The 72,089-nt window shown below is 47.0% G+C and overlaps 1 protein-coding gene across 1 annotated transcript; it reads right to left on the bottom strand.

The window, feature by feature from the left end:
• Window positions 1-16,795: 16,795 nt before the first annotated feature.
• On the bottom strand, window positions 16,796-62,639 carry LOC8023740. Its single transcript, XM_029982048.4, has 6 exons — window positions 62,198-62,639; window positions 61,399-61,486; window positions 51,385-51,470; window positions 47,306-47,413; window positions 36,025-36,069; window positions 16,796-29,833 (listed from the first exon to the last, which is right to left on the bottom strand). The coding sequence occupies exons 1-6, from the start codon at window positions 62,276-62,278 to the stop codon at window positions 29,645-29,647; spliced, it is 597 nt and encodes a 198-aa protein (XP_029837908.1). The 5' UTR covers window positions 62,279-62,639; the 3' UTR covers window positions 16,796-29,644.
• Between the last annotated feature and the right edge of the window lie 9,450 nt (window positions 62,640-72,089).

Here is a 72,089-nt window from a genome sequence, read left to right as displayed (position 1 = left end):
GACTATCTCTTGTCTTACCGAGATGCCGAGCCACTGAAGAGTATGTCCTGCTGTGGTAATGATCAAGTGAAGCGAAAGGAATAAGAGGGAACAAAAACTGAAGGTAGATTATGGCGGCGCCCATGCACAGCTGCCTGAAAGCGTTTATACGTGTTCAAAGGAGCAGTATCATATCGGACGCACCAATATATTGTTAAAAAAGACACGAAAAGGAATTTTAAAACAAACGATTAGCAAAGAGCACCAGGTGGATAACGCTAAAGCCTCGTTTGTAATGCCCGTCTAAGGACCTTGACAGGTAGTGAGCATACTTGACGTCATCCCGACAGGTCTACGGCCAGCACAAGAGAAGAGGGGAGGGAGGAACTCCCCACTCAAAGAGACTGTCGTTTGTGTTTCACAGACGTCGCAATTCTTCCTCTACAAGATTATAGAAGATTAACCCGTCACTCACAACTCAAACAAAAGCAGATTTGCGGTTAGTTGCGGTGGCCCCATCGCTGGCGTGCTTCGACCGCTTCAGTGGCTGGAACGGCTAGGGCATCCTGACGACGTCAGCCTCGCCGCAGCTTTGCTCATTCCGTAACAGACTACGTCACGATTGCGCTGGATATGACGTGCCTCCGCTGGCTGCTCTCCGAGCGCTTGCCAGATTAAGCTGTTTATAACCCCGTACGAAAACGTCATATATGGCCCTGATATATTTCATATATGACTATATATGATAATATAAGGAGTCAAATATGGCCATATATGCCATATATGTGCGCAAATACGGCTAGATGTCAGCATATAACTGGGCAAATACTGCCATATATGGCCAAATAAGTGCGTAAATACGGCCATATATCGCCATGTACGCGTGCGAATACGCCCATATATCGCTGTATAAAAGTTCAAATACTGCCATATATACACGAACTCAACTCTCCTACGTCACACCGCGGTGGTGGCGCACCGGACGCACTTCCGGTCTGGGGCGGTGGGCAGAAGTCGCCGTGCCAGACATGCATTCTTGTGGCCCTTTGGAAGAAACGAGACAAAAAACCTGCCTTCTCGTCAAAATGCTGCGACGGGGGCTGTACCAAGAGAGTCTGAGAAGGTTTGAAGATCAGTTTTCATGTGTTTTTGCCCGCTCCGTTCGTCCGAGAACGTGGATTGTAGCCGTGAAAAGGGCAAACCAGACGCTGTCGAACTACGATTGCGTGTGCGGGCAACACTTTGTGGTCGCCAGATGTATTTGCTTTGTTCCAACATGAACGAGAGAAAACCGCCAAGTTGTCCCGACCACCCACGGCTTCAGTGCGTCTTCAAATTCACACCGCCGCCTGATCGTTCGAACTTTCGTCTGCTCTTTCAAACTTGTCTGCTTTTTGTCGTCCGCTCGTTCAAACAAAAGCGGCCCGTAGACCAAACTTTGACCCGGTGATTGCAATAAGAAGTAATTGCAGGCCTGAAAAGACTTAAGTAGGCTCGGTGTAAACAGTAGAGACAAGATGTTGATCATTGGTACCGGTTGCCGTCACCGACTTGTTACGCTTGGTCTGTTCCCGCTTCCGATTTTCAGGATCGACGTCGATCATCGCCGCTACCTTCTACACTTTTGCAGCACGAGCGACGTCGCGACCGAAAATAGCTAGAAGAATCTCATCATGGTTTTGGCGTGCATTCTGCGGCGTTCATGCAAATGAATCGCCGCACGTCAAATTATTTACGGAAAGTTTAGCGGCGTAACGAGCCTTGATCATTTCGCTCAGGCGATTAAAGTGGTAAGACCAGGGTGTCGAACCGGAACCGAACCGAAAACCGGAACCGAACCGGTATTTTTCCGGAACTGAACCCGAACCCGAACCGTTATATTGTTATCGCGATGAACCCGAACCGGAACTGAAGCGGAAAAAAATAACGGTTACCGGCTCATGTCAAAACGGTTCGGCCACGCGCTGTTGACAATGAATGTGCTATCAATGCCATTTGTTTTTTAAGTGCCGTCAACTGACACACACCTCGCTTACATATTTTTCTTCTCCACTCAGTCTTAGGAATATAAACGCTGCATCCATGAATCTTGACATAGGAACCAGTATTGCGCTGGTCGCTGCTTGCACGGAAGAAAGTGAATTGGAAAGCTGTGCAAAAAAAAAAAAATCGCGTCACGGGATTTCATTTTCGTACAATCTCGTAAATCCTAAATGCTGCTGTGTGCTCATTTCATAACACGTTTCTAGAACGCGCGAGTTCTTGAAGCTTGCTTCCATCGGAATGAGAAAAGAAAAGGCTGTGGAGTTTGATAATGTTTGAGGGAGAGAAAGAAATTTTATTTACAGCTGAAATGAGCATTCATGAATTATATCTGCTCTTCGCCGCCCATACCACGGGTCAGAGTATATCGAGCTATGAAGTGTCAAGATTTACATGCCGAATTTTTTCGTACCGGAAACTCGATAAATGCGGGGAAAACAAAAACAGGGATACAAACCCTAGTCGCTCGCCTTTATACCAATAACAATGATACAAATTTTAACGCCACTTAAATACAATTATGTATTAAGAGTGATCGATCAGTGGCAAGTTCTTTTTTTTTGCGAGAGAATAACCTACGTCATAAAGCGGCACCTCATAGTAACCACGTGGTCACTGGAACAGAAGTGGTTACCTTCTCCCGCATCCCTTTAGACGTCCAGGTAATATAGTGTGCGGTGTAGTTAGTTTTGTGCGAGTGGCGGTCGCTGACGAAAGCCAGCACCACGATGCATCCGGTTTCGTATAGGCACTTAGAAGCTAACATATTTGTGAGACAGCGAACTCTTCTATTTTGATATTTATCCTATTACGTCCTTCTGGCGTTGCGTTCGGTGAAGTGTTTTTCATATTCCGTATCTTGTTTAATGAAAACTTCTTTAAGGGTCTAATTTGAGTTACCGAAGGCTAGTTCAAATAAAGAAAGCTGTATTTTCTCCCCACTGTTCCTTCAATTGCTTACACGCCGAGGTGGCGGGATAGTTAGCGAGTTCTACTTGTAAGTGGGTTTGTAAGGAGGTCGCGGATTTTACAGCTACTACGTCGGACCCAATTAGATGAAGTCCGAATGCGCAAACGTCGGTGAGGTAACCTTTGAGTGCACATAAAGAAACCATTCCTGGTAGAAATCCCTGAGCTTTACACTACGATGTATCCCGTTTCGTATGTGCTGATTTCAGATGTTTTATTTGTAATTTATTTTGATGTTGCAATTTGTCATTTATAATTTCCGAACCGGTTCGCGAACCGGTTCAGCGCCCCGAACCGGTTCGCGAACCGGTTCGCGGATCGAATTAATCGAACCGGAACTGAACCGGAACAAAATACATTTACCTGAACCTGAACCGTAACCGAACCCGTATTTTTTTCGGTTCGACACACTGGGTAAGACATTGCGATGAGGACGTAGAATCGACAATTCCAACGCGAAAAAGAGTATGCAAACTCACACAGACGCCGACAACGTGAATTCGAATGGTTTGTTGACGGGGGACGCGGTGCTTCCTGCCCGTACTTCATTGCGCATGCGTTCGAACTGTCGTCTGCTCTTTCAAACTTGGCTGCTTTTTGTCGTCAGCTCGTTCAAACGACAGCGGCCCGTCAACCAAACGTTGACCCAGTAACTGCGGTAAGAACTAACTGCAGGCCTCAAAACATTTTTGAAGGTTGGTTGGGGTAAGTAGGCTAAGTGTAAACAGATACAAGATGTTGATCATTGTTACCAGTGGCCATCACCGACTTGTAATGCCCGATTCTACTTGCGGTCTTCAGTATCGACGTCCACCATCTCAGCTACGGTCCACGCTTTTGCAGTCCGAGCGACGTCGCGACTGAAAATAGCGAGCAGAATCTCATCGTGGGAGTCAGGCTTTAGCGCCCATTCTGCGGCGTCCACGTGAAATGAATCGCCGTATGTTACATTATTCACGCAAAGTTTTGCCTCGTTAATTTTGCTGAAGCCGCTCAAGTAGTCAGACATGGTTAGGAGGACGTAGAATCAAAAATTCCAACGCGAAAAAGAGCACGGGTACTCCCAACGACGCCGACAACAACGCAATTCGATGGTTTGTTTATGGGCGACGGCGGGCTTCTCGCCCACCATCCACCGCGCATGCGCGTCGCCGGTGGCGTCCGCTAGGGGCGCTCCGGTTTGTTTGTAAACATGAGTTGGTGTATAACCCAACGAGGTAGAGGGGCTTAGAGCGATAAACCGGGGTTCCGGTCTGCACTCGAAAGTGACCCCCATAAGGAGGCTGCCATTGTACGCAAATTTGACCACACGTCACATGACCAAACCAAATACGTGACGTCACAGGAAAGATGGCAGCGCCCATGCAGCGGCTGGCCCCAGCTGGGCCGGAGCTTGTCGGATGCTTTGTTGGTTGTCGTTCGTCTCGGCGAGTTGATTTCAGACGCGGAAGCCGTCATATGAGGCCGGTCGAAAGCGAGTTCAGAGTTCAGCGTGGTGTTTGACGTAGGTATAAGGTGAAAATACGGAGAAACGGTGTGCATTTCGCTGGTGACCGACCGGGATATTGCCACGGAAGAGACAATCTGACCTACGTTGCTCGGACCTCGGATTGATTCGGATACCGCTAGGATAAAATTTAAGGCGACGTTTCTGTGGTCTCGTTGACCATCGAAATCTTCGAGGTTTGCAGTGAAGCGTGTGCAATATATTTGGATACACAGTTTAGCGACGGAAATTGCGTGAGTCGTGCTTGGCGGTGTGCAATCGTGGTGCAGCTTCGATCAAATGACCGAGGGCTCACTTCGGTTGTGCGGCGCACCGGAAGGCTGCCTTGAAGCTGGTAGTTCCCGTGCCGTGCTGAATGATGCTGTGCTGCTTACAAATTGTTCCGGCGTAGAAGTGCACTTTCACGGAGCACAGGTGTGCGGCGCACCGAAGAGCTGCCTTCAAGCTGGTAGTTCCTGTGCCATGCTTTAGGTGATGCTGTGCTGCTTCCGAAATTGTTCCGGCGTAGACGTGCACTTTCACGGAGCACAGGTGTTGCAGTTGGCATTGATCCCGCTGGTCTGTCGCACGTTTCGTCAACACAAACGTTTTATCCACACTCGTTACGCGAATTGCAAGCTGTCCGGACATTTCACCGAGCGTCTTACGTACCCAGCTCACGCCGCTTTGTGGCAACAGTCTGCAGTGGCTCATTACCAGAAAAGTGGTCCCACATCCATTTCAGTTCAGTTCGTCCACGGCAGTCGCCAAACCCCGAAGGAGAGGATTTATTCGGACAGAATGCCACTAAAGCGCAATGCAGCTTCTTTAGTGGTCAGGATAGATTATCTTCTGCTAGTTTTGTTATACTGTCACGGATCCTTGTTCCAGTCCTATCTTCTATCAATATTCACTATTCTGGGACACTGCAGGTCATGCTCAGCTCTAATCGTGTGTTCAGGTGGAGGTGCTGGGCACTTTACCCGTAGCCCTTCACTCTGTGTGAACCCGGCGGCTCTTCAGCCGAGTTACCCGATAATGGGACACGGCTGGCGGACTATTCTGCGTCTTATACCCCTGTCGAGCCGTAGGCAAAGTCCTGACCCGAGCCTGGCAGAACAACCGCAAGACTACCGAGTACCACAAGGAGTAACCGCGGAAATACACCACGAAGTACCTGAAATCCGAGCCAGTTGCTGCTACCAGGAAAAACCACCGGAATTCGGTCTCCTGTCAGAAAATCCGAAGCTGACTAAACCTGTAGCATCAAACCGTGTCCCCTCCCACCATTATTTGCATGCCCGTCGCAAATCACGCTCCGACGCTTTTTCACGCAAGCTGTATGAAGACGTCAAGGACTGCATGGATTGAACAATATGACAGTGTCGCCCGCCACATTGGGTGGGCAGACAACCAGCTCCTGCAGAACCTATACTTCTCGTGGAAGCAACTGCCGGCGCTGGTCTGGGAACCATGGATCCTCCTTAACGTCATGGGAAGTTTGCAAGATCAAGCTGAAGCGCGCATCCGTCAGCCAACATCAACGAAAGAGAGCCGCATTCTTGATTCTGTCCAGGACACTGCCCCAATGAGAGCGCCACCGCACTCGTGGAGGATGTTTTGCGCTTGATCGAGCGCCCACGCCCACGCCGACCTTGATGCTACAGAAGACAAGAACCTAAGAATCCCATGCGCCTCACGTGAGGGACAACACCTTCGGCAGCCTTGTCCGCAACCCCCCAACAACAGTTGAAGTGTTCATATCACTGAGGCTTCCAACATAGAATGTGCACTGCATGCCCGAGCCTGCCACTATGAACAACTTCCCGGCGTCTCGACACTCGAGTTGTCCAGCTACTACTTCGACGCCAGCCTCCCAGGCATCCACGACATCACCCACGACGTTGTCTGGGAGGAGATCAGGAAGCTACTTCCTGCCGTCAGTTGCCCGGCTTTTGTTTTGATTGCCGAGATTATTTCGGAACAAGTTTGACAGGTATTTCAACCGAGACTTCTGCGAGCGAAGCGGCATCTGACAAACCAAGGGCAACTTACACCACAATGGCACGACGACCGCCACCGGCTGCCCCTTAGTATTCAATGCCAATTCAATGAGACACTCTAACGCCGAAGCATTCCCGACATCGTGTGTAGGACTGTGCTCAACAAAGTACACCGAGGAAAACGTAGGTGATGCGAATGTGCGACCGAAAACCACTTTACTACCACTGCATGAAGCCGACCATGTCTACCAAAGCAGCCCGTACCAATGAATTGGTCGGCGAGGGTTCGTGCCAAACGACCCTGAATTACGTCTCGAGGAGCGACCACGGGAGATTAAGGATTACCGTCGGCGACCTTTGTCCCTGATGCCGAAGGTGCTGAATCGAAGATTCTGAATCCCTGATTACCCCAAAGCTCCTCATGTCCATCACCTCAACAAGAGGTAAGCACGACAAAGCAGGTGAGCGGCGATGCAGTGACAGTGGATTTGGTGTCGGTTGTCGTCCAAGGACAATACCTAAAAATTTGCTGACACCAATTTTCTGTGTCCACTCCACGAAGCACACAATGTCGAACTTTGAGGGAGAATGCCCCTGAGTGACTTGAAGGAATAGAATGGTTGGTTGCTCTCAAAAGTGAACTGCAAGCATCACCAGACTTGGATAGCAAACAAAAATTGTTGCCAGCTTTCAAGTCAACGGTACAGCAAAAGGCACAGCCACGTAAGCAATACATGCCCGAGCTTGCTACATTAATGCCGCAAACTACCAGGAAAATTTTCGGATTAGAAGCCAGCCCTGCAGCTTCAGTGCACATGACGTATGATTACAAGACAGCATCAGTCGGTCAAAGTTGCCACTCGACCAAACTGAACACCGACGTGCCAGGAGCGTCATCCGACAACAAGGTCCACAGGTACTACGACTGAACGCCTGACACGAGACTGCCGCAGAAAGAACTCGTTATGGAACCATTTACTAAGAATCAATAATTATGTAATCAAGTGGAAATAAACATATTTGATACAGTAACCAGATAAACATATTTCCACTTGCCTTCATGCATTGAGAGTCTACACACCAAGAATTGTGTCCATTGCACGCTCTGGACCTTACGAGGACACTCGCTTCTCTGACCCTTCAATATTAATTAAGGGGTCATACCAAACTGGCAGACTTCTTGCAAGGGGCTGCACTCGTTCAAACTTTCCTGAACATGTGGTGCATCCGAAAACCAACGCCAGTGATGTGAAAATGTTATTTATTAATTTATTCCTTCCAGGGGCCTTCGTAGGCATTGCAGAGAGGATACTTAAAACTACACACATGATAATAGCATTAAAGCACACTGCTGTAACTTGTTAATTGGAGAAACAAACACACCTCTGAGCATATAGTTTAATAGTATGTGTTGATGCATTGTTATATAGCATGACACTTCCTATATGTATGACACAATAGACCCTTTGCAGAACCTTATCAAGCAACACAACCGTCACCATTTTTTTCGGCGCAAAGCACACGAATGGGCCCCAGTTCACATCGAACGCCAATGCAGCATTCGAGTCCAATAGGTGCTGAGCCGAATTCACAGGGATGGCGGACGTAACATTCTTGTCGAACAAATACCCAAAGTATGAAAGCCTGGGGTAATTACAGTAGTAGCTACTGTAATTTGTTTCATCAGAATTTGGCAGACGGCAAAGGCTACGGTCTCGGTGAGTCAATACACACATTGGAGAGAGGCACATGACAGCATATCACCAGAGTGCTCGTCTGCACAGATTTGTCACACACCTTCGCTCCGTCTCTCTGATTGGCTCGAGGGGGCTGTGGCGGTTGGCCTTTTCCAAGTTACGGTGATGCGAAGTATAGACAGCCCACACTTTTAAAAAGAGTCTATTGAAGAGACCGAAAGGAATGGTAGTCAACGTTTTTCAACAAGACTGCTCTCCAGGCAAGGGATGAACACAAATATGAATCATCTTATCCAGGTAATTAGAACAATTAAATAATTGACCGACTAATACAATGCACTCTTGATGGAAAAGAGTATAGCTGCAATAAATCCTACAAAACAGAAAAAATGCGCAGTTAATCTATGCATGCAACAAAACACTTGTTCTTATAGCAAGTCGAATAGCTTTGAAGCAGGTGCCTGCAACGATTTATTCTTCCCCATACTCAATAAAACGCCAACCTCATAGCTGAAAATAAGGGTGCACTTCGCACTCACACACACACAAAAAAAGGAAGAAAATCGATCGAATGTGGAATCGTGGATCAGCACAAAAGGTCAAAATCGCAGGAGCTTCCTCGCTAAAAGTTGCTAAGGTTGTTCGGTGACGGAGGGCTGAAACAACTTCCCTTAGGCCCTAACGCGACGTGTACATTTCGCGTCGATTCTCAGATATTTCAACGTTCAAACAAAGCTAAGAGAATGCGAAAATGTCATGTTAAAAGCACTCAAAGTTCTATCGATCCTCGGACACATCCCGGAATCCAAGCACCGGTACGGCGATGCAGAGCTGATGCTGTCTCACAGGCGTTAATATCCAGATGATCCAGAGCGATCTTGCGCAAAAACGGTATAAAGTCTCATTCCTTCATATTTTCACATTATACCTGCGTCAGCGAGCACGAAGAAGCCCGAAGTCGTCGGAAAGCAGCTGCACATCACGGCTACCGCGCGCCGAACAAACCCGCATCCGCCAGCTCTGGGCGCTGCCATCTTACCTGTGACGTCACGGCTCTTGGGAGGTCACGTGACGAGTGGTCACATTTGCGTAAAATATGGCGGCAACCGGGGGGGTGCCACTTCCGAACTTCCGGTTTATCACTCTAAGCCCCTCTACCTCGTTGGTATAACCCTTCACGACATATATGGGTAAAAATATATTCCCTGATAATGATATATGGGCCCGTTTCGGTAGCGCAAAAAAAAAGTTATATGTACTCGCGAAGACACTAGTTTATTTATCTATACTGCATGAGTCTCATGTAATTGGTTAACTATTGTTAACGTACATCCTTAAAGTGAAGTTATTACAGATATATTGCCTAATTAATCAATTGTGCATTTTGAAGATTGAAAGACAAATGAAATTTGGTTGTATGTTTGACGTGACAATATGACGAAGTGCATAAGATCGGAAAGCGAGTTAATTGAATAATGGATTTTAGATCTCAGCTCTTATGGCGCATTCACACTGGAAGCGGATCCGCGTTCGCGAAGCGGTTGCGGATGCGGTTCGCGAGCGACCCCGTTCAGACACACCGAGAGGCGGTTGGCGGTTTCTCGGCGATCACGCGTGATCTTTTGAGACTTGCGTTTGGCAACCCTGTTTTACAATCCAAAATCCACTTTAATTCAAGATCCAAAGCCAAAGTTTTGCTATTTTGGCTATTTTTTTGGCACTCGGAATATTTTTCTTCGGGATGTTCGCGTGCATCACGAGTTCAAGGAGCGAAAAAAGAAGCATGGGCCCGCCAAACTCGCCTGTGATTCCTTCGACTTCGCCCACAAGCAAAGCCCAGCTAGGCGCGCCTTGCTGACTCAGAACAGGATGCCGCCGACCTTTTCTTCGAAGTGGACCCTTCCCGCATGAATAGCTGACCTTGTTTTCGGGATAGAGGGCCAGTTTTTCCCCCTCGTTGTTGTGAGCGGTGGGGTGGACCGTGGTGCGGGGGAATGTGTTCGGTGCTATAAAAAGAAAAAAGTCGGTCGTGGCTTCGTTGGTGGCGGACTCTATAGTCGGTCGTGGCTTCGTTGGTGGCGGACTCTCCTCTCATCACTCGCTCGTCGATCGAGTCTATTTGTTTGACATTAAGCTCAAATAAACGCCGTATGGATTACCTCTGCATTGTCTGGTACGTACACTTTATTCCTTGAGTAGGTTCCCTTTATTTATTTTATTAGTAGTAAACGTTACAGGGCGAGCTTGCGGTATTCTGTCCCCTCCGCGGTAGTGCGTTGGCTACGAAATCAAGCTGACGACGTCTCCGTCGGCCTTCGTGGTGGTTATGCACGGTGGCGAAAGCTTTCAATAGTTCACGCGGCGATCCTAGTTGGTAGAAAAGCTGACAATTCGGTCGATCAGGGGCAGGCTCCGACGTTCTACAGGCAGAGATTAACAAGGCAGCAAGCTTGGGCTGTGGCACCCGGAATAATAAACAAACTCTTTCCCGAACCAAATCACCGGTGCAAAGCCCGTTAAAATTACCGAGTCAATTCGTTTCGCGGTGGATTCAATTGACGGACGTGAACATCAAGTTTCTCCGTTGATTTGTCGAAAGCTAAGACTACAGCGCTAGGACTACAGCGCCTTGGACGCCTCACCAGCGACAGGTGCCATCTTGTTTCGAAAGTCACTGACGTCACGTCAGCGTCGCGTTGTGATTGGTTGCCGCTTTGCGGTTCGTCAAAGCGGTTGGGAGAAATCGGTCCCGAAGCGGTTGGCAAAAACGCGCTCCAACCGCTCGATCCTAGCCGCTTTGCGGTTGAGAACGCGCGGATCCGCTTCGCGAACGCGGATCCGCTTCCAGTGTGAACGCGCCATTAGGCGCCCGTTTCCGCGTTAAGCGGTACCAGGGTCGCATTCGGCATGAATGTAACCGTCCCGCTAAACATAGCGGGAAATTGAATTGGTGTTTATGTCACGTGACGTCGATTTTCCCACTAAATCTAGCAGTGAAACAAATTTGTTCATGTTTCTCTGCTAAATTTAGTGGGGAAACATGGACTGTTAGCTTACTAAAGATGTAAGACGCTACTTCGTCGTCCCGAATCCTTTTCCCTTCGAACGGCTGCGAAGCCGTTGCGCCAGGAGTACCCTACGCAGCATTTTTCAAAAACCGTTCGCGCAGCATCGCAATTTTCCGTTTGCGAGCGCCGGCGATTCATCGTGTGTTGAAATTCGGAAGATGTGCTGCCCGTGGTGTCTTTTGTGTGTAACTCTTTCGTAAAAGAAATTGTAGTTTAGAAACGCGAACCTAACAGTGTAAACATAATTTTTTTTTAAATTTATTGTTAATATATATATATATATATAGATATATAGATATTTATTTGTGGACATCGCGCGCAAAAAATAGTCGCGTTTAGTTTTTCATTTAAAATTATAATGTGGGTTATACGGTGTAAAACATAGTATCTTCAAACTTGCATCCTTTTGGGTCACTTTTGAGTTGGACAGCTTCTTTAGAAGTTTAAAAGCTGGACTTCATAGAGCTGTCCTGTTCAAGGGGTGTCCAAACAGGACACTACAAAACGCACGACTCCGACAAATCGTGAAGATTGAAGCGGGCGCGGTTGCTTCAATTTTCACGATTTGTCGGAGTCGTGCGTTTTGTAGTGTCCTGTATGGACACCCCCTCACTCGGTATTGACAGCAGGGTAGACGCTATGTGTGTTTTAGGCCAATCGTGTCTCCGGTTAGCGTCGTGACTACAGCTGATAATAAAGCAGAACACGGCACCTGCCTCAAGCCCAAGGCTTGAGGCAGGTGCCGTGTTCTGCTTTATCACCGCAATGTCAACATTGGGTACAAGTGACAAATTAGTCACCGCAATGTCAACATTGGGTACAAGTGACAAATCCTCTCGTTGTGGTCATTATTGGGATGCCCCAGAAGTTAATCCTTTTGTGTGTGCACTCCCATTTTCGCCTTTCTTTCTCTCCTTTTCGGTCTCTCCCTAAGCTGAAAGCGTGGCAGAAGGTCCGCACTTGCCAAACCAAGCAGCCGTAGACTTTTTATCGCTTGACTCCGCTCTCTGTGCGCGGAAAATGGCAGAAGCGTGGTCGCGTGGTGTGACGGATGATGCATTAGCCGTTGGCAATCTCGGAATGCCTGGTTGCGTACCTAGTTTGGCGTGTGGTTCTCTCTGGGTGGCTGTTGTGGATTCTGCTTCTGTAGTAAATGGTATCTCGTTCGAAAAGTCCTACCCGTATATCGACAACAAGTGATATCTTCAAAGAAGATGTTTTGTGATGTGTTTAGTGTTCGGTTCCACAAATGACAGCTTGTGCTACATCGTGTTGAATCTCCACGGACACCTTCCTTCTCGTTTTTATGTTTCAGTGGTTGCTCTGCCGTGCCCGTATCGACATATTGTCATGAATGACAAGTGATGAGGCGACGAAAAGTGAAGTAAACTAAACGTTCAATGGGGCGAACTTCTGCCCAAAAAATAAAAAGGAAACAGAAAATAACAAATGAGCATCGCGGGCGTCGATAGCGGCGTAACAGCAGGATTGAGCGCTTGGACGAGACTGACTCCGCCTTGCCACGCGGAGTCCCTTTTGTACACGCGCGGGCTTCTGGAACAATCGGCGTAGAAGGTTCGGCTTGTAGAGCATTCTAACCTCGAATCAGCCAACACGGTTCTCGAATTTAGCAGACGTTAGAGCCTTACGTTAGAGTCAACAAAATGCGTCAACGCGGCCAGGAATCGAACCCTGGTTTTCTGCGTGGAAGGCACGCGCCATAACCATTAAGCGACGAGCGCGCTGCCTGCTTAGTCAGCTGCGCTCGCGGCAATATATCTCTAATTACACATTTCAAGTGCGGTATTGCCAACGATAAGTGCGCTGCAACCTACTTCGCGACAATTGATCGTTTTTCGACAGGTACTTTTCCAGATTACCTCCAGAATTAGGCCGTGTTTATCTCCTGGCAGCCGGCAGAATAATTTCCCCGAAATTCTACCAGCAGTCCCCTGCCATTGGCCGTCTGAAATCATGTCACAACTGAAGGTAGAATACTGATTTTTTTATTCTCCCTGCGTTCCGTGATAACACGTTCCACGCCCACATTTGCGTGGGTACACGTTCAATGGACACACGCTTCATCGAGAATCATTACGGAGTGTCGATAATCCTGCTTTCCCTGGGAACCAAGTTGAGCGAAATCAGGAGTGGCGTGAAGCAGCTCATGTAAAAATTAATAAAAGTTGGTAAATGCTCAATATCCAATTGGCATTTTTTTTTCTTATACAGATGTCACTTTTAGTAGATATTTGTAGAAAACAATATACATAAAAGTTGCCTTATTTGATTGGGACATATCTGGCCTTCAATGGGAGGCAGATATGCCAGTATTTAGCAGGCCCAGATATGGATATATTAAAAGATTGGCATATCTGGCAAGATATGCTCGATATAAACTGATATGCTTTATATGGCCGCATATGCCCAATTTTTTATATAACCATATCTGGTTTCTTTCTTAAGTCCAGTTATGCCATTTTTCTCAGGAATGATAAATATAGCCATCAGGCTCAAAGTATACAAATGTGTGATTGCCATTTACGGACCTTGTGGTCACAATTACCTCTAAATTAAAGGGGCTCTTCAAGGACTTTTTCACTGGTTTTTAATTTGCACCGATCCTGAGTGCACTGAACGTAGTAACTTAATGAAACTTTTCTCGAATTTCGCTTTATATTAGAAGTTATAGGCAAACTAAAATTACAAAAACAAGCGAAAAATAACATCCTTCGTCACGTCCTTGGTCGCTTGAGTGGCCGTGAACTAGAGGACAGGCTCGTGTAAAAAAACATTGAAGTTCTTGGAGGCAAGTTCGCAGTCCTTATTGTCAGAGCTTCCATGGAACCATCGGAAAAAAATGGTCCCTGTTGTTTCCTTGACACGTGTCATCAACTTTTTACGACTCGTTTCATCGATACTACCCCACCGTGTTGTGAAGTTTCATCGACACACAAATTGCACGCTGTAGGAACATTTTGTTGTGCATTTATCACTGGGGCACATGTTAAACTATCTGACCCACCCAGTTCACGACGCTTTGCGGCGACAGTCTGCAGCAGTTCATTACAAAAATGTGGACCCACCGGGCCCACCCATACATGCCGCTTCACAGCAGCGTGTAAGGGTAATCCTGCCCCGTGCATGTACCTGTAGCCTTGCTCACCAACAAACCAGCGCACCCCTAACCAAACAAAAATGTTGTCGATGAAACATAGCAAGATATGTCGATGAGCGAGTGTCAATCCATGAAACAATCTGTTGATAAAACGTTGCAGCATTGATGAAACAAACTGTCGGGGAAATGTCATTTGAATAAATGAGTGGCACCGCACAAAAAGCCCGTTTCCGAGCCGCGTCAGTTAAACACTATCGCAGGCATCACTTTTAGATACCCACTGCCAGACAAAATGCACTCTAAACAAAAAAAGAAAATGAATTTCACGTCCCTGTGTGTTAAAGTTCACGACCTGGAATTGGATAAGGAACCATCAGGCAAATTTGAAATGATTCTGGACTGGACAAGATAAACTCGTTATCGGCGTTATTGGTGCAAAATTATGACAAGCACAGCGGGCTCGGGCCTGAGAGCTAAGGGTTAGCTTGGGCCTCCCAAGCCGAGGGGTATGGCGAGTGCACACCGACAGTGCAAAGCGACCACCTACCTATCTGATCCCGTTGCAAGCCTTAGACCTCAGCCTTCAAAGGGCTCTGCATGATTCGTTGTATGGGATAACTTCTTAGCAGCCCATTAGAATGATCCTACAATTCTGCTCCACCAGTACATCACCAGGCCTTCCAGGAGGTGACCCAGTTGATCCGGGTGCGAGAAGGGACCCCAAATAGTGACCTGCACTATAAATTTGACCTCTGGGTCAGCTGATGGGGCACTACAGCAGCACCAACGGAAAAGGGGATTACGCCTGTTACAGACCATAGCATCGCAAAACCCAGAAATACCTCCATTCATTTTAAACTAGTTTTAGAAGCCACCTAAGTACTCAAAATCAACCTTTCAGTACTTCACAACTTTGTCCTTGGCAACAAGTCTGGCTGCAATCTGTGCATTGTGGTTCTTATCGGCTCTAAAAAGGTTTGATTTAATCCTCTACATTGCACTAGTCCGGGAGGCTCAAATCTGAGGTCTCTATGAAAGACCGCTTCACTTCCATCACAGCGTTTCTGCAAGACGGACGATATCAAGCTTGAGTCGAACTGAACTAGGCTTAGTTACTGGCATTGGCATTCCCCAGATCTCCGTCCTCTCACCAATCTTTCATCAATGTTGTAGCCGACTTTTCCTCACGTCAAGCAATCGGTGCTGTTTTTACGATATATTTCAAGCGAGTACACTGGCACCTCTGAAATTCAGGAAATCTATGCCACACCCCTTCAGATCACACTTCGGCGCACAGGGCAGCCTGCTCCTCATCCACCACGAGGTGTTAGCCAACTCGCCGAAGTGCGACCCAAGAGTCATAATGGCCATCGACTTCAAGGGAACTTTCGACATCCCTATTATGCTTCGAAACGGATCACTAGCACTGGGATTTTGCTCTCCACTGTGCTAACACAAGGTATTGTTATTCCCAGGGTGGCGTCAGTCGTGTGAATGGCCACAGCCGTCCCGTTTGTTTCGAAAAAGGTCATTAGCAGTTAGAGTTAGCTGCCCACAGTGGTGACGCACGTTATGGTTATTCTCAGAGTGGCCTCGGTCGTGGGAATGGCCACCGACGTCAAGTTTATACTTCGAAACAGATCATTGGCAGTTAAGAGTTAGCTGCCCGCAGTGCTGACGCACGTTATTGTTATTCTCACAGTGGCCTCGGTCGAAGAGGGGTAGTGAGCTCACTACCCCTTCTCTAATTCACGGCCACTCAAGCCACGACCAGCGACGTTATAAAAAAAAATGTTCTGCTTTTTTAAAAATTTCAATTTGCCTATAACGTTTAAAATAAAGCGAAATCCGAGAAAAGGTTTATTAAGTTACTACGTTCAGTGCACTCAGACTCGGTGCAACCTAAAAACTAGTCAGAAAGTTGTTGCAGGGCCCCTTTAGGGTAACCTAAGACATCTATAGGTCATTCTAGCTCCTTCAAAACGTCATAAACGGTTATGCAATGCCTTAGGAGACATCCAAGTAGATATGTCTTGAAAATATGCCTAGTAGCCCTTTAAGGTAAACCAAGACATCTATAGGTCATTCCAGCTCCATTAACACACCATGAACGGTTTGTTATGCAATGACTTAGGAGACATCTATGTAGATACGTTTTGAAAATATGGCTTGTAGCCACCTAAGGTAAACCAATACACCTATTGGTCATTCTAACTCCTTCAAGACATCACAAACGGTTATGCAATGCCTTAGGAGACATTGAGGGAGACACATCTGGAAAAAGGGCCTTGTAGCCATCTAAGGTAAACCAAGACATCTATAGGTCATTCTAGCTCCTTCAAGGCATCATGCGTGGTGGGAGATGTGCACTTTATACACTATCCTTTGCACAGATCCCGTAAAAAAGAATAAAGCAGCATAAAGAGGCAGACTCCAAACTATCAGCGATTAGATTTATTTCAACAAAAAACAACATCCAAACAATCAAGAAATGCTGATAAGTGTTCACAAATGATGGCCAAAAACCGAACGGCAAATACTTCAAGACAACCTAAGTTATGTTCAGGGACTAAACGCACAAAACATCCTCAAAGGCGCGTAGTCGGTCACGCTCACAATCTTTTAAGCGAAAACGTACACATATCCCACCATGGGTGAATTTCAGTGGGCAGTTTGGAGCAAGCTCGGTGCAACTCGGGTCACACCAGGGCAACTCCAAAACAGTAACTTGACGCTGAACGCAGCCTCAACCCATTAGAAGCACAACCTCATTCAGACGATGCAGAAATGTCCATCGATGTTTCAAAAGAAACGCACAAGACACTTGTTAGTCCAGAAGAGATTCATCTCACCAAACACTGAATACACCAGAGGTGTCTTTGACTGCTGTTAGAAACCAAACTAAGCAAAAGCCAACTGTACTTGGTAAAAAGATACATTAGAGGAGGCTGACTAGAAAAAATTCGAGTATATTTTGTGCAGTCTGTGTACAATGCTGACTTCAAGTCTGCCAACGTGCTATAGCCCACGATGAGAGAGGAGCAATGCTTCCTTTGCATGCTTCAAAAGTCCAATGCAAATACGTCAAAACAGCACTGATCCTGTTTAAGCTCGCCTTCAACAAACACGAGCAGAAAACAATGTTCCTAAAAACAAATATGACTAGCAACTTGTAATGCAAACAGAAAAGCATTTTCACCTTTTGCACTTGCAATTTGTGCAATGCCTTGGGAAAAAAAGGGTGTGAGAGGGCAAGACTATCAAGCACGAAGAAAAGGCAACAATTGTGTAGTCGAATATCGGACAGCCGTGTCAAAACGCACAACACGCAACTCTTCCTTCGATAAATATTCAAGGTGCCACAACCATTGGATCTCTTGACAAGCAAGAGAAAACAATCCACTATATATATAGTGTCCTGAAAAACAAAGCAACAGATACATAAATCTATGTTGCCACGGTGGTTACTGCAAGCTGATTACTGTTGGGTAGCCAACCTATGGCAATATTGTAGAAACATCGCTTTAGCTGCTTTGTCATGTCAACACCGATGGTGGAAACAGGTTGTGCCGAAATAATTTACTCGCACAGTTCAAACACAGACATAAACTCCGGACAATAAACGAGTCGTTGAAAAAAAATTCTAAATATTTGTCTCAACACACTTTGAACACATTGCATGGAGACCCAATTAAAAGATACTATACTTGTCACCTTAAGAAAAGAAAAAAAGTTTAGCACATAGCGCCTTCACTGCAAAAAGCAGTTTCAACAACCTTTGGCTCTCGGAAAATTAAGAAAAAAAAAAACATCTTTACGAGTGTCAAAATGTGTACATCATGACAAAATAACAAATAAATTATCTTAATTGCGTATACAAGTAACTTGATTCACTGAATAAAGGAGGAAATTAGTAACACTCCCCAAGGAACCAAGCAGATTTTAATATGGTTCTTGAGGTGAAAAGGAGTCAAAGAATTTTGGCTCACACATAAAACGGCCCTTTCATTCTGATGGGGGCTATATCAAAAGAAAAGCAGAACACATAAGAAACAAGCACCATTCAGTGTATGAGAAACTGTCAATAACAAACTTTCAAACAGCCTTACCTGATTTAAAAGAAAAAACCTAATAAATATTGGCTTTATTTTTGCAATTTTTCACATATGTCGTCTCAAAGCTGAAGAAAAAACACTTTAGGAAAAACTAAAAATAATGCATGCCAAGGGCTGGACTTTGAGAATATGCTGCAAAGAAGCGACGAATTTTGCCCAATGGCATTTGCTCTGCACATAGTGGCGAAACGTGGCTGTCGACGCCGTGTGCAAAGCAAACACGCCGTAAGGCCAAGTTTGTCTCGTTCGCCGCATATTTGCTCCATTCTAGCCTTTGGCTGGAGCTTAGGTTTTGGAACAAGAAAGGCGAATAAAGCCTGAATCACATATCACGGGCTGTTGATATATAAAAAACACACCGAGAGAAAACAAAGTTTTGAGTACGATTAGCCACATGCCATTGACGTAAAACGGCACATTTTGAGGAAAAAAATTTAGACTTCATCAAAAGCGGGTCGGGTCACAGACGGCACGCAATGCCCACTTCCTTCGACAAATAAATACCTCTCAACAGACTCAAAACATTCAGCGTCGAAACGGAAGAAACAGCAAACTTCTCAGAAAAGAAAGCTGCTAGAATCTGAGCTCCACGGTTCGTTTCTTTTTTTTTTTCCCGCCTTTTGGCTACGTAACGAAGAACTCCTAACAACTCGCCCCGAAGGACCACAGCGTAGATCGGGGGACCGAAATACCCCGCGCCGGCCACAACGTTGGCCGCCACTGTTCTGGACGCCGAAGAAAAAAAAAGAGAACAAAAAAAAATGACGAAGACGAAATCCATGAAATGCATTCTTGCACGCTAGTCTAGGACTTCCCTTAAAAATTGCTAGTCTCGGCTACCGGGACAGTAGTAGAAAGCCGACTCTTGTCCGGGCAGTGGTTGTCGGCGAAAGGAATAACCACCGCGCACTGCGGTTCGAGAAACAGAACCGACGACTATGTGCGCCACGCACCGCCCACTGCCAAACCCGGGCCGGTGGCGGGCCAGGATCTGTGCACCGGCCGAGCTACGGCACCTGGAACGCATCTGCAACTTGCGTTTCGAGTCTTATTCTGCCCGCACATCATAGCGTTTAGCGTCATATTCCGCCTATAGCCACTAAATGAGCTGCGCTTGGTGTATCGGCACTTTGTTCGCCAACACTGCTGCGGGCACCGCCATTTTGGTGCTTGTGCAAAGCAGATGCAACTGCCTATCGTCATGATTCGAAAGTGTGATTTCCTCAGTGTTCGATTCGGTGTTAGGAAGCTCACGCAATATTGCTTTGCTCTGCCGCAAATTGTTTAAACATTAGTGGAGGACGGAAAAGCGTTTCCTGCGATTTCAGATAAAGCATCAGATAACTTGCAACCATGATTTCAAGCCACAATACGGGCGAGTGTCGTTCCTCTGAAGCATAGCTTATTTAGTGGCACTGTCTGCGGATCAAAAGTCGTTTGCCACGGAGATGGGAAGCTTTCTGAGGCAATGTGACAACCCCAAAGGGGGGAGCCAGGAGTGTGGAGGAACACGCCCCTAACGACGACCTAAACCGAGAGACACTACTGGACGAAAACGAGATCTGACTGAAAAGCTCTTTCAACCACCCTCGGGGCCACCAAAACAGCTGTTGAGACGGCTCTCCTTTTCGTACAATAGCGTCTCTTGGTTTTGGTCACCATTGGGGTCGTGTCCCTCCACACTCCTGGCTTCACCTCCGGTGGCCTCATGCTGCCACCAGAAGCTTCCTACGCCCATGGACTTTGGCTCCCACGACATTGTTTGTTGCCACTCCAGCTACCACTTTCGACGCTAGGTCACAATGGGATGGTAGACGCCAATCAGAGGCATGTTCCGGGAACCGAGGGCGAACAGACGACGGCATAGACAACCGTGCCTTGGGTACGTAATCACTCGTGATGAGCAGTCACATCGCGCAATGCCGATGGCTTGATTCGTCCGGCCGGTACGTAGCTCCTGCCCGCCATCTCGGCTCGGCGGCAGAGCGAAGTGCGGTCAACGAGCGGGACAGCAAACGCATTCGGCTAGGTTCGGTAACGTAGGCACTTGGCTGTTGCGACCGGCGTGCACGCGGTGCGGCGAGGAAGCGAAAACAGTTCGGGTATCGTCGAAAGCTTGTCAACGCGTGCCCCGCGGGGTATAAAGGGTGGCACGAAACGGGATTTCGACTTTCGTTCGAACAGAGCCGTCGCAGCCGTCCACGGTGCTCGGAAAGCATGAAACAAGTTGGCCGCTTCGTGCGAAATAAATAAAGGCGGCCGAGAACGAACACGCATTCCCGTACGGCCGTGCAAAGGCTGCGTTCCTTCTTTCGTCGAGTTCAACCGCAGCCAACACTACGATCTGTCGAAGCCGTCGTCTCGGTGATCGTTTCCTTAGCGCGTTTGCCCCCCATCACTAGCGAGACCAATCGTGCATGCAAAAAGAGCATGGGACCACTTTACGTTCGCTTGTTTGCGAACGGTCGTGCCGGTGGTAGCAAGCACGACGAGCACCTGACGATACACTTTTGGCACCGCTCGATCGGCTCCGTCGAGTAGTAGCGTTGGCTGCTGCCGAACTTAATGTGAAACAGTGCACAAAAAGAAGCTTAAGGGGGAAAGTGCCTCGCTACGCCTGGGTAAAGCAAGGGATATGAGGTGAGGGCAAGTCCTCTGAATCATAATGTGGATAGAGAACTCGAACCCAGACAAACCATCGAAAGATTTTCGGCAGTTTTCGAAGGCGCGAGTCACGCGCGACGAAACACGAGGAGGAAGCGCGAGAGGGGGACAAAGCTTCACGCACTTTCCAGTCGAAGAGGAGGAAGTCAAACTTTCGAGGCGGCGAAGAAGGCAAGCGGAAGACGGGCGGAAAATGCGAACTGAACGTCAGCTTGGAGGTCGCTGCCCAGTTGGGACGAGTTCAAAATCCCGTTCGACGCGGCATGGGAACCCCGATTCAGTCGTCGGTGCAGTGAATCTTTCGTGTTCGGCGAATCAGAATCGCTGTGCTCGAAGGATTCAGATTTGCCGAATTCGGTGAACACGGGTCGCCACGCCCGAAGGACTCGCTTGTTGACGGGGGTGGTGTGGTCAAGACGACACGGGACGCGTCATTCTATCGTTTTTCGTTCTTCAAAGGTTTAGCAAAGTAGAGTCCTCGTGCAACTGCGATGCTAGCGACGACTGGGACTCGCTACGTCCTTCCTAAATGCTTTCATTTTGAAAGAAGCCCTTCGTTAAGCCTAGGGAGAAGAACATGAGGCAAACGTTTCTTCGCGATCGATAGTGGGGTGCAGAAGGTGCCTGTCGCGACGGCGTTTCTCAGTTGGGACGCCGGCCACGGTGCAATATGGGCGGGAGGGAGGCACGCCGAAGACCGGAACCGCTCACGGCGAATGCGGCAGTGGGGGGGAGGGGGGGGCAAGTTTTCGGAGTCGTTGCCGTAAAAAAGCTACCTAGAGCTACGAAAAGAGCCGCCAAAAGTGTGTCGACGCTGGAAACCACGTTTTGAAAAAAGCGCTACGTCTACGAGGTGTGTAAAAATGTGAAGCCGAGAGTCTCACAACCTTTCGTATACATGTTGACTACACTGAATAGTTTGTTGCAAGATGAAAAAACGACGCCCTCCGTAGGGAAGAAGCAGCCCCATTTTGCAAACAGGGTGGAGTCCTTTGTATGTACAGCCAGAAAGGGCCCTCCGCCTGCCCCAGCTCGAAGCTGCGCTCGACAGGATTTGGACTGCCCAAACGGATCCTGACGCAGTCTTAGACTTTCTAAGACATTCTGACGTTTCAAGTCGATATTGTCTCTTTTCTGCAAAAGCACCACCATCTAGAGGTAACAAAAATATTGCACTGGCCAAACAGACCTCTCCCAAGGGAAGACGGCTTCATCAGACGAGTGTCCGTAATCCTCCAGGAGTAATCCTCGGCGCAGCTAGGAAGCCACATTGCACGCTCGCTTTTTTTGCCTAAATGGAGTCATCGCCACATTCATCGCGCTACTCGTTCCGCAAAAGGTTTACATTAATCGGCCTTTATGGGACAACCAATCACAAGCCAGAACGGATTCATCTGGATCGAACGACGCTAGGAAACGGCAGTAGACGACAAAGTACTTTCACTGCAGACGTCTGTTTTGAAGTTTCTGCAAAAACAGATTTCTGGCAATTTCGGTTATCGAAAATGTGCAGAGGACGTACCGCGAAGGTCCGTCGGGCACCGTCAACTTCCAAAGTCGGTACCAGATGGCTCGGCAACGAGGCTGGGTGCAAAGCTCAAGGGCATCCGAGTTTCCCGCATCCTCGTTCTTCTATTTTATGCAGGACCAACGTCCGTGCATGCAAGCAAACGTTTCTCTATTGGGATATTTCGGAGGGTCCAGGTTACTTGGTAGCTCCTTGCAGACGAAATCGCAAACCTGCCAAGCGCATCTCGAAGGGGGGAGGGGGCACTTTCTCCACAAGGGCACTGCAAGAGCCGACGTCGAGCCGAGAACATCTTGGCTTGACATTACAATCGGCGGGAGCGCTCTCCGACACGTGCAACGCTCGTATAAATTTCGTTGAACGCCCGAGTCGGAACGTTCGCTTGGCAACCCTGCCAGACAGCAGAACCGACCGTCCACACCACCCTCTCCCTCTCTCTTACGGCCGACGCGGGAGCATGGCACGCGCTCCCGTGCCGTCTAGCTAGAAAAAACAAAATGCAGTAAGGGTATGTGGTCCTTTGTTCCAACGCCCGCCGTGGAAGATCCGGCGAATCGGCATTTGTGAGCGTCTTTGAAGCGTGTGGCACGCACAAGACTATGGGTGCGGTGGCATTACGGCTTACATGCATACGGCTAAATGGTATCGACGTGCTACCGCCTCGACGGTGCACTCCCTTGCCAGCATCGAGCATGGGTGGGCTGTCCCGGGTAAAACCAGCAGCGCAACGAAATGCTAATTTACGATGGACGACCTCGTCGGACTTCGAGTGCCGACGTGTTAGGGAATAATCAAAGCAAACTTGCGCCGGCTCGCTCTTTCTCGAAATCACTAAGATGATGCTCCACCATCGAGATAATCCCGGAAGATAACCCGAAAGCCTGGTTAAGGAGGGAGGCAGCGAATTTGTTCCTTGTTGCGCTGCGCTTGCATCTTTGGTATTGGTCATGAGCCAAAGCTGAATGCCAACAATTCAATTTCTAGTTGCAACTTGAAGAAGAGTGCCTTGGGCACAACAAATATGTTGCTGCAAAACAATGTCCTGGGGACACTTCAATTTGATGAGCATGTAGGCACGCGGTCATAAAATAGAAAGGGAAAGACACGAAAACATGAAACATAGAATTGCCAGTCCAGTTTTCTCTAGGAATTCCATAGGAAACAAAAATAACTTCAAGCTTGCACGTTCGCCCGCCTTAATCTTTTTCACATGGGGCACAAGGAAGAGAATGTTTACTGGTTAGACGGTCTGTTCAGTCCGCACCAGCAAATTTTACGAGTCTCGAAGGATAAAAAAAAGGATATTGGTGCACGGGAAATGAAGCGACACGAGTAATCGATGGGGCAAAAATGGCATACGCTTGTGAGCATTTTCGGAGTCACATTTCTATGTTGCGATGCAGCACAAAGCTGGGGCCCACAAAAGAGGCCAAAGATGTCGGAGAGGGCCAGAAGTCAACAAACATTTACACGAAGCTAAATATAAGCAAAACCAAAGGTGAACATAAAAAAAAATGCAACGGGATCTACAGCAGTATGAATTTCTGTGCCTTATTACGTGAAAGTGTTTGGTACCATTTTTTTTTTCTTTTTTTGCCACAATCTTGATTTTTGGACATTTTAGAGGTGCACTAAATGGGGGCTTTCCACTTGTTGAGACACGATGGGATCGGAACTTAAACCAGCCTAAATAAGGCGTCCACCATAAATACATTCTGAATTCGCCAAGGTCCCCCTGCAAAACACGAGAAAAAAAGAAAGTCGAGATGAATGCATAACAAGGAAAACGGTGCAGCACTGCAAATGGTCACCCCTTGCAAATCCCAAGCTATGCTCCAGTTCACGATAATCCGGCAAACTGCGGAGGCCAGGCCCTCAGTAATCCAAAAAGGCCGTTTCAGATGGCGCAATTTTGCCCAGTGTCTCGACGTCGCAACACCAGCAACAAGCACCGTAGCGACCACTCAAATTCGAATAGCTATGTCGTCGTTAAAATGCTAATTTTCTTGCACCGGTTCAACTCAAAAGCGTTAGTTACGTGCTTTAATACCTTTAAATAATGTTCAGGACCCTAACTGATCTCACCGAAGCCATTTAGCCGCAAAAAGGATCCATTGCTAAACAAAATTATGTTAAAACCTACATCAAGTTATTGTCATCATCAGTACAGTGGAGGTCACGCAAAAATATTGCGTTCCTGACTGGCTGCTTGCTGCCTCCACAAGCGTGTCCAAGATATTCGAGTTGCTCACCCATTTTGAGTCGGACCCGATCCCAGGAGTTTGTGCTACAGCCCGAAAACCCGTTCTAAGGGACAAAACACCAAAATTGCTTGGGTTATTGCACCATCTGGACCAGGACCAAGAGCTTAGGACTGAGGAATACAACACCATTCCGCAGGAGCGTACGTATTACTGCACCGGAAGTGCAGGACACAGGAGGCGGGTGTCGTCTGCTAGGCAGCTGTCGTCTGCTAGGCAGGCAGTTGTCGTCTGCTGTTGAACCAAAAAGTTGGAGGAGTGTCTGCCGCTCCCGAAGCGCCGTGTACATGTGGGGAGACTGTTTCAGAGAGCCATTTAAGCATCCGCAAAGCTATATATTGGCTTGCCAATTCATGTTACGAAGCCGCTTCAGGAACACCGATTTCCAAATGATTGTTTGATTGCTCAGGGCAACTGCACTCTCGGAAGGCCCAACAAAATTCCAACGTATGTGAAAAGAAACATTCCTAACAGTATCAATCTGAGGTGAAAATGAATGCGCAAAAAACAATTGAGTAATACTGCAGATGCCAGCACGTGCTGGCATCTGCAGTGAAATGTAAGATAAATGCAGTGAAATACCACTCGAACAAACTACTCCGATAAACAAACTTCTGTAAACGTCCCTACCAAAATTTTTTATTGTATTATAGGCATTCAGTTAACTTCCACTTTAAAACATTTCCTTAAGAAGCTTGAAGTCTGCTCAAGTGGAATTTTGCCGTGAAACTTTGCACATGCATTCGTTAAAGCCCTACTTTAAAACCTTTACGAAGATGAGGCAAGCACGTGCAGCCCACATACCTACGCTCCCAGTGTCCTCACTGCTGCTCGGTACTTTGACAAAAGGTCTGCTGCATTCAAAGCAGAAACGTACCACGACTACTTTTCGGCGTGGATGCATATCTCGTGGAGGAGGGGACGAGGCACTAGTTTACGTCGTCTGCCAAGTTAAGCTGAAATGGGGTATAGTCTGGTACGCTTAGAAGCAGAGCAATGCATGCCGACTCGGTGAGGCAATCTACCGAGCGATTGTACAAAATTTGGTGAAATTGTCGAAAGAAAACGAATGGGACATTTGAATGTTACATCATGAAATGGTCTCTCTAGTCGGGTAACTCTAATTGTAAACATGTTTACGAAAGTGGACAAGTTTAAAAATTGAAATGACCCTCAAAAACAATGACTAACAAAGGGAAAACCTTCAAAGCAAAGCAAACTACGGCCTCAAAATTACGTACAAACCAGGCTAGAAAAAGTCCTCGGGCTGCCGGAACGCACAGCATGCAGTCTTCCTCACGTTTCTTGGTGCAGAACACGTGCTGTAAGCTTTCGACCTAGGCATGTGACTGCGAAGACATGTGCCGAAGAGCGAGAACTGCGGGCACCAAAAGTATCACCAAGGCCCAAGATGTCACGACACGTGAATGCTCGTTTCGTTGGCGGGCTGAGGACACATCAAACTCTGGTTTTCATTGTTGTTGTTTTTTTTTGTTTTTTTTCCTGCTAAAGCTGACGCACTGAAGTTACAAAAGATTCCGAGTTCCACAAACGTTTGGGATTTAAAGGGGTCACTATTAAGTAACAATCAGAAAATTCTTTCATGGTCCCTTTAACCCCTTGGCTACTACCGTTTCTCCTGGGTTATAGTCCACTGACTCCACATGTTTTAAAGCTGAAATTTTAAGCCCCCCCCCTGTGCAGTCTATCTATGCCTACAGAATACACAGGAATTTAGTTTTTTCAAGATCGTTCATTATGACGAGACGTGACAAATTTTGGGAATGAAAGAGTATGTTGATGATTTATGCACAACACAAGCTTCTTTGTGAGCTAAGAAAACAGACATTTGTCAAGGTGTGCCATCTATCAGAAGATTTTCGTGTCGACTAAGCACAAGGTGCGGATTATGCATGTTGTGCGGACTATGCACTGAATGTGGACTATCTAGGCAAAAACTTTTTTTTCGGCCTAAATTGGCCTTTGCGACTTACTGTAAACTGGGTGCAGACTATAGCCCAGAAAATACGGTGATCATGAGTGTCACTCGAGACCTCCATTGCCACTCCAACTGTACCACAATGAAGAACTCTTGAACGAAAAAAACAGATAGCCAGGAATTAATAGTGAGAGCAACAAGCACCACCCCAAGGCCAAACAAATGTTTTGTTCAATTTCCGTGCAACTTGCCAATTTTAAATATAATTTTTATAGAAAAAAGTCTTCAATGGGACAAGTTTACATATAAAGAAGAAAGAAAGTCTACCCTGCTCCGATTTCTCTCGGAAAGCGCTCGTTTGACACACAGTTGCTAGTGTTGCGGTGGTGCCTTCTTTTCTTCAGCTTTTTGCCCGAGCATATTTTGCAGTGGTGTTCTCTCCTTTGTCTCCATAGCAGGACATTTGCACCTTCAGAAAGAGTTTCTATGCATCCACTAGTCTACCGCTATACCTTACCAAGTTGAATGTTTACTATGTCTAGTACAGGACCCCATCCTTATTTATCCCAACGCTCGGCCGCCCAAGTACCCATTTTTCATTACTAAATTCACATGCAATAAGATAATAGACCAACCCCTGTGCGAAATTCACATATCCAAGTCTGCATAAGCACGACCCCAAGAGGCCCAATGGCACTGGAGCCTAACAAAAGTTTTAAAGATGCGGCACGAGACACTTCAGAACAGGTGCAGTTCATCCGAGGAAGACTAACATAACTTAATGCCGCACGCCTGCTTCTCTTACGTACGCCCCGGCCGCAGTCATTAAAAGCAAAAACTGAACAGACTTGCCAAACACACAGCCCTTGCGGCTGTGGCATTCACGACGCGTTTGCCATTTTCAGAATGCTGGACCGCTCTTACAAGTGTGGCTTACAGACAGTGTGCAGGCAACAAATGAACGAAGGCAAAATTTTGAGTGGCTGACTTGTCTCAAAATTGGTCCAACACATTTTAATGGACACATCTGAACTAAAACCCCAAATTATGAACCACAATAATTTTTTTTTTTTCTTTCCCAAAGTTTTTGAAGTTGTATATTTGGTCTGAGGTGCCCAGGGCTCTACCGGCAACACGAAAATCACTAAGTCAGATGTCGGGCAACATGGGGGCAGTGCGGCTCGTTCCTGGAAGCTTACAGGAAGTTTGACGGTGGGAAGTGGATGCTGGTCAAACTCGAGCCAGCAGAAAAAAAAAAAAAATACACGCACAAAATACTGTTTCTTAGACCACCTGCTAAACTCGCAAGTTAAGCGTGGAAAAATTTGAATGTTGCTCTTGGCAACGCCTTCATTTGACGTTTTATCACTGGCTAATTTGAATTTAGAGACCATAATAGCATGCCAGAAAGTGTAAAACCGGGGTATTCTAAAAATGTGTTTAGTTTGCGTAGCTAAAAAAACTGATGTAGCTCCCCTTTAGGTAAAGATGGTGAGGTGATGACAAACCTTTCATCATCCTTTCTCGTGATTGGCGGGTTGGCGAGATTATCAAAAACCGGAGCTCGAGAGGCGCACACCGAAAGACAAAGAGGCCGCAGCTACGCTCCAAAGTGCACAGGATGCCCTCAACGACTAGTGTTACAGCGGCGCCATGTTGGAGGTGGCAGTTGGCAGAGGCAGCTTCACTTTTCTTTGGTTTTTTTCTTACTTTTGAAGCAGACCCCTTAACTTTGGTAGGATTCAGAAGCTACGGGGAAGCCACCCACAAGAGGGGAAGTGGAACTAGTGGCACGCTCCCCCCGTCTTAGATGATTTAAGCAAGAAACGAAGCGAGCGACGCAAGTTGGCGGACAACGACCACAGCACCATTTTGACTAGATTTTGACCCGCCCACCGCGAAAGGCCCTCAAATAAAGAAGACGTGACAGAACCGCTAGCTCAGTCGACGAAGTGTTGCAATTTCGGTGTTCAACGAAACTATCACTACGAGACTAAACGCGGACCCGGTTTCCACGGAAGCAGAAACCACTTACGAAAAACCTTCGAAATCGTGGCACAAGTCTGCCGCGTAGGGCGAATACGGATTCCATTTATTTCCAAGGTTAATGAGACCCAAGCTCAATTACTAGGTGTAATAGAAACTACGGTGTGTTCAAGTATCGAGCCGACGAAGGTCCCCAAGGTGCCCGCAATCGAACGACGGTGCTCAAAAACGGCCGAAGAGTTAATTCGAAAAGCTGGTCATCTCCGGATTCAAAAGGACAGGTGGAGGCACTCGAAACTTGGCGACGGACAAAGCAACACTGACAAGCGCGGAGTCAGCCCAGCAGCATCCGGAAGCACGCGGAGTGCCGAAAACGAACGGCGGCACGCTTCGGTCCTGGACAAGCAAGTCGCAACGCCCGTTGTCACGACGGGGCATTGCCGATTACGGGACGCCCGGCATACCTCGGAGAGTCTGCACCACTACCGGAGGCAGAGCCGAAGCCGCACCCACTTTCAAAGACGCTCAGCAAACGGCAAACGAACGGAAAACGCGCGTTCTAACCTCAACCGGCAGCTACGTCTCGTTGGAAGTGAAGCCATTTCCGCTCCGACGTACCTCCGGCCGGAGGTCACTTCGGAAAAAAGCCGGACGACTTCCGTCGGACTAGATCCAAGCTGACATCCGACGGCGGACACTGGCGTTGCTGGGTGGCACTGGGGTCGCCAAAGCGCGCGGAGAGGAGGGGGCACCCGCGCTGTGGCACTGAGCATGGTGGCGGCAGAGCTTCATATGGACACGCCGGGAAACTCCACCAGAGATCCGCCAAAATCCGGACTGGCACCGGAACCGTTGGACTCGAGCCCCGGCGAGCCACTGTGGCTGATGAGTTCCACCTCCTCGTCACTCTGGAGCACGAAGGGCAGGCTTTGGAGCAGCAGCTTGTAGTAGACCGCCACTATGACGAAGATGTAGATCTGTACGGACAGTAAGATCGTTCACCTTAAAAGCTAGCCTTTTTGGGTTTTTTTTGTTTTTTTCAACAGGCTTGGGAGGTGAAAACGATAAGCAAATAAACGGGCGATGTCGCCGCAAGAGGATGACCGAAAGGAGTCACAACAGAAATTTGTGTCGGAGCCCCGTGGGCTCAAACTAAATTCATCAACTTTCAAGGGATGAAAAATCCAAAAAAAAAGACACATTTCAAGATAATGCTTTTAGTGGTTTCCTTTTCACAGACTCATTCTAAAAGGACAAATTGAAAAGAAAGACTGAACAGACCTGACTTCTGTGTTATGGAGCTAAAAACAAAAGTAAGCTTCGAGGAACTCTCTTTTATGCGCGATTATCTCGTGCAGCCAAAGCCGCGCCACTGCACATGCCTCCAACGAGACAACTGGATAGAGTGCTTCATTTCTGTTTTTCTGCTCTGCTGGTTCTGAGGCTTACCGCCCCTCATATTCAACCCTAGACAAGCTTCAGCAAGCACAATGTCGGTTGCTAAGAGGCAATCTTTTTCTCGTTTCTTTGTTTTCATATTCATTCAGGAAATTTACTAGTCTATCCTCTTAATGTCATGTATATATGCTTGTGACTCCAGTATGCATCTTTGACATACCCACAGTATGTCAAATAAATAAGTAAATATAGGATCACATATCAAAGGGCCAGGCATGAAATTACAGAAGCTGTAGCACAATGAATCTCCCTCACAGAGCTCTGTCTCTGAACGAAATCTACCAAACAAAAGCCTGTCAGTGGGTGACAGCGCTATCGGCTCCCCAGACAGCAATATATATGTTATGTACATTTAATTACATTGAAGCTTCGTACATATATACAGGTCAGGTTCGGGACAGTACATGATGGACTGGCGGTTCGATCAGCGGTCCGAACTGTACAAGCACGAGCACTCACAAAACTTCACTCGTCGTCTTCTTCCATTGACGCGAAGGTACGCTCGCAGTCGCGCCTAGCAGGCGCATATCTTACACTCCTCCCTACTAGACTAAGGCACATAGTCGTTAAGATAAGTAGGGCGGCGTGTTGCTCTTTGAGGTCTCGAAGAGTTGCTAGGGGAAAACTGTTGTAGAACCAGCTGGTGGGACTGCTGGTGTGGCATCGGACCTAACGTCCGCTTCTTCGGAGACCGCTTCAGGTAGAGCAGTTAAACTCAAGTCAACTGAAGAGTTATCTTCCGAGTTTCCTGCAGAAGTTGTCGCTGGCCTTCTGCGCAACTGGTCAACATGGCGACGCCAAGATCGTCCATCTTCGGTTTTAATCCTATAGGATAGTGGACCGGTCACGGCTGTGACTACGCCAGGGGTCCACTTGGCACCGGACAAGTAATTTCTTGCATAAACGTTTTCACCTACTGTAAATAGTCGTGCCTTCTTCCCTTCCTGGAGAAACTTGTCCTCTTGTTTCCATGATGAATGGAACTGAGAATCTGGATGCAGGCGATCTAATGCTGTTTTCAGGCGTCGGTTCATCAATAGTTCCGCAGGACACCTGCCCGTTGAGGAATGCGGCAGTGTATGTTGACGGAACAAAAATCGCGCCAAATCGACGTTTACGTCGCCTGAATTTATGTGAGTGAGTGCCTCCTTGGTTTCTCTCACCATTCGTTCGGCCTGGCCATTCGATGAAGGGTGGTAAGGTGCCACTGCCACGTGTCGAATCTGGTTGCGGCTTGTAAACTCCTTGAATTCGGCCGAAACGAAGGCTGTGCCATTATTACTGACAATGACGTCTGGCACTCCGTGTACGGCAAACAACATCCTCAGTTTCTGTACGACGGTTGAGGAAGACATAGAATTCATAATACATACATCGAGCCATTTCGAGAATGAATCGACCACGATCAGAAAGATCTTTCCCTTGAAAGGTCCTACAAAGTCAATGTGTAGACGTGACCAGGGATGTTGCGTCGTCTCCCAGGGATGCACTGGTGCCCGTGGCATTGATGGTCTGTGTTCTTGGCATGTGGAGCAACTTGCAGCCTTTTCTTCAATGTCATGGTCGATGCCAGGCCACCAGACTGTACTCCTCGCTAGTGCCTTCATCCTTACAATGCCTGGATGGGCTGTGTGTAAGATGTGGAGTACAGTGGATTGTGCCACTTTGGGAATAACAAGCCGGCTTCCCCAAATGATGCACCCCTTATAAGTTGATAGTTCATCTTTCCTAGTTGTATAGGGTTTGAACTGTTCGTGTTGCTTGTCATCTGGCCACCCATGCATGATCCAGCGCTGGACTCGCGCAAGCACGGAATCTTTTCTCGTGGATGCTGCAATTTTTTCGGAGTTCCAAGGCTGTTCTGGAGCGGTCTCTAGCATCCATACGTCTGCGACAGGAATGTCGTCCAGCTCTGTTGCAGGTATAGGCAGTCGACTGAGTGCATCAGCGTTTCCTATCTTGCTTCCCGGACGGTACTGCAGATCGTAGTGGTATGCGGCTAGCATTAGACTCCACCTGAGAACTCTTGGTGACACCATAGCTGGAATTTCCTTGTGCGGACTCAGCAATCCTAGCAGAGGCTTATGATCTGTGATTATGGTCACCGGGCGGCCATAGATGTACTGGTGAAACTTTTTGACACCATATATGATCGCCAGGGCCTCACGATCAGTTTGCGAGTAATTTCGCTCAGCTTTGCTTAGGGTTCTGGACCCGTAAGCTATTGGTGACTCTTGCCCAGAGTCGGCCACGTGACTCAAGACAGCTCCAAGACCGTAAGGCGAAGCATCGCAGGTCAATAATAAAGGCTTGCTGATATCGTAGTGAGCCAGAACTGCCATTGATTTGAGCAGTTCTTTCGCCTTGCGATAAGCCTCAGCTTCGAGAACGGTCCATGTCCAGCTCGCCCCCTTATCCAGCAGTCTGTACAACGGCTCCAAGGTGTGAGCAGCTCCCTTGAGGAAACGATGGTAGAAGTTAAGCAAGCCCAGGAATGACTGTAGTTCCTGTTTGTTCTTGGGCTCTGGAGCTTCATAAATGGCCTTGACCTTGTCTTCAGTTGGTCGCACCCCGTCCTTGTCAATCCTGAATCCCAAAAACACGACTTGCATGGTGTTGAACGTACATTTTGCCTTGTTAAGGCGTAAACCGTCTTCCTTGAATCGCTGCAGCACAGCTCGCAGGCATCTATCGTGCTGTTCTTTGGATTCTCCGCCGATAAGTATGTCATCTAAAAAAATTAGTACTCCTTCAATTCCGGCAAGTAACTCCTCCATATAACGCTCGAAGATCGCTACGGCGACGGATACTCCAAATGGAAGACGGTTAACCTTGAAAAGTCCCTTGTGCGTCGTGATGGTGAAAAGCTTTGCCGACTCATCATCGACGGTCAACTGCTGGTAGGCCTGTGCAAGGTCAAGCTGTGTAAAGTGACGGCAACCCGCTAAGTTGTTTAGGAGTTGCTCTGGCGTGGGCAATGGGTAAGATTCCCACTTCACTGCCTTGTTTACGGTACTTTTATAGTCACCGCAAATCCGCAATTCACCACTCTTTTTCAGGATTGGAACTATCGGTGTAGCCCAATTTGAGTGTTTTACAGGTTCAAGGATTCCCTGCTGGACCAACTTTTCTAGTTCTTGCTCCACCTTCGGACGCATCGCATAGGGAACTTGCCTTGACTTGCAAAACTTAGGTGCAGCAGATCTGTCGACCTCCACACGGATGGGTGGTCCCCGACTCTTTCCCAGGCCAGCGTCGAAGATTTCCTTGAACTCCTCCAGGAATCCGCTACCCTCCTGGGTGTTCCTGAGTTGATGGACACCTGTGAGGCCGATTCATAGATGCTTGAACCAGTTCGTCCAAGAAGGCTTGCGTACTCTCCCTTGACCACCAGAAGTGGCAGAGTTGCCGACCTTTCTTCGTGTTTAACCTCCACGAGTACTCTTCCTAGGACGATAACAGGCTTCTTCGTATATGTGCGTAGCGCTACCGTAGATGGTTTCAGCCTCTGATTTGGAATATGAAGTCGTGCCATTGTTCTCCTGCTTATGACAGAGAACATGCATCCTGAGTCAACCTCCATCGCTGTTGGCTGTCCGTCGATGTCGACGTCTACGAGGATAGCAGGTTCGTTGGACGAGAGGTTGTACAGCTCGTACATCTTGGTGGCCTCGCCGTCTAAAAGATCAGCTTGCGCCGTCCCCCGTCTTGCTCTTGGAGGACTTTTCTTAGCCTTCTTTTGAAGACAGGCTTTGACAATATGCCCTTTGCGGCCACAGAACAGGCATGTGGCGTTCTTGAAGTGGCAATCCTGAGGAGAGTGTGCCCCGTTGCATCGATAGCACACGGAAGTCGCTTGCTTGGTTTCAGGCTTCGCATGATGTTGTGCAGGCGGTGACGGTCCAGGTCCATCTTTAGCCACGCTGTGGATTTGGCTGACGTCCTTAGGCGTAGTCCTAATCTCCATGGCATTGTTCTTCGCACATTCCGCTGCTATTGCCAACTTCTCCGGTTGAGCCAACGTAAGCTCGGCTTCGCTCAGCAGACGTCGTTGCAAGGCCTCATCTTCAACTCCACAGACAATCTGGTCGCGCAAACTGCTGTCGAGGGCATCTCCGAAGTTGCAGGTAACTGCAATACGGCGTAAGTCCGCGATGAACGCAGCCATGGGTTCGTCGCTGTGCTGTGCCCGCTTATGAAACTTAAAGCGTTCCACGATCTCCGAGGGCTTTGGTGCAAAGTGATTTCCCAACTTCTTAATGATGTCAGCGTAGTCCGTCTCTGAAGGTGTCGTTGGCGCGCAGAGGGAATGCAGTATTGCATAGGTCTCGGCTCCGCAAACGCTGCAGAACACGGCTCGCTTCATCTTGGGTGTAGCGATCCCATGGGCTTCAAAGTGGAATTCCAGCCGTTGAAGGTATAATGGCCATGTCTCCGGCTTACCAGCCTGGAAAGCTTCAAATGTCAGCGATGTCCTTTCAACCATGATGAGTTGCCGGAGTCTCGCCCGCTTTTTCCGATTTCCTCGTCCCCAAATTTGTTATGTACATTTAATTACATTGAAGCTATGTACATATATACAGGTCAGGTTCGGGACAGTACATGATGAACTGGCGGTTCGATCAGCGGTCCGAACTGTACAAGCACGAGCACTCACAAAACTTCACTCGTCGTCTTCTTCCATTGACGCGAAGGTACGCTCGCAGTCGCGCCTAGCAGGCGCATATCTTACAATATAGATATCTGCTGATGAGTATCCTAACCTTTATCGGACATCACTACACAGCGACCACGTGCTTTCAAAATATATATTATTTCGAAGCCAAAAACAAAAACCCTGGGGAACAAAATAGGCACAGAGTTCTGTCCCCCGATTCACGCCAAAAGAAACCATAAAAGTCCCTAAATGTAGGGACATGTCCCTGTCTGAGGGCCGATTGAGAACCAACAAGACTGCTTCCATTCATTTTTGTATGGAGGTAGACGGGCAGTGTTGTGCTGATATTTGTGAAGGTACGAATACATCCACATGTCCGGACCTGCAGCTGGACCGTCATAGTCTTTAGTGTTCCGTCGCAGGAAGCCAAAGCAACTGATAAAGCACCGTCACGGCAGATGACAAAGACGTGAGAATATGGCAGAGGTGCGCGATTCAATTTTGTGTTAAGGAATGGTAACGGCGCCGTAAGGCTTTTCCTATAGCCCGGGCTTACCGCCGTGCGAATTTTGGCCATTTTCAACGGTGAAAAAAGAAAAAAAGAACTGCTAGAAAGGAATTTTTCTTCATAGGATGAAATGAACGAAGTCGAGGCTGCAGCGCGGAGAGTGATGTCACAAAACATTATTTTCCACCTCCTATCTTTTTTTTTTTTTTTAATGTTCTAAGCAATATATTGGATGCAATGAGCACTACTTCAAAAAGAAAAAAGGTGATCAGGGCCCATTGAGTTACCCAATTCTGAATAGGTAAAAAAATATTGGTCTCATTACTTTTCAATCGGCCCTCGTAGTTGGCAGCACCAATAAGTTTAACCCCAATCCTCCTCCTTCCAAACTGAAGGCATGTGACGACATGGGGCACGCTACAAAAGAGCTTGCGTTCGCCATGCAACTTCAGATACCAGAAAATCTTAAGCAGGCCCTCTTTGTGGTGCTCATTACATGCTTTGACTTGCCCCCATCAAAGAAACTGAAAAAGAAAAAGACTTACCCGAACACTCAAAATGATGACCAGGATACCACCAATCACACCAGCCTGGAAAAAAACGAGTTGTCTATTACACAATATTCAAATTTAGCTACAACAGGCAGCATGTTGCACAATTCTAAGGGCCAGCCTCCTATTCTCCGCAAGATAGACAAGTCGCCACGTGGTGTTCATCTGGCACAAGAACCAAAGTCCTTCATGCAGGGAGAGTTTGGCATTCTTTCGGATATTTCGACAGCCCAGCAACTGCCGCTGGAATTCTGGCAACCAGAAAACGGGATCTTGCTTCCACCATGCTCGGTTATCAAATTTCGGACCCACTCAGAGTTAGGCATGCCACAGGTACAGTGACCTGTCCCCAAAAAGAAAGTGTTCCTCATTAATACATGCAAAACAACAGCTCAAACTTACTTCTCTGCTACTATCTCTTAAAATTATATGATCATCATTCATTCCATTTCTGTCGAGTGAATTTTCCACACTTTCAACATCACATCTCAAAAATGACCCCTGTCGAACTTTAGTGCTGCGACGGCGACATGCAGGAGAGGCATTGCGAACTTATGCGCTCGATTGCCCGATTCTTTTTTGTTTAAGAAAACACCATTTTGTTTAAAACCAAAAAGGGAGGAAGCTTATTGGCAAGTTCTCTTTTAGGAGATCAATAAAGGATGACCGGTGCTTGGATACAGGGGTCGATTTCAGGCGCAACAAAATACCAGTGTCCAAAGAACTGTGTTTATAAGACAAATTCTACACAACTTTGAACTAGTGCACACGGAGCGGAAAGGCCAAAAGTTTGCCAAAAGCAAAAACCTTCACCTCCTGGCATTGCAAAGTCAGCTCATTCTAGTGCTTGACAAGCTCCACTCAACTGACAAATTATCTCAGTTTAAAAGGCTCCGACACACGGTACGGACTACAAAGGAATCAACATTACTCCCGCTTACGTCATAATTAGAGCTGTGCGAATACTCAAGAGCAGTTCTTGAATCAAACGCCAAATCAAACTAAGAAAATTAAGCCGACCATCGAATCAAATATTGAATAGTGTTTCTAATTCTCGGAATTAATTGTGCTACGGATTAGAATATTCTATGTGCAGGGTATGCACCCGGTGCAAAATATGCATCTGCTATGGAACAGCAGCTCAAATATATAAAAGCTACGATGCAAAAAAAAAAAAAAGAAGCTGTTGGATATGGAGCATTAAAGTGGATTTTGAGATCCAGCTTTTACGCTGCAAACATAATCTATCTACCCCAACCGTCATAGATAAACCAAAGTTACGACCGTGCATGGTTTTTCTTCCTCGGCAAAACTAACATCACGACGCGCCCTATCTTTTTGATATCTGTATATCTCGGAATGTTTGGTCTCAATTTGAAGGGCGAAAAGGACGTACAGGATTGTATTTTATAAGAATAAACAGATAGAGGTTAAATCTGATTAAACGGGCTTAAACAATATTTAGTCTGAATAAGGAAAACAAATGTGGTTAGGTGGCACAAGTCACCGTACGACGGCAGCTACACATCCATTCCTCCGTCCATCTATCCTGCTTTAGAAAGCCTAGATTTAAAAAAGGAAGCAAGCGAAATTCAAACCAGGCAGGGTGTCTAGCAAAATATTAAGGTATTTTGAAATTCCCTGACTTTTCCACGTCTTCCCTGACAATTTCAGGTGAAGTTCCCTGACAACTGTAGAGGCGGCATTGAGGCATTGAGCATTGTGAGGGTCATTTTGAAAGAACTTAATCCAACTTGCATATTTCGAAATATTTGGGTACGTCCAGTCCAAAATAAACGAGCACTTTCTTGCCGCCGACATCGCCAGTGAAGAGGCCACTTCCGAAAACACAATGAAAACACGACGCAGAGAGAGAGAGAGAAGGTGTTTGGAAAGGAAGAGATAGTCCTGTAGGCTCACTCAGATGGGAGTCTCAACCACACATGTTCACATGACACTTTCGGATACTTTCGGCTTAAGGCTTGGATTGGGTTCTGCAGCTTCCTCATTTGTAACTAAATCAAGTACCTTTAACAGGATCTAGCCTAGTGTCGCGCGCTCAGTGCAATCCAAGGCTTGGACTGGATTTGTCGGCTGTTCTCTTTGCAGCGGGTAGCACACTCTACATCGGGTGAGCAGAGCCGGCGCAGCGCTCAAAGCAGAATTTAATGCCTATTTTTCTGACCCCAAGCCCTCAAGTCTTTGCTTACGGCAGTCGATGGCATTTCCGGCTCATTTTCCCTGACTGGGCTCGCCTTTTGACAATATCCCTGACAATTCCCCGATTTTTCCCGGTAACTAAAATTCCCCTGACAATTCCCGGTTGCTAGACACCCTGCCAGGGAGACTGCTCCTGCTCAGACTGGTAGCAAGTGCGCGTCCACCATATTGTCGCGTAAAAAGAAGAGAAACGACTGAACAGCGACGACGCCTGCACGCAATCCACGCTTTCGACCTTTCCTCACTTTCTCACGGTCCGTATTTCAAACGCGGCTATCGAGCGGTTGGAAACACTCACAAATCTAGGCACGCTATTTTCTTTCTGTTCTGTTTCGTTCCAAGTTCGAACTTGTGGCTTGCGATTCCAAAACGACGATAACAACCCAGCCGGTTCCGTCGGCAAGGTTAATGCAGTTTTCTTTTCGTGATCTCGCAGTTGTCGATTTTGTGACTGTGCCAAGTGCGTCCCACGTCGACGCTTCAATGTGAAACGAAGGGCTTTACTTGACGATTCATATTTGCAGGCGGCGCAGACGGAACGTTTCGAATGTGATTTAAGATTAGATTGTGTCACGATAGTAATTAAATCTGCATGCTATAAGGTTTGTGGTGTTCGTTACTTTTTTTAAAACTTCTTCCTAGCCTGTGCGCCAGGATGGTAGGACCAAGAGGCGTTTCTCGCACGGTCTGTCAAACGTCACTCAGCTAAAATCGGGAGAAAAAACAGCTCCTTCGTCGGCTCTGAGACGACCACGAGTCTTTCCCCAAATATACCAGATATTCGAGCGACCGAATACTAGGAAGTCGTTTCGCGAATCGAGTTTTTTGGGAACTTACTATTGGATTTGTTCATATATTCGAGTATTTGCACACCCCTAGTCATAATGCTCATCTTCCACGCTTCATTGTTCACAGTCGTACCAGAACTGCTATTACGTCTAACTCCCCTATTGTAAAATTCCGTAAAGGCGCCCTTCCCCAAGAGATCGCCCACCCCGTTTGTCTGACTGAATATCTGCAACATATAAATTCAGAAACATCGGCCCCCCGCCCCCCCCCCCCCCTCCCACCCGATTCCTGTCGTGTGATGTCTGATAGGCACGGGCAAGCAACTAGAGTCACTCGCTTTATCTTCCAAACTCCTCGTCTACCAAAAAGTGGGGATCGACCAAAGCTGCGTTATTTATGAGAGGATTTTGCTCAAATTTGAAACATACAGAAATAATAACTATGCCATAATACAGGAAAATTTTAATTGTGATATATCTGGTAACATTTTATTTACAATATTTTACTTTTCGAAAGCTAGTGGAGCGCCTCCAGATTCTCAAAACATAATAGAGAGCCACTTGGACTTTGAGTGCATGCCCAAAGGTGTGCACATATCATGACATCCCTGCTTTTTTAAATTTTTTTTATTGTAATTTTTTAATCATGATTTCTTTTGTAAAGCTGAGATGAACCCACATGGGATTCTTTCGAAAAGCGGCTTCATAAATCTTAGGAACATGGCTTTAGAAAACTGGGAATGTCACCATGCATGCAATAGCCTAAGGAATATTAAATAATGTACGGAAGCCAAATAGCCCAAGGGGTTCCCAAGATATTGGTTCCACAAGCCGAGCCGACAGCCAAATATAATGTTCATAGAAAACGCGGCCTAAAGTTCAAAGATGACTATAACCCCCAGGGTTATAGTCTTTTGTGTCCTTTTGGACATGGCACTTCTTAGTCCTCTGTCCTCTGGCGTGGTGAGCATGTGCAGCTTTCTTCTGCCCAGCGGCATCCTTCTCTGTGGCCCTGCGGAGCGCCAATCCTCCTGGCTGAATGCCGCGGGAGGAGCAGAACTCTCTGTAGGCACGTGAGTTCCCAGAGTTGAAGCGGCAGATCGCCTCGCTGACAGCAGTCTCTGCTGCAATCAACGACGCATGCCCGTCCTTGGGCAGGATGGACCAAATCACAGAGTGGAGGCTCTCGGCTGCATTCCGGGTTTTTCCACCTATGCACCGTTGGAGGAGCTGAGGCTCTGAAAGGCGCTGGTAGACGGGCAGGAGTGCGGCGCCAACACGACTCGCGAGCTTTTATTTGTATGCTAACTGTGGTTTCCCTTCGGCTTCTGCTGCTCGGTGCCTGTACCAGCTGAGGGGACCGGGAGGACAAAGGTCATGATGCAGCTGCTCATCTGTTGACGTCACATGGTGGAATGTTGCCATCACTGCTGTTTGCATTCTGTCGACATCGGAGTTGTTGCGCAGGGCCATCCCGTAGTAGATAGTAAGCCACTTGATTAGGTCCTCGGTGAGGCCACCTCTTCCCCCAAGAGGCTCGCCCTCCTTAGCCTTAGAGACTAGAGATTGCAAGGCGGAACCCATCCTCTTTTGTACATGGTTCACGCAGTCCTCTTTAGTGAATACAATCAACCCGTATGTCTCGTCCTCACTGAGTGCTTGAAAGGTTCGGCTGTCACCGTCACAAACAATGTTAGTGCTATGCAGGTCATTCTTAGCCAAGGAACGGTGAAAGAGAGCTAACGCAGCTTTCACTTCCATCCTTCCCGACTTCACATCAGTGTTCTTCTAGCACACATGCTCTTCTTTCTGGCCCAGCGTGCATGCATGGAACAAGTTTGATAGCACGACAGAGTCCAACACCAAACCCGTGTAGAATTCAATCGCAGTTCCTACTCCAATGTGCGAAGTGTGACCGCGAGTCATCCACATTCCATCATAAACAACAGTCACATTTTTTGTGAATGTGCCATCCATCTCCTTATAGACCTTCCACACAGCTTCCACAGCATCTCAAAGACACTTGCTGCAGCTGCTTCTGAAGCAGGTCTGAAACTTTCCTTATAGGTGGCCCTGGAACGTCTTATGATGCAATCCTCGGTGGGACACATTCATCACTGACCAAAAATTGATGAGGGCTGCGGAACCTTTCCCAACTCCCTTGATGGCTTGGATGGACCGGTGGTTGGCTTCAAAAGCTCGGCCTTCTTCCTCCATGGGGACGACCACTGGCTCTCGAAAGCTCCGCATGTGGAACACGTGAGGATCATCTTGACAGCTAGGCCAAGCCTTGTGCCTCGCTCGATCCTCAAGCCTGGTCGCAAGCACTCTTGGCAGGGTGTGTTCTTTAACAGCGCATTCAACGCCGCAATTTGAACTAGAATGAATTCATCAGCCGACTCCGATCTAGCGGGTGGCTCTGGTGCCGCAGCTCCTTTATTATTGCTGGTAGGGAGCATTTTACGTTCCACTGCAGACGCAGAACTGAGTGAATCGCGAACTGCCGCGGCGCAATCACGGGATGATTCCGGCGACAAGAATTACGATTGCAAATAAACTTGGATCATGCGGTTGCTGCACGTCGAGTGTGTCACGTCTGGGATAGTGGCTGCGTCCGCGGAATCAGCCATTGAGCGCACAATCTCGAGGGCAGCAGCAGCGGCAGCATCCATCGGCGTGTCAACAATGGGCACTGATGCGGGCTCTGCCGCTTTCAGGCGTTTCACCATCGGAAACTCCCGCTTGCGAGTGCCGAAGCGATGGGTAGTCCAGTATTTCTTCTTGAACGAATGTCGATTCATGATCGCGAGTTCAAGCCACAACGAAACCAAGAGAACCGAAAGAAAACGGTATGACCACTAAGCCTAGATACACTCCGCGGTACCGAAACCTCGGAACAGCCACCGAGGAGGCGAGAAAAGAGCACGCAACACTCGCGGCAGAAGCGGTTCCTAGGGGCAACCAGTGCGTTAGTCAATTAAGAAGCGCGCTGAAGCACATGACAACGGGGAGCCAATTGCAGGACCAGGAATCCGTCCCCGCGTGCCTCTGTTTTTTCCTTTTTGCTTGCTTGTTTCTTTTCGGAGGAGAGGGCTGACGATGGGAGTGGACCGGTTGTGAAATGCGTTTTTTAACGATACCAAGATGGCCGCGCCCGTTCGCTGCGTTACGGCGATGCGGTGGTTGGAAACGCACACATTTTTCGCGGTTCTGAAGATTTTATTTGCTATCTGCGCTGATATAAACACTCCTTTAGGATATTTAGAGTTCGATGTTGAGCATGAAACTTCGTGATTGCACGAAAGAAGACCCAAGTGTGCCGAAACTTCAAATTTCTTAAAATCGATTTTTTTCACATTTTTGCAGAGTTGATTTTCGTGTCCCCCCTTAACGTCGCTCTCACTTTGGTCACAATGACCGTTTGCCGCAATTCACCGCTCGTGACATTGCAACTGCCACTGTGCCTTGTCTAACACTCCCTTTTTCCGGTTGCTCGCCTTTTTTTTCCTGTTTGTTAGGCGAAGCACAGTCCATGCGTGGAAGCCGGCGTTGACATGGAGCTTCTCGTTGCGCGTCCTAGCGAGCGCTCGGTCGCAAGCAGACGACGCAGTGGTGAGTGTTAGCCGCACCCATCCGGAGACGGCGCCATGAGCGTGCCCTGCGGACGACTCCATGGTTTACGTCAGTGCACGTCCCTGAAAACGTCTGGCGTGTTGCTTCAATTTCGTGCAGAACAAGAGCCGCGCCTCGAAATTTCGAGAGGTAAGTTCCACCGCCGAATTACGCCTTAGACGAAAGCTCGAGCTTTCTATGTGGAGGCACCAATTTCCCCAGTACGTTGTATTGTCGAGACCAGTTATAACGAAGTCAATAGGGGTCGGGTATCGCTTCGCTATATCTGCTTGTTTGTTATATATGAACTCATACAAATACCAGGAAAAAAAAGAAGATAACACAAGCTGTCCCGGGAATATGTTTATGGAACCTGCAGAAAGCGGTCGAGGCTTCCTTGCACGCGTCCTCTGCTAGATCGGAGCTACTTCTCGCCTACTGCCAGAAGCCCCGATCGAAAAAAGATCCTGCTACGTACGGACCGTGTCGGCAGATGCGACGGCCCCGCGGAGGATACCGGTGGTGGACGTTTATGTGCACTCCGTCGAGGATGGCACACTTTTGAGTCAAAGATATTGCCTTCGCCTTCCCCGTCGAAGTGCTGGCAATGCCGGGACTCTTCATCGTTGAGTGGCGATGATTCACCGAATCACTGCTTGAGCGAAGTAGACTTTCGCGCAAGAGCGACCTCGTCAACCAGACGCCGACACCGATCACAAAGCAAACAAAGAAGTGCGCACAGCACCAAGTTCGTGCTCAAGCTTCTTTGTCGTCGGTATACACAAACTCAACTCTGTGACGTCATGGCGTGTCAGTCGCACTTCCGGTCTGGGGCTGTGGGCAGAAGTCCCCATGCGAAACGTGTATTCCTACGTTGTTTTGAAAGGAACCAGACAAAAACCTGCCTTCTCGTCAAAACGCCGTGACTAGGGCCGTACCAAAAATGTTGAGAAAGGTTTGAACGTCAGTTTTCATGTGCTCGGTTCGTCCGAGAATCTGGATATGTGCCGTGAGAAGGGAAAAGCAGACCCCATCGAACAACGATTGTTTGGGCAGGAAGCACTTTGGGTTGAATTCACAGATACTTGTGGTCATCAGATCTATTTCCTTTGTTCCAACATGAACGCCAGAAAACCGTCAAGTTGTGCGGACCACCTGCGGACTACGTTCAGCGAGTCTTCAAGTTCAAACGGCCGCCTGATCGTTCGAACTGTCGTCTGCTCTTTCAAATGTTTCTGTTTGTCGTCTGCTCTCTTAGAATACGCTTGTCGACCAATTGTTGGCCCGGTACTTGTGATAAGAAGTAAGTGCAGGCCTCAAAAGACTTAAATTTGAAGGTTGGTAAGCAGGCTCGATGTAAACAGTAGATACAAGGAGATGTTGATCATTGTTACCAGTGGCCATCGCCGACTTGTTTTCCCTAATTCACTTGGTCCGATTCTGCTTACGATTTTCAGTATTGACGTAACCATCTCAGCTACGGTTCACGCTTTTGCAGCCCGAGTGGCATCGCGACTGAAAATTGCAAGCGAAATCTCATCATGCGAATCAGGCTTTAGCGTCCATTCTGCAGCGTCCACGCGGAATGAATCGCCACATGTCACATTATTCATGCAAAGTTTTGTGGTGTAATGAGCCTCGGTAATTTCGCTGACGCCACTCAAGTAGTCAGACATCACCAGGAAGACGTAGAATCAACAATTCGAACGCGAAAAAGGGCAGGGGGACTCCCACCGACGCCGACAACATTGCATTCCCATGGTCTGTTTATGGGCGACAGCGAGCTTCTTGCCCACAACCCCATTGCGCATGCGTGGCACCGGTGGCGTCCGCTAGGGGCACTCCGGTTTGTTTGTAAACATGAGTTGGTGTATATGTACTCAAACAATTGATATTTTGCAAGATGTTAATGATTTCAATGATGTCCGTTTTCATTGCTTGCTATTAGGACTATGTTATGATCTAATGTGTTTATATGTGCCGTCAGTTTTACATTTGTTTCTTTACATTATTCTTTTCCATTTTCCACCAATTTGTGATGTGAAAACAGCAAAATTGCTGCCAGGACCTTCATACAAGTGTTCCATACTAGAGCATTTCGGATATTTATTTCACTCGATTTTGTTAAAGGGTAACTGCAAAGAAAAAAAAAGTTTTTTTAAACAGCCTAATTGGGACAAGCATGTCACAAAACAAATGTTCCGCGAAAAAAATATAATTTTTTTTAGCAATATTTACACCACAGGATGTAATTTAGTCGGAGTCAGAACCTCTCCACATATGAAACTCTCGCTCTTTCGACCCCCCCGTGGAGAACTACGCCCCGCCCCTCACTCTTGGATTTGCTCTTTTGAGTTGAACGACGCAGCGTCTCGACTTCTGGTAAGATCTGGCAACAACGCACGTTAAACATGGCGCCGGTATTGTTTTGGTTTGATGGTACACGAGAAGCTGCGCGGTTTGCGAGCACATAGCGAAGACGTGAACGGAGAAGTGCCCCTGTGATGTTCCCGGAAGACAGAAAGTATTATTCGTAATCGTCGTGTGTGCTTTGAAAGCGAAGGGAGCCATACAAGCCAACGTTCACGACAGCGCTGAATTGACTTCGGCAATCTTGTTCTGTTTGGTACAACACGACGATGTGACAAAGAACTAAAACTTTCATAGTGTGTGAGGTGCAGTGCTTGGAAGTAGACACCCACACTAACACGCAGCGCATATTGGTTGTTGTGGGGTTGAGGTTCAACGGGCTCAATCCTGTCGTAGTCAGCTGATCCAGTCAAACTGGTCCGGGAGGACGCAGCGAGCGTTTTCAAATAGTAAATTTTCCTTCGTTCCGTTTCAAAATGTGGAAGATTCCCGATGCACACCATGAGTACAAAACTGTGGACGTTTTTAACAAAATTATGTTGTTTTAATTTAACAATGAACTCCGAATTGTTGTCCTAAATCTGCCGTTTTTATGCTTCGTGTTGGACTGCGTTTCCACAGCAACCTGTTGCGCTCATCGTGCGGTGTGAATAAATTTGGGCAAGATTTCCTACCTGCCCACTGATGCATGAACTGAGACCGTTTTTTACGTAGTAAACATAGGGCTTTTTTTTTTTGTTATTTTGGGAAGAGGCGTTGTGCATTTATTACGGTACAATCACTTGAAAGATCAGAAAATGGGGAGGGCGAGCAAGCTTTCCTAACTTTGTCTCTTTGCTCTCTGGCACTGCCTCTAGTTTCAAGTTTCGGTAGATATACCTATTAGCAGGTACAAACTGCTCCAAAGCAGGTAAAAGACTGGGAAGTCGGGACGGTGCGGACTCCGTGTTTCGCGCTTTTCGCAAGGTGACTGGGGAAGTGCTTTTGCAAGGTATGCAGAATATGGAACCAATTTTGTTATGCCCGTCGTTTGCGTCTTTCCAGCAAAACGAATAAGATAATCTACAAAGCCGCGATCACAAGCCTAGATTTACGATAACAGTACACATTCATTCAAACAACTTTACGTAAGATGGCTCAGAAGCTGAGAAAAAAAATCTGTCTGCTAGTGCAGAATTCGGACATCCGAAGGCTTCTGCGGACAGCTACTACGTAATAACCTGGCTGTGCCAGGTTTTTTACGTAACAGCTGTGTCTAGTCGCGCGCGTTCGATGAACCCCGTGCGAATCTCAACGGCCTCCGGAGCGATATGACGAGAACGTAACTTGGCACGTTTGTCGCTACGCGAACGCCCGATTGCCTCCAGCCTAATAGCATTCCTATCGGGGCGACATGGCTGCTGGAAGGCTCGCTGTCGGGATCAATCATCTGCCATCTCCAAAAAGTCAGCAGTTGCACGCGCAAACGCAAAAGAAAAAAGAAAAAAAGCACGCTAAGCAGGCAAAGAGGAAAACGAAAGAACCGCGCTATGAAAGCCAAAACCCCGCATCGTTTCCTATCACTAACACCGGCGACAGCTGCTAAACACACACTACTTCACTTCAAGAAGTCTCACTCAAGCACCTGGGTCAGTACGAAACACTGATCACTTCGGCGAAACGATTAGTCGAGGTAGGCAAGACGGGTGGGAGGCAGAGACTTCGGCGGTCATGAAAGAATGCCAAAGCTTCTGTTTGTTATGGTATGAATCCAAACGGAAGTGCCCGTCGTGTAAACCTTTTGTAAAGAATAATAACTCTCATCATATGGGTTATTCTTTAAACGTAAAAAGATGCCGCTCAGAAGGAAATTTTAACATATACAAAGGCTTAACAACCAAGGTATAAGCTGTCAATCAATCTCTCAACCAAATATAGCAGCCAATTGGGGCTAAACGTCACAGAACCCCACCTTTGTGGCGCGCGATTTAAAACGGACGAAATAGCCGCAAACTAAAATCAGTCTCATGCAATAAATATTGCTGTAAATTTTTTTTCTCGCGGAAAAATTGTTTTTTGACGTGCGTGTCCAAATTAGGCTGTTCAAAAAAAACTTTTTTTTCTGTGCAGTTATCCTTTAATTATTCTAAGCCACATAAATAAACAAATCTCAGCCATTCATAAAAAAAAAAAGAAAAAAAGAGGTTATCTTTAGTGTTCCTGCGGCGTTCCACCATGCTAGTGCAAACACAGCACGTCGGCCGCTCGTCCGACACACCGGGAGGACCGAAGGACGCTACACTCACCAGGCCGACGTAGACGGACACAAAGAAGAAATGGATGGCCCCGACCACGTGGGAGATGATGCAAAGGCTGTTGTACACGAGCCACGGAATCAGAAGGTAACGGTTATCCTGCAAAGGAACAGCGGTGCAAACTCAGAAATGCCCGTCAAAGCGGTGGCACACAAAACGGCCACAGAGTCGATTCGACTGCACACGCTCGCCCGCACCCTGTTGCCACCACCGTTCGAGCTAACGAGACGAAGTCGACGCAGAGGCTCCAAACAGGATTTAAAGGAAGCAAAGGCTAAAGAGCCTCGTCCCTATAGACCACAGGGCACACATACCAGTCATAGATGGCGGAGCAGGGTGTGTGCAGACCCCGCACCGGCACTGCCACGACTACTGTGGAATGAGTATGTAACAGCAAAAAACCACGACCTCTTCGAGACGACCAAGGTCACGGGTGTTAAGCCACGGCTGGCATACGCCACATGCTCTGGGAATGCCCTTAAAAAAACACGTGAGGGAAAAAAAAAATTTTTTTTCTAGAAGGGCATAAATGGGGCATGTACATTTAAAAATAATTTTTCCACAAAAAAAAAAAATTGCGGAATAATTACTTTGTTAGATGCAATCTAGGGGCAGAGGGTAGAGGTTGCAGCCCGCTAGGCCCCGCACTAAGCTTATACGGTGCTTACAATTCTCATAGTTATTCTTATTATTCTTGCAGTAATGTGATTGGCCTAAGCCATTTTGGAGCACCTTTCGGAGCAGCCAAAACAGTGTTTTGGAGCAGCAAATGTGGCCTTCGGAGCAACCAAAACATTGTTTTGGAGCAGCAAAAGTGGCTTTTGGAGCAGCCAAGACAGTGTTTTGGAGCAGCAAAAGTGGCTTTTAGAGCAATATTCTTAGAAAAATAATGCTATTTGTTTTAAGTGCTGTACAAACGAAGGGCACTTTGTATTGTGTTGCGTTCTGATGTGACGTGTTGTGACGGAACTTGCTGCTTGTGTTTTTACTGCTGAGACATCCCACAAGTGTACAGTGCTGTAGGCATTGCCGAGCAATTTTGAAAAACCGCTTGCCGCCGTTTTACTGGTTCCCGACGTGCCAGATTTTCGTCAAAAGTAAGCAAGCATAAAACAATAGATTGCAAGCGTCCCGGCTGGTGCCTTTGTCGCGCAGTCATGCTCACATGCACATGAGGGCAACTTCAGCAGGCCTGCAGTTGCGCGTGCTTCGTCCCACGAGCGGAGACAACGGCTGTTCGATCGAAACGGAAACCATGCCACTCCGCCCCGTCGCTAACTGATTCTCAAAATTGTATGCAAAATGTAACTGTCAAGCATACGACAAAAAAAGAGTGCAGCGGCACGTGCTCGCCACGACGGCAGACCAGGAAAAAGCTAAACACACAGACACACACACAAAAAAAAGAAACTGAGTGCATTGATGCAAGACATTGCCAACCAGGGTCAGAAAGTTCTTGGAGTGCTTTGTGCAACGACTGAACTCGAGACAAACAAGCGCGCTGTGCGGGTTCAGCGTGGACATTGCCTTCTTTGCTTTAGCTCACTTCTCTTCACCAAATTTCTTCGGAGGCAATTTTTCACGTCCTGGGATTCCTCTTGAAAGAAAGCTCACCGAGAGAACCCTAAGTAATCAGTACTTCGACACAACAGTCTTTGAATTAAAGAGTGAATTTTTATAGTAACGCATGATTTAAACAAAAACAGGAATGTTGATGAACATGCGGCGGTATTTAGTTTCATTTTAGAAAGCGCCACATCTGCAGCGACATGGGGACGGCAACACCCGACACCGCGCGGCCACGGTGACTGGAAGGCAGGGATTAAAGATAGCTTTCCCATGGCTGTTGCTTTCAAGGGGCTAATGCTTCAACTCATAAAAGAAATCCTGCAGCGCAGAAAAATGGTTTCGTTTCACAGCATGACGGCATGGCTGGTACCCGGCATGCTAGCATAGGAGCGTCCGCACACACCCGCGTCTAGGGTTAAATCTATATATATATATATATATATATATATATATATATATATATATATATATATATATATATATATATATATATAAAAAAAAAAAAGACACCCACGCGACGACGAGAGCGCGAAACTTGAGATGGCAGGAAAACCATGCAACATGCAAGACCGGATGGACAATTGATGCAGGGAACTTGGTGTCGGGTGGCCACTTGCGCCACATAACACAAGCATGCTCAATTACAATACTCAGCTTAGTTTCAATTTTGAAAGGCGACCGAAATTGTTTTTTTGGTGCAAGCTTGGTGCAGATTACCCATATTTTGGCAAAATGCAGCAGGGTTAGCCCTTTGGTGCACTTTGGCGCAATTGGCGCAGCAATTACATCACTGTTCTTGGGGCATGGACTAGGCCTCAAAAAGATTCATTCGTGCTCCCGTTAATCTTCCCATCTCCTTCTCCAGCACATATGTGCAGGCTCCTGTTGAGCTCCATTCCCTCGGCTTCACTAGACTAGTTTCACGTACTGTTATGCCACCATGTTCCACACTGCGGCACGTGCCTTCAGAACACCTGACTGGATACATTTAGTTTCGGTGCTTTTATAAGACAGATAGGAAATGCTGAAAATACAGGGCGGGCTGTGGTGGAGTGGTTCAAGGCCGACCCACAAAATCGACTTCTGCCGGAAAGAAAACCGGTTCCCAGTTTCCTTTTCCCCCATTCCATCTCACACTCTTCTCTCCGTCTTCCCCATACAAGCGGGTCTCTGAGCTACTTCCTGCAAGAAGGAAGGTCTCCCTCTGTCTCGAATGGGAAGGGAGGAATTGAGAAAAGGCTTTCTCCTTTCTGGTTGCTCGTCGGCCTTTAAAGAGATACAGAACCAAAATTTCGAGCTCACAAACAACTCGAGCTCACAAACAAAACGCCACTCGTACAGTGATATCTCCAACGGATCGCAGCATTTTCGGAAAAGAAGTGCGCGATTGAACAAAGCTGACGAGACCAAGTCACGTCATGATTCTCATTCCCTCTCCTCCCAACGTCGTCCCGTCGGGCAGGTGAGCCGAAGCGAGGAGGAGAGAGGGGTGAGGCCGCTTCTCTTCGTTCTCAACCGTTCCAGGAGGACCTTGACGTCATGGCCCTCGCTTGATCAGGCCTTTCTTTTCCAAATATACGGCCACCCATTTGAGGTATTGACATACAAGTGATGTTTTGGAGTTTATATCGTCCCGCTCAAAGCTTCCGCAGCCTTATCTTGCGAAGTCCAAATTTCGGTTCACTGTCCAACATGCCCAAGACGACAATTCCGAGACACAGAATTAGAGTCCCGGCACTGCAAAAGACCCCCTTTTTGCAACTTCTTAACAATTATTCAATTCGATCAGTATGATTCATACATCTGCATATTTTCAATTATTTCCTCTTTGGAGACTGTTGTAAGACGATAAATTTTCTCCGGGATGTAGCAGAGTAAACCCATTGTTACAATTCGGCATAAAAGGTGCAGCATTTAGCTGCATGCACTAATGCAGCTCAACTGCATTTAGCTGCATGCACTAATGCAGCTCAACTGCATTTAGCTGCACTAAATAATAATGGCCTTCCTCGAGATTCAGCAGCACCACAGGCCGCGTCCTGTTGTCAATATTTCTACAAGGCCGAGTGTGCCCTAAAGAGCCCAAGTTGGTCTAACCAGACGAGATGAGTCCTCACCTTGAGTTTCTCAGATGATTCCACACCAAAGTCCCAAAGGTTTATAAAGGGCACTGCTCCCAAAATGCCAAATGATTATAAAGGACATCGCCTCCAGAATGTTGAATGTCTACAAAGGACATTGACCCCGATATGCCAAATGTTTATGAAGAGCATTGCTCCCAAAATGACTAATGTTCATGAAAGAAATTACCCCAAAATGCCCATGTTTTGGAAGGACATTGCCACCGAAATACCCCAACATATACGAACGACATTGCACCCAAAATGGTTAATGTTTATGAAGGATATTGCCCTGCAAAATGCCAAATGTGTATTAAGGACACTGCCCCCAAAATGGCAATTGTTTGAGAAGGTCAAAGCGGTCTACGTTACAAAACTCACGTCACTGGCAGCCTTGACAAGAAGAATGCAGGCGACGATCTCGACCACGCAGTCCACCATCCCGGTAACAAACAGTGTTGGCAGCCCTGCACAGGAAAGCCCGGCCAGGTTTAGATGGATGTATGGATTGTAGTGGCTGTACACTTTGTATCAGGCACCAGTTTGTGCCACCTAACTTCCTGGACGGATGGATAGATGTTAACAGCTGCATTCTCTATAACAGGATGTGGCATGCACCACCTAACCTAAAAACCCAAAGACACAATTCCTCCCGCAGCCCCTCGAAGCCAATTTCTCTCCCCTCTGCAGTTTTGTTAACCATCACCAGGTGGTGTAGGCTATGGCCAGGATAACCTTTAGGGGATTCAGCAAATAAATGAAAGACGTTTACAGCTTCCTGTAACACCGATTTAGAGCAGAGCTCTTGAGGAGGAGGAGAGGAGAGTACTGAAGGGAGGGTATGCCCCTCCCCCTCATCCGTACCCTCTCTTCCTCCCCTCCTCCTTCATCTTCCTTCACGCGCGAAATGCAAGTCGTCACGCGACGTTTCGGTGTGGTGCCGAAACGTCACGTGACATTTCGGCACGGTGCATTGTGGGACATTTCCCATAATGCACCGAGCGGTTACGCTGATGCCGACGCCGCTCAAGCATGTCCTTCAAAACTTCAAACATCACTAACGTGGCAGATTAAAAGCTGGTGAGGTGTTTCTGCTTCGAGCCATCCAGTCCACTGATGAGTTTGCAGCACTCTTTGCACATGGGCCGCATCAAGCAAACACAGAAATGTGTAAATAGTAATGACAGATAAAAACTAAGCTTGCTGAAGGTCGTTCACGACTGGGAGACTATGTGCAATAGAGGTACAAGCTAAGAAGCGCAGTGCCGAAGGAAGGTCTGCATTCTTTTTTTTTTTGCTGTGCTGGTCACAATGAATATTTCCATTCAGCTTGATGGGAAGGAATATTTGGAATATTACATCGGCCAAAAGAAAGCGGGGCAGTTACTTCACGAAAAGAATAAAAGAGATACAAGTCAACTTGTACCATTATTGCATGTAGCCCCCCAATAAAAAAAAAACAAAAAAACATGTAAAGCATAACTGCAATAATTAGTTTAAAAAATAAGCTTGTTGGAGGCTGTTTACTATTCAAAAATAATGAATACATAAACAAGGCTTCAGATCATGGGAAGTCAGGCTACCTTTGAGGCATGATTACACTGGTTCAAACTGTAGACAAGCGATTTTTTTTCAGCACATTACACTGCACGACCATGACTTTGGTGCTCTTCTGCATTTTCCTTTGGAAGGGTAGTGGCGGGCATCAAAATTCTGTTACGTTAGCATGCCAACTGAGCAATTTTCACTACTATAGTAGCTTTAATTACATTCCTTCAATACCAAAAAAAAAAAAAAAAAAAAGGTGATAATTTTTTTTGTGATAACAGCGTCGCGGAGCGTACATCTGCTGCCCTAAACTTTTTTAAAGGGGCGGTGCAACAATTTCGAGATCGCAAGGACCTGCAGCGTGTTAATTTTACTTCATTTACCTCGGCATGTGTAAAAGAAAACATTGATTAATTCAGAATATCACGATTCCACCTTGCAACCGCAAAGCAAAATACTGGCTAATTCAAGACCTGCAGCCACATGTGGTGGCCATGGGAGCCACGGCATGACGTCATGTGTTTTACCATAGCGAATGGGGAAGTGGTGTGTCTGTGCAATACCACCTAGAACACAAGGCCTGCGCATTTTCTCCTCTAAACATCATAACTAGTAGATCCCCTCAGCACCCCCTAGCTTGCCCGGATGAGCACCATCGTATGCTACATCGTCTGCTCCATCGCCTGCTTCAGTGGTTTGTGTAGGAGATAATGAAAGATGCTCACGCTGAGTGTCTGTTGCTATAGCATACGAAGAAGTTACGACGTTCACGTGGAGCGTCAAATGCATGAGTGAAAATGCCTTACTGCTGTGCGAAGGGCTGCAAAGCTCTTCGCTGGACGCTGGCACTGGAGCGCTGTTTATACTCCGTCCACTCTTAAAGGGCAACTCCACTTATTTTCAAAAAATTTGAGATAGTGGCCGATTTTGCTTTTTGAAGCACTCAAAAACAATCCCTAATCCTTTGTTTCGCGAAAAATAAAATATTTTTCGTGTAATTTTACTCTAGCCATGATCACAAACCGAAACCAAAACGGTGGCAAAGCCGGACAACATCGTATATTCGGCATCACTAAGCATGTACACCCACGTGATATACAAGGGGAAGAAGGAGCTCCCCCCTTATCAGGATCCTCCTTTGTGCCTCCTGGATTAGCACAGGCGTCGCTATTCTCCTCCCAGAAGATTATAGAAGATTAACCTGCCACTCAAAATTCTTACAAAAGCAGCTTCCCTCTCCTCCTTTTACTTGGTGTTCAAAAGTATGCGCACTGAACACGCAAGCCGTGCTCAACGCTCAACGAGGCGATGGGCCTATCAGTAGTATCAATAGTCAAGCGCCGGGCCGGCCGAGCGCGTCACTCACGTCTCTCACAGCGCTGGCGCCACCCGTGCTCTCCCAGGGAAAGAAAACAAAATTTTAAAAAAAAAGAAGCTGTACATGCTTGATGACGTCACGGACGTGCCGGGAGAAGGAATTTGGAGGAAGCGGAAATGCAGCCGGGCAGTGTTGTCTGGCCCGCACGTCCCATCCAAAACCAGCGGATTCGTGCTTGTCAAACTTTGACAGCGATTTTAATGAACTTCTCGGCGGAATTCCGTCGTAATATTTGCCATGGGGGTTTTGTAGATGATAACAAAGAGAACTGTATAGTTTTGCACTACTGGAAAAGAAGCGGAGTTGCCCTTTAAGCAGAGAGTGCAGCCAACGCCACAAGCACATAAGCTCAAGGTCGTTGCTTTGAAGCATCCTTCCGCAGAACGAGCGAGCGTGCTAGAAATGCACGTCTCAAAGCCAGGAGCGCGTGCTAGCTCGCACTCCTGGCGAAGGGAGTGTTCGCATGCACTTAGCAAATGGACTGGAAGCTCGCTATCAGCTCGCGCTCAGCAGTCGCGCGCACACAGCTGTGGCCGCCAGTGAAAGCGACGCAGCCCATACTCTCGTCAAGCCTTAGCCTGTTTGCCGCTTCGGGTGGATCGGGGATCTACTAACGAAACGTCATGCACAGGCCTTGTCTTCTAGGTGGTATTGGTCTGTGGCACCATCTACCCAAAGCCAACGAAACCACCCCCTCTTCGCTGCACCCGGGACAGATGGGCAAAACCACGTATAAACACTTGTGCTTCCTCGCTCATCTGGGATCCGCTACTTGCCACGAACATTGGCGATGCTGGCTGGTTGCAATTTTTTCAGACGACTGAACCGGAGCTTGAACAGTGTTCCGATTCGAAGCGACAATGGCCGGACCATCGAAGAACGAAGGAAGTTTACGAGCGTGTTCAAGAACACAAGTGGAAGCTTTCCATCAGCCGTGATCACTTCGCTGCGCACAAATTTGTTTTATTTTTCTTTAAATAAAATTTAGTACCTGTTGGCGAAAATGGTTTTCTGTTCTTCATTCTGTAAGTGACAGGCTAATTCCAACGATCAATGGGCCGAAGTCCAAAATTTGTCGTACGGCCCACTTTAACCCGCTTCGTATGGTACCGATTACAGAACCGCACGCCGGTATAATGCTAATAAGAATAATCTCTCGGTTCTGCAGCGTGACCTTTCAATCCACATGCCGTGCACTAAGACACTTGGCCAAAAGAATACATGAATGCTTTGTGCTTTGTAAAACGTTGTGCAACAACGCGAGGGAACAATTGCATTGTTGCACATCTGCTCGAAAGCCAATCGTCTGAGCGCCGTCTTTGTGCTTCCTTCTGTGCAGCTGTGTACTAAACTAAATACATTAGCATTCCCTAAATGCTTTGTGGTCTTGGAAGAAAAGGGTTACAGGAGTCCGGAAAGCCATAAAAAAAAAAATGAGGACGCTAGCGAAGACATCAGTCGGCAAACATTTAGTTTTGCGGCGGGTCCCCCATCATTACAGCACTCTCCGACACCCTGCCCAGCGTCCCAAATTGCAGTGCGCGATTCAACTGGTATACAAAGGGGAAAAGCCAAGTTCGTCGATTTCAAGATGCCGAGTGTTTGTCCACTGCAGATCTTACTGCACACTATGAAATAGAGAATAGAAGTTGCACCTAGAATCAATAGACCTTTTTCAGAAGTGCTCACCAACTAGTGGCTGCTGTGGCAATTATTCGAGTTCATCATCGTTTGGGAACATAATCTGCGCATCTATTGGAGACTGTACCAGCTGTACCCTCGGGGTAACAAGGCCTTCCTTTCTCTCCTGTACGGAGATTACACTCACTAACTGTCAGATTCAGAAACTTCAGGAGTCGGGACCAATCTTATTAGATACACTCAGTTGTGGAACTTCCCGTGGACACTGTAGGCATCTATGGGAAGTTCATATAGACACTGGAAGGCATTTCTGAGAAGAGGAAAGCACATGCACAGATTTAATCTGTGCTCAAAATGGGAGAGCCCGTGACTATGACTCAATGCCAAGAAAAATTGTCCCCAAGTATAGCATATCACCGTACAAAAGCTATTGTCGTCTGCAAGACTAATGTTATGTACTAGCATAAGTGTTGTAAGTTGGGGAAGTTGGTATTATGACATGGTGAACAGAGCAGCGCACGAAAGGACAAAAACAGAGAAAAGGAACATGCACAACACACAAGCACTGACTCCCAGTTGTGACCCGTGACTCGATACAGAAAAGGAAGAGGACGTTCTGAAAGCACTCAGGGCACGCAGTGCGTTTCACATGCAACACAACACCATCTAACTACAACGTCTTTGCCCCATAGTCCGATCTAAAAACAAGGTTTCGGCTAATGCAGCAGTCACCCAAGCTGTTAATGCAATGCGCTTCCAAGATTTTGCGAGTCTTCTGGTCTCGATGATGTCCAATTATTGTTGTGCCTTTAAGAATCAGAGTACATGAGCAGGGATTGCAGTGAATGGGAAGATAGATGACTGCCCATCGTAGATTCTAGTGAACTTTAGTAACTTAAAAAGAGCACTTGAAAGGTACAATCTGCCTATAATGTTTTCAGCTCCCAAAAGAATGGCGCAAATCTGGTCAAGGGTTTGCTCGATAGCGGAAAACCTTAAAAAAGACACATGCCAGAAACGCGAGAGCCACCGATATGTGTCGTGTTCAATTGGCGTGGTGTACAAAATCCCACTAACGTGCAGTAGAAGCTACGTGGGCCAAACTGGACAGTGCCTGAACGATCACCTTCTCGAGCATGATCGTTCACTAAAATCTACGGTGGGCGGTCATCTTCCCGCTCATTACGATTCCTGCTCGTGTACTCCGATTCTTAAAGGCACAACAATAATTGGACATTATCGAGACAAGACGACTTGCAAAATCTTGGAAGCGCATTGCATCAACAGCTTGGGAGACTGCTGCATTAGCCACCCATCAGTGACACTGATTCAAACCAAAACCTTGTTCTTAGATCAGACTATGGGGCAAAGGCATTACTGTTAAATCGTGTTGTGTCGCGTGTGACACGCACTGCATGCCCTGCATGTCTTCCAGAATGTTTTCTTCTTCTTCCTTTTGTGTATAAATTCAGTTGCGAGTCAGCGCTTGTGTGTTGTGCATGTTCCTTTTCTCTGTCGTTGTCGTTTTGTGTGCTGTTCTGTTCACCATACTAGCATAATGTTGTCTGCTAGAGTATTGTCGTCTGCTAGCTTTCTCAGCAAAAACCATAACCTAGCGGCGGTGTACATTTATGAAAGGGATTGTCCGGTCCAATTTTGTGTTCGAGAAACCAATTGAATATCACTGTCCTTGCCTCGAAATGCATTGTCCTTGCAATATCTGAATTTTATACATCCCTCTGCATGAGTAATTAAATTTTAAACTGCTCCAATCACATCCTAGCGTAAACGGTGCTTTCGTTGGCCACATTGAAGTTTTGACGAAAGAGGAAATCAGGCTTTTCTTATCGTTTTTAGGCTAGTTGGCAGAAGCTACCACCAATTACAAAGAGTAGAGCTGTTATCCATCCATCCATCCATAATGCAAAGGGAGCAGTTCCGTCCCGTTGTTTGCTTGCAAGTGAATGCCGCAGCGCGCTTCATCTTTGTTGTGCTCGACTTGTTTCGTAGATGGGTGGGATTTTGGTTGCACGGTTGGGTGCCACAACCACAGGGCAGTACCTGTGATCCGCGAGACGTGCAAAGACGAGCAAAATGGATCGTCGCTCTGCGTAGGAAGCACTGGGTCCTTTGTCAAGATTGAGATGCCGCTAATGCAGCAATAATTTCACAGAAGAGAGCTACGAGCTGAGCTCTACGAGGACAGAAGGCTCGTAAGCTGAGGTGTGATGCTGGTGTGATGCACACATAATCGGTTTGATTACGCAGCTAAACCGAAACCAATAGCTAGGCCAGCTTGAAACGATGCCAAAAGTTATATTTAGCACGCATTCAGCCCGACTCTGTTTGACCCCCGTGTGACAATGGAGTGTGGCTACAATTCACCAAGCTCATCCAAGTCTTTTGAACGATTTGCCATTCGCCTTCGACCTGCGGGCATCACCTCCGAGAGCACGACAAACAGCCGCATCACCAATCCAGTGGATCCACCTATATGAGGACGTAATGCCGCTTCAGAGGCAAAATCTGCATCCCTCTTTTTGCAAGCGCTCCTTGTCCGGTCGGTGGCCGTTACGGTTGTGTATGCGCCAAACGACATACGTTTGCTCGAAGCTAGTGGCTGTTTTCGAGTAATGTCCGGCTAAAAAGCACAACTTTTTGCACGAACTTGGGAACTGCATGCAAGAAATGTATTTCAGTAGGGTACACCTTAGGAGACTATATAATTCGAAAGAAAATACAAGACATTCAGTGGCCAACGCTTGTTATCCCGACCATCTGACGCTCCTTTGCGTTATGTGACGTCACGAAGCAGCTACGGATGTCAGCCACACTGGCGAAATTCAGGGTCCAGTTTTGTACACACGCTCATCAAAGGTTTAATTAATATTGGGACATAATATATCAAAATAAAAATGATGCTTGTCTACATGAAGGCTTCCTCGACGTAACGCAAAGACTTAAGTACTTCCGGTTTCGACTGGACAATCCCTTTAAGGAAAGTAAAATGTGCACATAATCTTCTTTCTTGGGACTAAAGAAAACTCCATAAATCTACTGCAAATGAATAATGGTTGCAGAGGCATGCTTTTGAGCTATGGCCCATGGGCAGTGAACAAGTGGCACCTTGGCCAACTGCTAACCAGAGCACCTGGTGATTAAAAAGGGCAATTTTGGGCAGTATTTGTCACTGAATGAATGGACATGAATGCTGTGTCAAGGTCTAGCAGGAAGCTAGAACATTTGCAGGGGTGGAACTCATGAAATGTACTTGGGAGCAGCCACGGGAGCAGCTGAAACAGCTGTTTTGGAGCAGGTTGGGAGCAGCTAAAACTATGTTCTGAAGCAGGCTAGAAGCAGCTCAGATCAGTTTTTATTGCACTTCAGCTTGTGTCTTAGATAAGTGCGGGAGCAATTTCAAACGTGCTTAGCAGCACAGATGAACATGAGTGGTTAGGGACCTAGGTAAATGGGATAACAGTGTAACAGATGCAAAAACTTGAAACCTTGTAAGCCTTACTTAATGAGAATCAAAAAGCAAGTACCCTATGTTTCTATAGCGTCCTTGATATTTTCTGAGTGGCTTTCAGCTGCTCAAAATGCAAACCAGCACTGCTTATCGCACAACCCACACGTGCTCGACATAGTAATTATATGTGCGAACCACGTGACGTGCGTAAGCAACGGACGTGCAGTTGCATGGAGAAACAGGGCAACCAATTTTGAGTTTATCCTATTGTGCAACTCGATATCAAAGCAGCAGACTATGATTAAAGAAAGTTATCATATTTGAAGCGATAAGCAGGAGCAAGGTTAATGTACACTGAGTAGATCTACCACTTGAGTGAGAGCTGCTGTCTGGCAAGGTTTCGGATCAAACCGCGTTTCAGTTCTATCATATCACGATTTATCTTGCAGGAATGCGGTTCCAACTTCTAACAATGAAGTACTAAAAATAATCTTTTGCCCATTAGTTTTCAACTGGCTGACGTCCAGATCCCGGATCCCGGGCCGCAGAGCCTTAGGCAATCTGACGCTTAACGACTCGACCTCACCTCAGCCGACTTGCTTAACCGCGTATAGTTGAAGAATAACAATCCAGTCGCAGGTGGTGTAGCGCTTAGAATCCCAGTTTTTTTTAGCGCTTCCGACTCGGGATACACAGGGAGAATAAACAGAACAAAGGATTGCAAGGCCGACCAGGCTAAACGCGCTCATTGTTGCCAATCAAGTCAATAAAACCGAAACCAAGACAAAATAAAAAGTTTTTTGGCACACAGTTTGCTATCTGGCGCATAATGGTGTGAGGTATTGGTTGTGGCGCAGTTTTAGCAAACATGGCGCAGGATGGCGCAGACACATGCGTATGGCGCAAAATGGCGCAAATGGTGCAGTCGTTCCACCCATTCATTTGATATCGAGATCGGGTTCAACAATAGGGGCCGTAGCAGATCTCAGAGCTGCGAGAACTCTGCACAAGATGGCGCTACCTGTCGAACCAAACTTCACAGCCCGGTCGGCACGGAAGCAGATGAGTATTTAAGTTTGCGCACAATGCCCACAACAGTGCTGTAAAAATGAGCTATAATTGATTTTAAAAATTCATTCTTAAAATATGTAGTCATATTCAATGCCAAAAAGCATTTCGAAAGCAGACTGTCACCGTCGAAAGCACAATGGAGCATAGTCGATGATGATGATAATGTCCCCAAAAGTGCACCTTGTCACAGGTAACAAGTATGGTGCCTGGAGTATTTTATTGTTATTGGTCCCTTGATTTTTGTCTCATGACGACATAAAAGTGTTTAGAACGATGGAAGAAAGTCATTGTTTCAAGGGGATAGAGGGGCAACACTCATGGGCAAAAAAGCGTTTGAGTACTGAGGGTGATTGTACTAAAAAAAAAAGGACCGGTGAAATTTTTGTCAACCGGCTTTGATCTTCAATTTAGGGAGTTAAAATTTGTGGGTACCCTAACACGCTACTATCAAGTGTTTGCAAAAGCCTATTCCAGAAACTTAAAGGATCACATAATATAAAAAAAAAACACCCTAGAACAGATCAACAAAAAAAGAGTGCAAGTTGTGCCTTATATGCACAAGATATCGCATAATTTAAAAAATATAGCTGGCAGGTATGGTATTAACCTTCTATTTTCGGCTCCTTGCTGAAAGATATGTCCTATGCTTACTGGGCATAAAAGTGATCAATGTGCAAAAAAAACAAAACATGCCGTCACACACACTAACTGCACAAATGGGGTTGTTTACGAAATTCCTTTTAGCTGTGGCCGCATTTACATTGGACAAACGGGTCGGTGTTTCAATGAGAGAGCACGCAAGCATAATCTGTCGGTACGAAGCGATTTGGGTGGTCATCTTGCTGAGCACTTCAAACGATGCGGGTGTAAACCACTTTTGAAAATGACCAAGTTCCTGAAGAAAGGGAAATTATAGAAGTGTTTTTTATCAAAAAGGCGGGAGACAAGTGCGCCAGCATGCTGTCGGTGTGTCTCATTGACAAAGGATTATCTTCTCTTGATGGTTTTATCTAAAGATAGGCACGTGGTAAACATGTAATTTTAATATATAAATATTTTTGTGTTTTTCATGTCTGCAAGCGGTGGTATATATTGCTTGGTTGGATGGTGCAATAAACTTAGTTGGAAGTCAGCGCCAGTCCTGTCAAACGTGTGCCTTTTTTTTCGTCCCTGTCCAGTTCGTGCCATTTTAATTGTGTCTAAATTTTTTAGGCGTTTGTGTTTCGAAGAAGTCTTGCACATCTCTTGAAACGAAGAGCCAGAAATATCTGCACACTACGGCACTCACATGTCAGCTTGTAAGAGGCCTCCTCCTGAATCTCGTCGAGCTGCGAGTATCCCAGCGAAATAAATATGAGGTTGATGATGCGGAGTACCTGAAGAAGCAATAAATATGAAATTGTAATTCAGCACTTGATGGTGCAGAACCGATGTGCAACACACAAAAATTGGGAGCAAACAAAAAACAAGAAAGAAAACAGGTGTGAAATTCAACACTTGCAACGAGGAAGCGGACCTGGGCAATTTCAGAAACAAGGTGAATTGGGGATACAGCCGCGAAATCGAAGTAAGAATTTCTCAAATCTCCAGTACGCAAACAGACTGTAGGTGGCAAGAGAGCGAATCCAGAACCACTAAGTTCTCGGAATGCTTACTTCATATCGCGCGAAAACGAACCCACTACAGACTTCAATAACTCCCGCATGCATCCACTTATCTCGACAACCGAGTTCGTTGTGTTATTTCAGGCTATTTCCATTTGTTTCGTCAGCAAGAACAAAATTTACGCTCGCTTTCACGTAGTCTGTGGAAACCATTCTACAAATCGCAGCCGCCTCGGGAAAGGAGCCAGGCGGGATCTTGCCCTACATTTCAATCTGATCTTTGGCATTTGGGTGGGTCGACGATTCTGAGGCGTAATGCCTCAAGACGATACTCTCGAGTACGATGCGATCCTTCCCAAAATAAGCCTTTTTGTTTTACCCTCAGTCTCCTTCGAAGAACATTCGCTTGCTTCCACCAAGTTCGCATCCAGCGACCCAAAGGCCGGCAAGAGTGCGAGGCCAAGAACGAAGAGTTATACTCACTATGATAGCGATCCCCACGACTAGGGTGCCTTCTTTGACGGTACAGCCGAAACAGCAGTAGCGCGTCCGCCAGGCCAACATAGCCCGCCCCGTCTCCTCCGACGCCCGCGTCCACCTCACCAATCCCGCCTCGATCGCCGAACCAAGATACCACCAGCCGTTTTCTTTTTTTCGCCGCTCGAACTACATGCTGGTCAGCGCTAGCGACGAAAACACGCGAAGACCGCAAACACCACACCTAATGCGGCCCAGAGGTTCCGTGCGGACGACGACGTCCATTTTGGATTAAAAAGGCTCTCCTCTTGTTGTTGTGCGTGCATTTGTGTTTGTGTATGCGATCTACCATGCACCGATGCGTTTCTCGGAGCGAGAGAAATCCTGCGCGTAGGAAAGAGTACGCTCGTCTCGGTGGAGACCATTGCTTCTTCCTGCGCATGCGTCTAAATGTTGTGTTTTCTTTTTGTGACCAGTGTTGTTGGCATAGATTAAAACCGCGCAGTTGGTTTCGGTTTGGACGCATTGCCCGCGTTCCTTGTTTTCGCACAGATGCGAGACAACTCTCAGAGCAACCAAAATACAGAATGATGTTGTGAATAGTTCGGAAGAATAAATATGCACATTTTCCACCTGCTCGTGTTCACGCGCTACGCTATCGTTTCTGTATTTCAAAGGACATTGAGCACCACCATACAGCATTGATCGCTTTCTTTTCAGATTTTTTCGCGGCGACACATTTGCGTTTCCTCCCGTTGACGTCACAAAACGTGCGTCAGGGTCAACCGGACGACCGGGCCAACCCCGACGTTTGCATGATGTCATCGTTTTCATCTCAAGAAAAAAACAAATTTTGCGCATTGTTCGTACGCTGTGCTAAGTAGTTCTTACAAATTTGCTTGTCGGAGGAAAAAGCGATGCTTTTGAGACTTTGAAACGTGTGCGTCTTGATAAGATAATATTTATCTAATCTAAAATTTATCTACATATATCTAAATTATACACATAAAAGGATACCCAGACTTTTTTTTTTTACTAGGAAAAGGACGACACCCTAATATTTTACTGTTTTATAAATCTCAGCTCTTTTTTCTTTTTTTTTTTTTTTACGTTTGCTAACGACTTTTACAACTGAGGCCGTTCAGTCTGCTCCTGTATCTGTCGTCCTATGTTTACCTGCTGTCTCGGGGTCGTGGTATCTCTGATATTCACCAGCTCGTTAGAGCTCTGATTTCCAGTTCTACAACCTTTCAGTAGGATCGGAGCTTACTTAAAAATTATATACCAATTGCTGTTGTTTCTTGTTTTTTTGTTTGCTTTGGAGATATTTTTAAAACGCTTTAAAAGAGGTGAGTTATACGGCCAGGCGGACATAAAATAGGCTGATAATCGTCAGGGTAAGTATTATAAAGAACTGTATTCTGCTAATTAACGTTTAAATGTCGAATAGACGGCTTTCTCAAGCTGCCTATTCGACAGCTTTTTCTGCAGGCCTCCTGCAACATGCATTTTTGGTGCAAAATAAAACATTATTATTAATATTATTATTATTATTAAAGGAGCTGTGCAACAATTTCAGTGCTTTGCTTAAATAATTTGGGAGTGGGCGTCTCGACCTTTTTGAAGTAAAGAACAAAAAAACGTTTTTGCCTGCATGTCCTAGTTTTTATTTTAAAAATTGACAATAGTGAAGTTTTCGGCACCTCTTAACTCTTTCACCATCTTCCGAGTCACGTGCGCTGTGACGTGAATGGGGGACGCACAGGGTTCCGGTATGGTGCCTGGAGCGCGTCTCCGACTGGTGTGTTTAGCGTCCTATCCCGCCCATACATCAAAAGTGGTCCCCAAAGTGGCAACAAATGACGTCACAAAAGCCGGAGTGTCATGCTGTTGCACGTCGCGATCTTGGCGGTTGGTCGTAGAAATGCTGGCGAAAACCACAAGCGAACGCGAGTGTCGCTGTCGTCACGGCGTTCCAGGCGTCCCAACTTCCGGCTGCGTTAGCTTCCGTGGACCGCCGCATTCGCCGCATTGCAGAGTGACCTACAGCAGAACAGGCGTCTGCCACATGCACCACAGCTATTGGGACGCCGCCAGATTCGCGACCGGCGAGAGCATGACACTTTTATGACGTCATCAGGCGGAAATCAAGGGACCACTTTTTTGGACCCAGTAAACACACCAGTCGGAGACGCGTTCCAGGCACCGTAGTTCCGGTAAAGCACTCTCTCCAGAGCCATCAGTGAGCAGCGAGAACTCACCCACTTGCGACCAGGTGACCACGTGCTTGCGCAGTGCGATCAGCATGGTGAAAGAAGGAAAGTCTCGTCCGCGTCCGGCCATCCCCGTCCGGCTCTGCCCCCGTCCCCGTCCGGCTTCTGGCGGTTGTTCGCGGAAGCAGATAGAGCTGACAGTTTTGTTGACCTCGGATAGATGGCGCCACTAAAACTGCGTATAGACCGACACGCGGAGCGGCTCTGTTTACCAACACGGCCGGAGGGCCGCGCATGCGCGGTAGCTATGTGGGCAAAAGCAGCCCGGCTGTCCGTGTTTTCGCCATTGCGCTCTATGGCGTGCGCTCGTTGTTGACGTTGTAGGAACGCTTGTATCTTTATTTGTGCGTCGTATTTCCTCTCAACGTATGTCGTATGCTATGCCTAGGGTGTGCATTTTCCGGTTTTAACCGAAAAACACCGATAAACATCCGTCGGTGACTAAAATATAAAATCGGTTAAAACCGAAAAACACCGGTGGTTTGATATTTCTCCCTGGTTAAAACCGAAAAACACCGGTCGTTGCTAGTTTGCGACCTAGCGAAACCCTTTCCCCGTAGAGGTTCGTCAAACGTGTTATCTCGTGGATCCTGCATTCTTCCAGTGTTTATACATGGCTTGCAGGTGGCGTCAGTCCGCCCTCCTTTCTGGGGTCAAAAGCGTCTAGTGAACGCAGTGGAAGCTAAGCTCTCAATACCTCTCCCCTATTGTGTCTCCCATGGCCCCCTTTTGTGGAAAAATTAACGCAGTGGAGGGTAGGCTCTCACGTGCCTTTTCCTCATTGTGTCTGGCCAAGTGATGTCGGTGCAGGCCATGTATTCAGAGGTTGCTGTGGTTCCTGGAAGACACTGCCAACGTCCGTGTCGTACAGGACCGTGCGTTTTCATAATTGCGGGTTACGAACCGCAAGGCACGTGCTGCCATGACGGCAGCACGTTCCTTGCGTGAAGAGGCGAGCATGAAAGTATGCTTTCATCTACTATAATAACCAAGTGTGAGAAATAGTTGCTTCCTTGAGAAGAAGTGTATGAACTATGTGAATAAAATTGGAACTCTCTGTCTCTGATGAATCGCCTTTTTTCACCGATAATCACCGATTTTAGCCTCGTCGTGAGACGTTCCACCGAAATACGCCGGTGTTTTGAAAATAAATAAACACCGAAAAACATCCGCCGATTTTTCTCACAAATAAACACCGGAAAGTACACACCCTAGCTATGCCCGACTATCTGAGCTCGTTGCCCGAGCCTGAACGGTAGCGGTATCGAAACAAACTGTGCGTGGACGGCGTGGCCTACGAGGATCTGTACGCCGTAAACAAGGCCTGCTGGACTTCCGACGTAAAGTTGCTGCCACGGAAGTCAACGGCTCAGGTCGTCGTTTATTTAGTTTTTTCGCCAAGCCAGTTCACGGCCGACACGGTGCAGGCGTACAAGTCTCTCGAGGTCTACGATTACTTCCAGTCGGTTTCTGCACTGCCGGCGGGATCAGCAGACTGTGGGTCTGCGGAAGTGTGTGTATTCATTAATTGATTAAATACACGGAGCGTCTTCAAGTCAAGGTATGATATTTTTCATACCCTCATGACCACAAGGCATTACAACCAATAAAGGTTTGTTCGTTCTGCAGTCTTGACGGTAACAGGTTACAAGTAACGGCGTTACCAGGAACGCGTTACTTTTTTCAGTAACGTAGTAACCTACTCGTTACGTTTTCGGCACAGTAACGGGTAACGTACTTATGTTACTATTTCAAGTAACGTAGTTATGTTAGTCGTTACTACTTCCCAAGTCTTAAAGAAATTACACTTCAATTGTTTCCGTGTTTTAGGCGTCAAGCCATGTTTTTCTTTGCGTTTTTTCTCGTAAGTATTTAGGTAAAACCGTGAAAAGCGCTAAAGTAATTATGTTCAGTTTCTGCATGAACATAATGTTTCTTGATATATGGCCTGTATCGTCAAAACCGTAAAATGTGTTACATCATAATTTAGATAAGTAACGCAGAAATAGCGTGCCTTACTTTTTATCGGTAGCGGCAACGCGTCCTTTTATTTTTAGATAACGTAGCTCAGTAACGCGTACCTTTTATTTGCAAGTAACGAGTAACGTATTTCGTTACTTTTTTTTTTTGGGTAACGCCTACAACACTGCCGTTCTGTCGTCGATCCCCTTCTGCTCGGTAGCACGGCCGTAGCGAGCCTCCGACGAGCGCTTGGGGGGTGCCCGGGTGCGTTGTGCGCGAACACCGTGGAAACGAAATCCGGGTGGTCTCGATCAGACAACGGTTTCCCTGCACATATGCAAGCCTCGGGACGGAGATTGAAATGGAAGCCGCACTTGCCTCCAAGAAAGTGTTTGCCGCACAAACGGTCGTTCGAGCGAGGCGACCATTCTTTTCGATCCACGGATATTATCCACCTTCTATGCGTTTCAGAGTCTGCCGGGAACTTGTGGAAACTCACTCCGCTGCTTTTCTTGTACATTTCGGTGCAATTAACGGCAACACAGCTTCGCGGCATGCTGAAATGCTATGACGCCCATGCGAAACGTCCGCGCTTTTGCCCACACCCCCCGGCTCCGGCGCGATCGCAGCGCCGCCGCAGCTCCGTGACGTCAAGCCCGCGTGTCGGTGTATAAAAGAAGTCTTATCGATTACCTATACCAGATCTTTGACGGATTTCTATTTATGTTGGAACGACAAGATTTATAGAAACATTACCTTTTATCGAGCAGGTATTTGCACAACTTCCTATCTTTTTACAAGTACCCCATTGACGTCATACAGCATGGTTCTCATGGCCGCCGCTCGTGGCTGCAGGTCGGCGAATATTCTTATTTTTGCCTGGCGATTACGCCGCGGAATCGCAACATTTTGAAGGAAGGAGATGTGTTTTCTGTCCTTTGTGACAAGATAAACAATGTCAAAAAGTAGAAGACGCAAATTCTTTCAACGTTAAAATCCAACATAAAAACGTTGAAAGAATTTGCATCTTCTACTTTTGACATTGTTTATCTTGTCACAAAGGACAGAAAACACATCTCGTTCCTTCGAAATGTTGCGATTCTGCCGCGTAATCGCGAGGCATATATTAGACTATTTCCCGACCTGCAGCCGCCAGCGTCGGCCATGAGAAGCACGCGTCGTGACGTCAAAGGGGGAGTTGTCAAAATATAGCGAGTTGTGCAAATCCCTGCTGGATAAAAGGTAATTTTTTTTATAAATCATGTCATTCCAACATACATATATACGCGTCAAAGGCCTGATATTTTTGACAAAACTTTTATTATGTAAAGTTTTAGTGGCGCCATCTATCAGAGGCCAACAAAACCGTCAGCTCTATCTGCTACAGCAGTCAGCCGCAAGGAGGTTATAGGCAGCCGGCAACGGCCAGGCGGCGCCAGCAGGGTGTGAGCGCAAGGTTACACCCTACCTCGTTGTAACTTGGCAAACGGCGAACGATAAGCCCCACATTGCGTGCAGAAGGCTTCAAAATGCGCGACGCATACGAGAGCAACGCACTTATATTGGAGCATGACGCAGCGAAAAGCCTGATACTTCTTCGGAGTTGAGGCGCGCTCCGGTGGTACGCAGTCACGTTGCGATTGGCCCGCCAGGGCCGTAGCTTCCACTCTACTGGCACGTTACGCGATCACGGCCTCCCGGGATACCCAGTATTTCTTGCTTCGGACACTAGGCTCAGCGGCGCCACCGGAGTAATAGCTCACGTTTGAACAATGCAGCCGCCACTCCCAGGGGTACCCAATATTTCTTGCTTCAGTCGCGTGATGGCGCCAAACCAAACAGCATTGCAGGTTGCCTATTGAGTCAGCCGCCAGGAGTCGGAGGGGGGAGGGGCAGAGCCGGACCCGGACGAGCACGTTGGCCCTTTCCTCATTTCGCCATGTTGATCGCGCTGAGCAAGCACGTAGTCACGTGGCCGCGAGCGGGTGAGTTCTTTCTGCTCACTGATGGCTTTAGAGAGAGAGAGAGAGAGCTTCACCGGAACCCCGCGCGTCCGCCTTTCAAGTCACAGCGCACGTGACTTGGAAGATGGTGAATGAATGGGCGACGTGCGCGACCGAAAGCGTCGCTGTGGTCGGCCTTCCACGATTGGCCCAAAAGCTGACTATGACGTCGGAAAGGGTATACCATCGACGGAAATAAGAGGAATGAAAGAACTTTAATTTCGACGGTGTTGGCAGTGTTGCTTTGAGAGCGCAATGATTTCAGGCTTCCACCATGCTATTTACAAACACCATCGAACTTGTTGTTCGCAAGGTAATGACGTCACAAGGGGGGACCATAGGAGGGTGCCACCAAAACATCTCGCCGCTAATTGAGAGGTGCCGAAAACCTCAATCTTTGTAATTTTTTTAAATAAAAAATTGTTGCACAGCTCCTTTACGAACACTTATCCAAGCTGAAAATCAGACTCCGAGCTGTTTTGGAGACGACATAAGAGAATGTAAGCCTCGGCTAGTATCTAAGCTAGAGGAAGAATACTGACAAGGCCACGCAGAGACGCTTCCACGGCTTGGGAACGAGCGAGGATTTATATGCTTAACCTGGGATTTTTAACGTGCATCACGCAGTAGTGATTACACGAACGCGTGCCGGTACGAAACTCATCCAGATCGAAAGGGGTGGGGAATCGAACCCAGGAGGTTCCCAGCGGGAGTTTTCGCTCCACGCTCCGAGCTGAGACGCGTCAGCCCACTTGGCCACTTCCTCCTCCAGGCGCACTTCCGGACGCTAGTGGAGGTTAAATTGCCGCATTCTATTTGTTATTTTGTGTTCTATGGCGAATAGAGTTTCTCGTTTTTTTTTTTTTAAGAATGCATTGTACTATTTTTGGGAACAAAAACAAAGAAATGAAAGCTGTTTTGGTGAGTCCATGCGCAAAAGAACAAATGCAACTGGAATGTTTGTTTCATTTTATGTTGATCTTTTTACGGCACCATACACTCAGCCGTGTCATTCTACAAAGGTATTAACCGTCGGAAATATTTGACTACACAGGATACCCGAATTGCATGGATATTCTCCGCCCACAACGTGAAATTCAACGAGTCTCATCAATCGAACAACATATATTGTACGCACGCAGCGGTGCCGCGTTATCCCAACAGGATTTGAGAAAGGTTTCAAATAACACATCATGTCCAATATACAGCGTCGACGATAGTCACAGGGAAGCTACGGAGCTTCTTGAAAAAAATGAGTTAGAAGTGGATTATAGTGCATTTTTACCTCGTGAACCTGAATATCCAAACCATTTGCTGCTCAACTATTGTTAAATGCGAGAAAAACGCAAAAGACAGTCGCTGTGCGTGACGTCATCGACGGATCTTTTGGCTGCCCAAAACCGAAACCATATCACTCTCCTTCCTGGCAAACTAGTTCCCAGAGTGCAACGCGCACAGTGTTGCATGCAGGGGTTTATGAAAGTAGTATGTTCTGTCTCGCTTGAACAACGCAATATTCGTTTTTCCCAACGAGGTAGAGGGGCTTAGAGTGATAAACCGGAAGTTCGGAAGTGGCACCCCCCCGGTTGCCGCCATGTTTTACGCAAATGTGACCACTCGTCACGTGACCTCACAAGAGCCGTGACGTCGCAGGTAAGATGGCAGCACCCAGAGCTGGTGGATGGGAGCTCGTCCGGTGCGCGGCAGCCGTGATGTGCAGCGGCTTTCCGACAATTTCGGGCTTTTTCGTGCTCGCTGACAAAGGTATAATGTGAAAGTATGAAGGAATGAGACCTTATACCCTTTTTGCGCAAGATCGCTTTGGATCATCTGGATGTTAACAACTGTGAGACAGCATCAGCCGTATCGCCGTACCGGTGCTCGGATTCGGGATCTGTTCAAGGATCGATAGAACTTTGAGTGGTTTTAGCATAAAATTTTCGCATTCTCTTGGCTTTGTTTGTACGTTGGAATGTCTGAGAATCGACGCGAAAGGTATACGTCGCGTTAGGGCCTAGGAGAAGTTGTTTCAGGCCTGCGTCACCGAATAACCATATCAACTTTTAGCGAGGAAGCTCCTGCGATCTTTAACTCTGTGCTAATCGACGATTCTACATTCGATAGCTTTTCTTCCTTTTTTTGGTGAGTGCGAAGTGCACACTTATTTTCAGCTACGAGGATGACATTTTATTGAGTGTGGAGATGAATAAATCGTTGTAGGCACCTGCTTCAAAGCTATTCGACTTGCAATAAGAACAACTGTTTTGGTGTATGCATAGATGAACTACACCTTTTTCTCTTTCGTAGGATTTATTGCAGCAATACTTTTTTCATCAAGAGTGCGTTGTATTAGTCGGCCAATTATTTACTCGTTCTAATTACCTGGATAAGATGATTCATATTTGTGTTCATCCCTTGCCTGAAGAGCAGTCTTGTTGAAAAATGTTGACCATTCCTTTCGGTCTCCTCAATAGCCTTTTTTGAAAAGTGTGGGTTGCCTATACTTCGTATCATTGTAACCTGGAAAAGGGCAACCGCCACAGCCCCCTCGAACCAATCGGAGAGACAGAGCGAAGGTGTGTGACAAATCTGTGCAGACGAGCACTCTGATGACATGTTGTCATGTGCCTCTCTCCAACGTGCATATTGGCTCACCGAGACTGTGGCCTTTACTGTTTGCTAAATTGTAATGACACGAATTACAGTAGCTACTACTGTAATTACCCCAGGCTTTCATACTTTGGTCATTTGTTCGACAAGAGTGTTATGTCCGCCATCACTGTGAACTCGGCTCAGCGCCTAGTGGACTCGAATGCTGCATTTGCATTCAACGTGAACTGGGGCCCATTTGTGTGCTTTATGCCGAAAAAAATATTAACAGTTGTGTTGCTTGATGAGGTTCTGCAAAGGGTCTATTGTGTTATACATATAGGAAGTGTCCTGCTATATAACAATGCATCAACACATACTATTAAAGTATATGCTCAGAAGTGTGTTCAGGAGAAGTGGAATGAGTGCAGCCCAATGCAACAAGTCTGCCAGTCTGGTATGTCCCATTAATTCATATTGAAGGGTCAGAGATGCAAGTGTCCTCAGAAGGACCTGCGCGTGTGGTGAGCACAATTCTTTGTGTATAAACTCTCAAGGCGTAAAGGCAAGCGGAAATAGGTTTATCTGGTTAGTGTATCAAATATGTTTATTTCCACTGGATTACATTATTATTGATTCTTAGTTAATGGTTCCAGAACGAGTTCTTTCTGCGACAGTCTCCTGTCATGCGTTCAGTCGTAATACCTGTGGACCTTGTTGTGGGATGACGCTCCTGTCACGTCGGTGTTCAGTTTGGTCGAGTAGCAACTTTGACCGACTGATGCCGTCTTGTAATCATATGTCATGTGCGCCCACTGGCATCTGATGCACTGAAGCTCGGGCATGTATTGGTCATGTGGCTGTGCCATTTGCTATACCGTTGACTTGATAGCTGGCAACAATGTTTACCATTCAAGCCATTTCACTTCCATTTCGTAATGGAGATTTATTCTGCATCCCACGACCACTGCAACTTGTGCAAGTCTTGTGTGGCAAAGTGAAGTCTCGTGATGCTTGCAGTCAACTTTTGAGAGCAACCAACCATTCTATTTATTAAGGTCACTGAGCGGC

This window comes from Ixodes scapularis, unplaced genomic scaffold (genome assembly GCF_016920785.2).
Source record: "Ixodes scapularis isolate PalLabHiFi unplaced genomic scaffold, ASM1692078v2 PGA_scaffold13__105_contigs__length_92229423, whole genome shotgun sequence".
NCBI classification, from domain to species: domain Eukaryota; kingdom Metazoa; phylum Arthropoda; class Arachnida; order Ixodida; family Ixodidae; genus Ixodes; species Ixodes scapularis.
This window is presented reverse-complemented; position numbering and strand designations above follow the sequence as displayed.

Excerpts from the sequence above, each read along its gene's own strand:
- LOC8023740 (XM_029982048.4), bottom strand. The coding sequence starts at position 62,278 with ATGTTGGCCTGGCGGACGCGCTACTGCTGTTTCGGCTGTACCGTCAAA. Across the intron at positions 61,487-62,197 it reads TCGTGGGGATCGCTATCATA|GTACTCCGCATCATCAACCT; the intron begins GTGAGTATAACT and ends TTGCTTCTTCAG. Across the intron at positions 47,414-51,384 it reads TTGTCAAGGCTGCCAGTGAC|GATAACCGTTACCTTCTGAT; the intron begins GTGAGTTTTGTA and ends GTTCCTTTGCAG.